This window comes from Mustela erminea, chromosome 12, assembly GCF_009829155.1.
Source record: "Mustela erminea isolate mMusErm1 chromosome 12, mMusErm1.Pri, whole genome shotgun sequence".
In the NCBI taxonomy this organism is placed as follows: Eukaryota; Metazoa; Chordata; class Mammalia; order Carnivora; family Mustelidae; genus Mustela; species Mustela erminea.
In genome coordinates, this window is record NC_045625.1 from 93,398,295 (window position 1) to 93,470,383 (window position 72,089).

General features: G+C 43.6%; 1 long non-coding RNA gene across 1 annotated transcript; it reads left to right on the forward strand.

Annotated features, from left to right (window-relative positions):
* The first annotated feature begins 19,878 nt into the window (after positions 1–19,878).
* Positions 19,879–33,899, forward strand: LOC116570176. The gene is made up of 3 exons (XR_004277306.1): positions 19,879–19,946; positions 30,077–30,348; positions 33,790–33,899. It is a non-coding gene; the product is annotated as an uncharacterized LOC116570176 (long non-coding RNA).
* Positions 33,900–72,089: the final 38,190 nt, after the last annotated feature.

Sequence of the window (72,089 nt, forward strand, 5' to 3'; positions counted from 1 at the left end):
AAAGCCTGGGATCTTTCAGCACTTGGAGAGACTTTCATTAACTTTCCTGATCCTCATCTCCGTTCTTTTTTATTTCCTGCCCAGATAAGCTGAGGTCTTGCTCCATTGCTGCTGTGAACTTATTACTTTAGAATAGAACAAAATAAGGTGCCAGAAATGATTTGCAGAACCCACTCTCCTTGCTTTTTTCCTTGTAATGTATGAGCAATACAATAAAATAGGCTCAGCGCTTCTAGGGCCAGAGAAGATTTGGGGGCTTTGTGAAGGGGGGCAGAAAGTTACAGAAACACATCTGAATCAAGAGGTCACCACCTGGGGTTGGGGGCAGAGACTTCAATTCATTATACTCTCCTTCTCCAAAGTCGGACTCTGTGATCAATCCTCATAACTCAAAGCCTGAGCCAAGCTACACCACCTTAGAGGGATAATGGTGTCCTTCCATCTCCCCACCCCCACCCCTTAACCCCTTGTCTGATGGGCTGCTCTCACTGAGCCTCTTCCCAGTATTCTTCAAAGAGACCAGGTCTAGTATGACCTTCCAAAAAATAGTTTCTTCCCATTCTATTTGGAGAGGTTCAACTACAAAGTTTAGCTTGATGGGAATGGGGCTAGCCAGAGTCAGAGGTTTTAAGTCATTCTGAGATTAGAATTCTTAGAAAGGGCTCAGTCAGTCATCTGTCCCTTCTTTGCGACAGCTGGTTTTCATCTTCATTGAGAAGATGTCTTTTAAATCATAACTGGGAAATCTGGGGTCTTGGTCTGGAGTAACCCCTCCCCCAACCCCGTGAGAACACAGATCAGCAGCCAGGAGACATGACTTGGGAACACTGTGGCAACTTTGATTTGGTAAAAAGAACAGCATTCTTTCTGAAATAATTAAATATGTATATATATATATATATATATATATATGTATATATATATATATATATATTTTATCTTTAAAGCACCATCTTCTTAAGATTGAGATGGAAAATAGATTTCCCATTAGTGCCATTGAGAAATTCTCCCTAGTCTGCCACCTTTACTGGGGATGCCATGGAGGCAGCCGTATTGGACAAGGAGGCTGTAATTGGCACTGACAGTGTGTGTTTGCAGATGAACGCCTCCTTCACATTGTCCTGCTGCATGAAATTAAAGTGGCAACACATGTGTTCCTGGTCTTCACCCGTGGAACAACAGCTACTCGGCAGCTCTATTAGTCTGATATCTTGCATGGTGAACACCACCACTCTGGTCCTGTCCGCAGCTTGTGGAGTTGGCAGACTTCCCTAGATGAATGCCACACTCACGGAATACACTTCTTGTCACTCAAAAGTGTGCAGAGCTTACAGCAATCCACAGCAATCCAGTGTGAGAGGACACACACTTCACTGCTGCCGCACACGCCACATGCACTCAGGCACGCAAGAACCTTCCTCAAGTTCCCCCTTGGTTTCCAGGGACCTCAGAAAGTACTCTTAAAACAGAATAAGAGAAGAGGAGGAGCAAGATGGCAGAGGAGAAGGAGAACTAAATTTTGTCGGGTCCCAGAAATTCAGCTAGATAGTTATCAAACCATCTGAACACCTACAAACTCAGCAGGAGATCGAAGAGAAGAGCAGCAATTCGAGGAACAGAAAATCGACCACTTTCTGGAAGGCAGGACATATGGAGAAGTGAATCTGAGGCGACATATGGGAAGATAGACTGCTAAAGACCCTTTTAGCATCTTGATCTCTCATTCTTCTATTCTTCCCTGGACAAAAGGACAAGGCAGAAAAACTCACCTCAAAAAACAAAAAACAAAAACAAAACAAAACAAAAACAAAAACAAGAGGCAGTACCAACTTCTAGGGACCTAATCAATATGGACATTAGTAAGATGTCAGAACTACAGTTGAGAATGACATTTGTAAAGGTGCTAGCTGGGCTTGAAAAAAGCATAGAAGATACTAGAGAATCCCTTTATGGAGAAATAAAATTCCTTTCTGGAGAAATAAAGGAACTAATATCTAACCAATTTGAAATTAAAAAAAAGAACTATTAATGAGGTGCAATAAAAAATGGAAGCTCTTTGGCGCCTGGGTGGCTCAGTTGGTTGAGCAACTGCCTTCGGCTCAGGTCATGATCCCAGACTTCCAGGATCAAGTCCCGCATCGGGCTCCAGCTCCTTGGGGAATCTGCTTCTCCCTCTGACCTTCTCCTCTCATGCTCTCTCTCGCTCATTCTCCCTCAAATAAATAAATAAAATCTTAAAAAAAAAAAGGAAGCTCTTACTGCTAGGGTAAATGAGGCAGAAGACAGAATTAGTGATATAGAAGACCAAATGATGGAGAATAAAGAAGGTGATCAAAAGAGAGACAAACAACTACTGGATCATGAAGAGAGAATTCGAGAGATAAGTGATACCATAAGATGAAATAATATTAGAATACCTGGGATCCCAGAAGAAGAAGGGGGAGGGCAGAAGGTATATTGGTGCAAATTATGGCAAGAATTTCCCTAATTTGAAGAAGGAAACAAGCATCAAAATCCAGGAGGCACAGAGAACATCCCTCAAAATCAATAAAAATAGGTCAACACCCCATAACATAATAGTAAAACTTATAAGTCTCAGAGACAAAGAGAAAATCCTGAAAGTAGCTTGGGACAAGAGGTCTGTAACATACAATGGTAGAAGTATTGGATTGGCAGCAGACTTATCCACAGAGACCTGGCAGGCTGGAAAGAACTGGCATGATATATTCAGAGCACTAAATGAGAAAATATGCAGCTAAGAATACTATATCCAGCTAGGCTGTCATTGAAAATAGAAAGGGAGATAAAAAGCTTCCATGGCAAACAAAATCTAAAAGAATCTGCAAACACCAAACTAGCCCTACAAGAAATATTGAAAGGGGTCCTCTAAGCAAAGAGAGAGCCTAAACGTAACAGACCAGAAAGGAACAGAGACAATACACAGTAACAGTCACTTTATGGGCAATATAATGGCACTAAACTCATATCTTTCAATAGTGACCCTGAATGTAAATGGGCTAAATGCCCCAATCAAAAGACACAGGGTATCAGAATGGATTAAAAAACAAGACCCATTGATATGCTGTCTGCAAGAAACTCATTTTAGACCCAAAGACATCCCCAGATTTAAAGTGTGGGGATTATTTGCCCATAGAGTTGAGGGTCCATATTTGGGCTCTCTACTCTGTTCCACTGGTCTATGTGTCTGTTTTTATGCCAGTACCATGCTTTGTAGTAAAGCTTGAAATCAGATAACTTGATGCCCCCATTTTATTTTTGTTTTTCAACATTTCCTTAGCGATTCGGGGTCTCTTCTGATTCCATACAAATTTTAGGATTATTTGCTCCAGCTCTTTGAAGAATACCGGTGGAGTTTTGATCGGAATAGCATTAAAAGTATAGAATGCTCTAGGCAGTATAGACATTTTAACAATGTTTATTCTTCCAATCCAAGAGCATGGAATGGTCTTCCATCTTTTTGTGTCTTCTTCAATTTCTTTCATGAGTGTTCTGTATTTCCTCGAGTACAGATCGTTTACCTCTTTGGTTAGGTTTATTCCCAAGTATCTTATGGGTCTTGGTGCTATAGTAAATGGAATCGATTCTCTAATTTCCCTTTCTATATTTTCATTATTAGTGTTTAAGAAAGCCACTGATTTCTGTACAATGACTTTGTATCCTGCCACGTTACTGAATTCCTGTATGAGTTCTAGTAGTTTGGGGGTGGAGTCTTTTGGGTTTTCCATATAAAGAATCATGTCATCTGCAAAGAGAGAGAGTTTGACTTCTTCATTGCCAATTTGGATACCTTTTATTTCTCTTTGTTGTCTGATTGCTGTTACTAGGACATCTAATACTATGTTGAACAAGAGTGGTGAAAGTGGGCATCCTTGTCATGTTCCTGATCTCAACAGGAAGGATGCAAGCTTTTTTACATTGAGGATGATATTTGCTGTGGATCTTTCATAGATAGATTTTATGAAGTTCAGGAATGTTCCCTCCATCCCTATACTTTGAAGCATTTTAATCAGGAATGGATGCTGGATTATGTTAAATGTTTTTTCTGCATCAGTTGAGAGGACCATGTGGTTCTTCTCTTTTCTCATATTAATTTGTTCTATCACATTAATTGATTTGTGAATGTTGAACCATCCTTGTAGCCCAGGAATGGATCCCAGGGTCATGGTGGATAATCTTTTTAATGTGCTATTGGATCCTGTTTGCTAGGATCTTGTTGAGAATCTTAGCATCCATATTCATCAGTGATATTGGTCTGAAATTCCCCTTTTTGCCTGGTTTGGGGACAAAACAGGAAAAAAATATACAGTGGGAAAAAGTCTCTTCAATAAATGGTACTGGGAAAACTGAACAGCTATATGTAGAAGAATGAAACTCGACCGTTCTCTTACACCATACACAAAGACAAACTCAAAATGGATAAAAGACCTCAGCATGAGACACAAATCCACCAGAAACCTAGAGGAGAATATAGGCAGTAATCTCTTCGATATCAGCCACAGCAACTTTTCAAGATATGTCTCCAAAGGCAAAGGAAACAAAAGTGAAAATAAACTTTTGGGACTTCATCAAAATCAAAAGCTTCTCTTTGACAAAGCAGGAAAGAATGTCCAATGGAAAAAAGACAGCCTCTTCAATAAATGGTGCTGGGAAAATTGGACAGCCACATGCAGAAAAATGAAATTGGGCCATTTCCTTACACCACACACGAAAATAGACTCAAAATGGATGAAGGACCTCGATGTGCGAAAAGAATCCATCAAAATTCTTGAGGAGAACACAGGCAGCAACCTCTTTGACCTCAGCCGCAGCAACATCTTCCTAGGAACATCGCCAAAGGCAAGGGAAGCAAGGGCAAAAATGAACTATTGGGATTTCATCAAGATCAAAAGCTTTTGCACAGCAAAGGAAACAGTTAATAAAATCAAAAGACAACTGACAGAATGGGAGAAGATATTTGCAAATGACATATCAGATAAAGGACTAGTGTCCAAAATCTATAAAGAACTTAGCAAACTCAACACCCAAAGAACAAATAATCCAATCAAGAAATGGGCCAGAGGACATGAACAGACATTTCTGCAAAGAAGACATCCAGATGACCAACAGACACATGAAAAAGTGCTCCATATCACTCGGCATCAGGGAAATACAAATCAAAACCACAATGAGGTATCACCTCACACCAGTCAGAATGGCTAAAATAAACAAGTCAGGAAATGACAGATGCTGGCAAGGATGCAGAGAAAGGGGAACCCTCCTACATTGTTGGTGGGAATGCAAGCTGGTGCAACCACTCTGGAAAACAGCATGGAGGTTCCTCAAAATGTTGAAAATAGAACTGCCCTATGACCCAGCAATTGCACTACTGGGTATTTACTCTAAAGATACAAACGTAGTGATCCAAAGGGGCACGTGCACCCGCATGTTTATAGCAGCAATGTCTACAATAGCCAAACTATGGAAAGAACCTAGATGTCCATCAACAGATGAATGGATCAAGAAGATGTGGTATATATACACAATGGAATACTATGCAGCCATCAAAAGAAATGAAATCTTGCCATTTGCGACAACATGGATGGAAGTAGAGTGTATCATGCTTAGAGAAATAAGTCAAGCAGAGAAAGACAACTATCATATGATCTCCCTGATATGAGGAAGTGGTGATGCAACATGGGGGCTTAAGTTGGTAGGAGAAGAATCAATGAAACAAGATGGGATTGGGAGGGAGACAAACCATAAGAGACTCTTAATCTCACAAAACAAACTGATGGTTGCTGGGGGGAGGGGGGTTTGGAGAAGGGGGTGGGGTTATGGACATTGGGGAGGGTATGTGCTTTGGTGAGTGCTGTGAAGTGTGTAAACCTGGCAATTCACAGACCTGTACCCCTGGGATTAAAATATATGTTTATAAAAAAATAAAAAATTAAAAAAAAATACAAGTTACCATTCTCTGAACACTAAGGTCAAGTCTTCTACTTTAAATAATCTCTACTGGGTAAATGAACCACTGAAAAATCTAATATCTTTATTCTTTAGAAAGTTAAAAAACTTACTGCAATTTTTTTCTTTTTCTTTTTTTAAATCTTTTTTTAAATTCACATATAATGCATTGTTTGTTTCAGGGGTACAGGTCTGTGATTACTGCAATATTTTTGACTAGTAGGAAAAAATAACTACATGTAAGTGTTCTGCTGAGACAAACAGAACTCTAAACAACCCAAAAGAAACAAACAATCAAAGACCCAAAACTCGGGGCGCCTGGGTGGCTCAGTGGGTTAAGCCGCTGCCTTCAGCTCGGGTCATGATCTCAGGGTCCTGGGATCGAGTCCCGCATCGGGCTCTCTGCTCAGCAGGGAGCCTGCTTCCTCCTCTCTCTCTCTGCCTGCCTCTCTGCCTACTTGTGATCTCTCTCTGTCAAATAAATAAATAAAATTAAAAAAAAAAACTCACAGATACACAATGCATGTCTTTCCTAAACACCAACTTGGTCAACGCAAAAACCTCTCAACAATATTGCTTAAAAATTGTAAATGTTTACAAAATATTCATTGTTTACTACCATGTGTTGAAGATCATTATATAAGATTGTATAATACTGTGTAAGATCATGATTGTATGTGACCATTATGAAAGGAGAGGTGTGCCTCAAAATTAATTATCTCAGCTTGTTGGGTGGTTTTATTTCTTATCTATGTATGGCATCCAGAGAAGTGTGAGGCCCACTGACTTGAATGGTCAAAACAATAAATATGCTCTATGTCCTTGAAAAAAAAAATCAAAAGCTTCTGCACAGCAAAGGAAACAGTTAAGAAAACAAAGAGGCAACCCACAGAATGGGAGAAGATATTTGCAAATGATAGTACAGACAAAAGGTTGATATCCAGGATCTATAAAGAACTCCTCAAACTGAACACACACAAAACAGACAATTATATAAAAAAAATGGGCAAAAGATTTGAACAGACACTTCTCCAATGAAGACATACAAATGGCTATCAGACACATGAAAAAATGTTCATCATCACTAGCCATTAGGGAGATTCAAATTAAAACCACATTGAGATACCATCTTACACCACTTAGAATGGCCAAAATTAGCAATACAGGAAACATCATGTGTTGGAGGGGATGTGGAGAAATGGGAACCCTCTTCCACTGTTGGTGGGAATGCAAGTTGGTGCAGCCACTTTGGAAAACAGTGTGGAGATTCCTCAAGAAATTAAAAATAGAGCTTCCCTATGACCCTGCAATTACACTACTGGTATTTACCCCAAAGATACAGATGTAGTGAAAAGAAGGGCCATCTGTATGCCAATGTTTATAGCAGCAATGGCCAAGATTGCCAAACTGTGGAAAGAACAAAAATGCCCTTCAACAGACAAATGGATAAGGAAGATGTGGTCCATATACACTATGGAGTATTATGCCTCTATCAGAAAGGACGAATACCCAACTTTTGCAGCAACATGGACGGGACTGGAAGAGATTATGCTGAGTGAAATAAGTCAAGCAGAGAGTGAATTATCATATGGTTTCACGTATTTGTGGAGCATAACAAATAGCATGGAGGACAAGGGGAGATGGAGAGGAGAAGGGAGTTGGGGGAAATTGGAAGGGGAAGTGAACCATGAGAGACTATGGACTCTGAAAAACAATCTAAGGGGTATGATGTGGCGGGCGGTGGGAGGTTGGGGGAACCAGGTGGTGAGTATTAGAGAGGACACGGATTGCATGGAGCACTGGGTATGATGCAAAAATAATGAATACTGTTATGCTGAAAATAAAAATTAAAAAAAAATTACCATACAATCCAGCAAATTCACTTCTGAGTATTTATCTGAAGGAAATAAAAATAGTTATTTGAAAAAAATAAAAAAAATAAAGTGTGTGGCTTGAAAACCATTTATGTGCTAATGGACATAAAAATGAAAGCTGGGGTGGCAATCTGTATGTCAGACAAATTAGATTTTAAGCCAATTATTCTAATAAGAGAAGAGGAAGAACAGTATATCACCCTTAAAGGATCTGTCCAACAAGAAGATCTAAAATTTTAAATATCTATGCCTCTAACATGGGGACAGCCAAACTATACAAACCAAATAATAACAAAATCAAAGAAACACATCAACATTAAGACAATAATAGTAGGGGACATTAACACCCCCTTCATTGAAATGGACTGGTCATCCAAGGAAAAGATCAACAAAGAAATAGAGGCCTTAAATGACACACTGGACCAGATGGACATCACAGATATATTCAGGACATTCCATCCCAATGCAACAGAATACACATTCTTCTCTAGTGCACATGGAACATTCTCCAGAATAGATCACATCAGATCTCAGCCAGTACCAAAACACTGGGATCATTACCTGCAAAATTTCAGACCACAGTGCTTTGAAACTAGAACTCAACCACAAGAGAAAAGTTGGAAAGAACCCAAGTACATTGAGGTTAAAGAGCATCCTACTAAAGAATGAATGGGTCAATGTGGAAATTAAAGAAGCATTTTTAAAAAAATCATGGAAACAAATGAAAATGAAAACACAACTGTTCAAAACCTTTGGGTTGCAGAAAAGGCAGTCCTAAGAAGAGAGTATATAGCAATACAATCCTTTCTCAAGAGATAAGAAAGTTCTCAAATACACACTCGTACTGAACACCTAAAGAAGCTGGAGAAAGAATAACAAATAAAGCCTAAACCCAGTGGGAGAAGAGAAATAATAAAGATCAGAGCAGAAATCAGTGAAATAGAAACCAAAAGAACAGAACAAATCAATGAAACTAGAAGCTGGTTCTTTGAAAGAATTAATAAGATTGATAAACCTATGGCCAGACTTATCAAAAAGAGAAAGAAATGACCCAAATAAACAAAATCATGAATAAAATAGGAGAGATCACAACGAACACCAAAGAATTACAAACAATTAGAAGAACATACTAAGAGCAACTATATACCAGCAAATCTGACAATCTGGAAGAAATGGATGTGCATATTCCTAGAGATATACAAACTACCAAAACTGAATCAGAAAGAAATAAAAACCTGAACAGACCCATAACCAGTAAGCAGATTGAAGCAGTCATCAAAAATTTCCCAACAAACAAGAGCCCAGGGCCAGAAAGCTTCCCAGGGGAATTCTACCACACATTTAAAGAAGAATTAATACCTATTCTTCTGAAACTGTTCCCAAAAAATAGAAGAGGAAGGAAAACATCCAAATTCATTTTATGAGGCCAGCATTACCTTGATCCCAAAACCAGACAAAGACCCCATCATAAAGGAGAATTATAGTCCAATATCCCTGATGAACATGGATGCAAAAATTCTCACCAACATACTAGCCAATAGGATCCAACAGTACAATAAAAGGATGATTTATACAAAATCAAATTTATTCCTGGGCTGCAATGGTGGTTTGACAACCACCAATAAATCCATGGAATCACTACCTTAACAGAAGAAATAACAAGAACCATAGGATCTTCTCAATAGATACAGAAAAATCATTTGACAAAGTACAGCCTCCTTTCTTGATCAAAACTCTTCAAAGTATAGGGATAGAGAATACATGCCTCAATACCATCAAGGCCATCTATGAAAAACCCATAGTGAATATCATCCTCACTGTAGAAAAAGTGAGAGTTTTCCCCCTAAGGTCAGGAACATGGGATGTCCACTATTATTACTGCTATTCAACATAGTACTAGAATGCCTACCCTCAGCAATCAGACAACAAAAAGAAATAAAAGACATCCGAATCAGTGAAGAAGAACTCAAACTCTCACTTTTTGCAGAAGATATAATACTTCATGTGGAAAACCCAAAAGACTCTACTCCAAAACTGCTAGAACTCATACAGAAATTCAGTAAAGTGTCAATGCACAGAAATCAGTTGCATTTCTATACATCAACAACAAAACAGAAGAAAGAGAACTTAAGGAGTCAATCCCATTTATAACTGCAACAAAAACCATAAGATACCTAGGAATAAACCTAAACAAAGAGGCCAAGAATCTGTACTCAGAAAACTACAGAATACTCATGAAAGAAATTGAGGAAGACACAAAGAAATGGAAAAACGTTCCATGCTCATGGATTGAAAGAACAAATATTGTGAAAATATTTATGCACCTAGAACAATCTACACATTTTAATGTAGTCCCTATCAAAATCCTATCAACCTTTTCAAAGAGGTGGAACAAATAATCCTAAAATGTACATGGAACCATAAAAGACCTCGAATAGCCAGAGGAATGTTGAAAAAGAAAGCCAAAGTTGGCAGCATTACAATTCCAGACTTCAAGCTCTATTACAAAGCTGTCAACACCAATACAGTATGGTACTAGCACAAAAACAGACACATAGATCAGTGTAACAGAATAGAGAGTCCAGAAATGGACCCTCAACTCTATGGTCAACTAATCTTCAACAAAGCAGGAAAGAATGTCCAATGGAAAAAGAGACAGTCTCTTCAACAAATGGTCTTGGGTAAAATGGACAGTCACATGCAGAAGAATGAAACTGGGCCATTTCCTTACACTACACAGAAAAATAGACTCAAAATAGATAAAAGACCTCAATGTGAGATAGGAATCCATCAAAGTCCTTGAGGAGAACACAGGCAGCAACCTCTCGATCTCAGCCACAGCAACTTCTTCCTAGAAACATCACCAAAGGCAAGGGAATCAAGGGCAAAAATGAACTATTGGGACTTCATCAAGATCAAAAGCTTTTGCACAGCAATGGAGACAGTCAACAAAACCAAAAGACAACTAACAGAATGGGAGAAGATATTTGCAAATGACATATCAGATAAAGGGCTAGTATCCAAAATCTAGAAAGAACTTATCCAACTCAACACCCAAAGAACAAATAATCCAATAAAGAAATGGGCAGAGGATATTAACAGACATTTCTGCAAAGAAGACATCCAGATGACCAACAGATACATGAAAAAGTGGTCCACACCACTCAGCATCATGGAAATACAAATCAAAACCACAAAGAGATACCACCTCACACCAGTCAGAAAGGCTAAAATCAACCAGTCAGGAAATGACAGATGCTGGTGAGGATGCAGAGAAATGGGAACCCTCCTATGCTGTTGGTGGGAATGCAAGCTGGTGCAACCACTTTGGAAAACAGCATGGAGATTCCTCAAAGAGTTGAAAATAGAGCTATCCTACAACCCAGAAGTTGCACAACTGGGTATTTACCCTAAAGATACAAATGTAATAATTTGAAGGGGCATGTGCTCCTGTACATTTATAGCAGCAGTGTCCACAATAGCCAAACTATGGAAAGAACCTAGATGTCCATCCACAGATGAATGGATAAAGAAGATGTGGTATATATACACAATGGAATACTATGCAGCCATCCAAAAAAACAAAAACAAAACCAAAATCTTGGCATTTGCAACAAAATGGTTGGAACTAGAGGGTATTATGCTGAGTGAAATACGTCAATCAGAGAAAGACAACTATATGATCTCACTGATATGAGGAAGTTGAGAAATAAGACAGAGAATCATAGGGAAGGGAGAGAAGAATGAAACAAGATGAAACCAGAGCGGTAGACAAACCATAAGAGACTCTTAACCTCAGGAAACAAACTGAGGGTTACTGGAGGGGAGGGGAGGGCTGGGGTTACTGACTGATGGACATTGGGAAGGGTATGTGTTATGGTGAGAAAAATAATAATAAATTTAAAAATAAAAAGAGGGAAAAAAACCCGAATGAGATGTCACATAAGCAGTTCCTCTGCATCTGACGTGCTTGTGTGTGCTCTCAAAGGAAAAATAAAGCAAATACATTATTTAGATGGAAAAACTACAGATTCCTGTAAAGAGGACTTAAAGCATGCAGCTTAAACAAAATGTTAGAATAAATCATAAAGTGTTTGGTGTTTCTCTGGAGGGAAATAAAGATTATTTTTGGAGTGTTGGAGGGGCCTCCTTTTTGCATGTTGATTAGATCATAGCATGAATAGAAAAGTGGTTTCTGGTTAAATCACTCAGAGATCAGGAACCGAGATGGTGAGCTCTTTGGATGATGTTTAAGAATGTGTGTAATGAAGACATCGTGCATAAAGTATTCTGCCTCCTGAGATAAAGGTTTCTGTTCCTCCTGATGGAGAGCTGTGTTGATCAAAGTGTGTTCTGTGGAAAGCCTAAATGAAAAGTGATAGAGATTCTAAACCGCAGACTTGCCTGAGCCCAAGGGCCTGGAAGGGCCAGGTGGCTCTGGCGTGCCCACAGTGACAGTCACCGTGGGAGATGCAGGCCTCCTCCATCAGTCTATCTTCCTGACTCCTTCCCTGTCCACCTCTTTGGTGCACTTCTCAATTTTCTGCAGAACTTAAAGGATCCGATGTCAGGCTTTCACTCAGAGGTGCTGTCCCTGTGAGCTCTGGATGAGGCCTTGGATCCTGGGCTTTTATTTTTTGGAAGAAAGAAAAGCTCCGGTTCTGTGGTGTCCTTGTCCTGCTGTGCCAGCCTCAGAGCACAGGGCTCCCCACCTCCAGCTTTCCTCTGCCAAGCCGCGTTGCTGAGCCCCTAGAGCATTTGTTTCTTCAAGTGTGGAACGGGTGCAAACCTGCCTGCACTGGCTCCCTGTGGTGAGGTCACCTGTGTGAAACCACTCTATCCAGGGCCCAGTGTTATTAATCTAGAGCGTTCGGCTCTGGTCAGGGGACCCCAGCTGGGGCCAGGAGCTGTCCTTGGTCCTGGAAGCAGGACAGAAGAGATGCTCCTGCAGAGGGGAGTGTGGCTGGTGGGCGGCTGGGGTTTGCGCTGTCACCTGGGGTTAGCCTTCCAGGCCCACTTCATCACATCCCATCTTTACTCGCCTGCGTCCCCTGCTTGGAACACCATCATCTGTTCACGTGCAGGCAGCAGTCTTCTCTCAGTGGTAGTAAAGGCCCTTCTTAGACACCAAGTTCTTGTGTCACTATTGTCCTTGTTATTGATGTTCTAAACCTATGCCTTTGAATTCTTCGAGTATTTGTAGATCATGATGCATCCTCCTTTAGAAACTGGGCTTATCTTTCTATCAATTGTAAGGACCGGCAGAATTCCGGATAGCGAGGGACGAGGAGATGACCATCGAACTTATTCCTACATGGAAGGCTCTGAGGGCAGACAAATTCTTCTCTGTGCATGGGGCATGCAGGCACACACCTCACGATGACTGGGCAAGTGGCAAACACAGGAAGAACAGTAGACCAGTGCCCATGTGTATTTAAGAAGCACCTGTCCTGGAGTTTGGATATCATAAATGTTTGGAGAGGAGATTGTTTTTTCCTTTTCTTTTTCAAATGGACTAAACCACAGTCCCCATGGATGAGGGACTCATGGTTATTCATGGGAGCAAGGTGAGCAAACATGTTGGCATGGGTCATAGCAGTTGGAAGAGAAAGCTGAAGTCAGGGTGTGCAGCCAAGGGGTGGTAGCTGGCATCAAACACATTCCTTAAAATCTGTGTGTTGATCGATTCCCTCCTGATTTCCCATTAAATCATATCTTGCTTTTAGAAGTGAAGTGTGACCTAAGCAGTACTACCTGGTACCTCATACACTGGAGATAGGTTATCTGCTCACCACCACCCACTGCAAGCAGAGACTTAGCGATGACAGACCTGGAATGGGGTATGCACTGTGCCTGCAGCGGGGGCCGTGGCTATAATGTGCCACATGTCCCGTGGCCTGAAACCACCCTCCTCTCCCTCTGGACACCAAAGTAGAGTCTAGGAGCCCGGAAATTAGATTTCACAAGGTTTTGCCTGTTGCTTCTGTGCTGTAAGCAGCGGCCCCTAGGTCAGAAGCTCTGTTTTTCTTCCTAAATATACATTTTTAAACTTTTTGAAGATGGATGTTTACAATTTGTTCTTTCAGTGTCTGGGTTATTTGTACACTAGTTCCATTTCACGGTGGGATTGTGGAGATTTTATGCATGGGAGCACAGGAAGGACTTAGGATTTCCAATTTTAATCTAAAGCCAGATAAGATGCAGTTTGGCAGCTATCGGACTGCCCAGACTTGGCTTGCTGAGAAATCTTTTTTAATAGCCTAGTTCTTCACCCTGTAAATATATTCAGAATTAGATTCCAACCTCCGCTCACATCTCTGCATCTTTTCTGATTTTGAGTTTTGGATGTTTGACCCTGCTGTCTTTCTCATTGATTGTCAACACATCGATGAGTTATTTCAGCCCTGGGGTCCAAGCAGGGAGGGAAGGAGGCTGCCCAGATGGTCCCTCATGTTGTTTTCAGTAATGGGGGCTGGCTTGGTCTAGAGCACAGGCATGGACATGATCAAGATGTTGCCAGGCAGGAGGGTCAGAATGCCCCACTGCAGTCAGTGATGTATTCTAGAGTCCCAGACGGGACTGGAGAAGGTGACCATTTAGATCACAGCCCAGGGCAGGTCAGAGATGAACACTTATGGGTCAACACTGACCAAGGGGCAGGGAGAGAGAGGGCAGAGGAGGGGGAGAAAGAGAGAAGGGAATGGTAAAGACTCTGGACTAGAACCTGTGAGCCACCGCACAAAATCACCAGGTGATGGAGGCTGGTAGGGTAGGGTCTCCAGGTGGGTCCCTGTGATCAGGATTACAAAGCATCGCAGGGAATGTGTTTCTCTTCTGAGCAGGGTGGGTGCCTGGGGGTCTGGGACTCCTACTAACAGCCCAGGTCTCCCCTCCTGGAGAGGGTGGGTCTGGATTGGGGCTGGTCCTCTAGTTGTATTCCCCTGGAGATGTGGAGACAGAAGACAATGCCCAGCTCTTAACTCAGCAGGGAGACACGTAGCCATCCTATACCTGAATGTCTGACCTACTGGAGTTTGGGCCACCAGTCAGCCCTGGAGTGCTTTGCTCCACTGGCTTACCACAGTCCTGGAGTCCTCAGGGTCAGGATGACATAGAAAATACACAGTGCTCAGTTAAACGTGAATTTCAGATGGACAAGAAATATTGTTTTAGTCTAAGAATTTCCCACACAATATTCAAGATGTATCTGTACTGAAAAGTATATTCAATTGGGTAATCCGGATTTTTATGTGCTAAATCTGGCAACCTGTGCCGGGGACTTCTCAGGTGCCCTCCTTCGCCTGTGGACCCATGGATTTGCTGGATGGTGGCCACGGGTCCCAGATTTTCCAACCACTCCCGTGGGAAACCATGCCCAGCTGTTGGATGACCTGTCCTGGTTTCGGTCTGGCAAATACGAGGCTGAATGGCAAGCAGTCACTTAGATTCAGACTTTCAAAGGGACTCTCATGCACCTGGTCTGTGCTCTCCCATCACTGCTGCTCTGAGATGCATTCAAGGGGACTCCCAGCACATGTAAGGGGCTTGGAAGGCATTTCCAGCAGCCTTTCTCGTGGTGGTGAAAGGCGGGCCTTAAAACAAGGTGGCAGTGAGCCCATGTGAAACAAGTGAGGCTCTTCTGAAAGAGAAGGAAACACCCATTAGCACTTTCTTTTTGCATGAGCAACATGAACACAACTAAGAGCGTGCGAGGGTTCACTGCACAGTGTGGCTTCGGGGCTGGAGAAGCCGTAGAATTGTAATAACACCGCAAGTCACCACCTCAGTGTTTTGTCCAGAGATGTTACTGCTCCTGCTACTTCGTGGAGTTCTTGATGTTCTAGGCCATGTTTTATGACTCAGGTACCTCCTGACATCTGCAGAAGAAGCTCTGTGGAAGTGGTCCATGTCATTATTTTTTTTCCGCTTTTGGGAAAAACAAGAATAGTATATGCTTTCTAAGGGCTTTATTTTCTTTCCTTTTTTTTTTTTTTAAGATTTTATTTGTTTATTCATGAGAGAGAGAAGCAGAGGGAGAAGCAGGTGCCCCACTGAGCAGGGAGCCCGATGCAGACTTGATCTGAAGACCCTGCGATCCTGACCTGAGCCGGAGGCAGACACTTCACCGACTGAGCCAGCCAGGCACCCTCTAAAGGGCTTTCAATGTCTTCTTATCTTTTCAGGATTAAGTTCCATTTCTTATCACAGCCTGAGAAGCCCCTTTCCTTTCTACCTCTTGGGTCCTTCTCTGATGCTTCCCCAAGCAGAGGGTCCCCAAATGCCGTGTCATCTAATGCCTGACTGACTTGCATGCAAGTCACATCTGTCTGGGGAGCCCCCGCCTCCCAGGCACCGACAAGATACTCTGTTTGTTCTCCCAACCTTCCCTCAATAAATACTCACCCATCATTATTGCTATTATTTTTCACGTTTTTAGATTGTTCCTATTTGCCTTCCCCTCTGCATCATTTTAATTATCCAAAATAAAATGAAGACATAGAATCCACAAAAAAGAGACTCATCCCTTACTGAACCATGATAAAGGAGCACATTACACGAGCATTTTCTTGAGGGCAAACATCATCAGAAAATTAACAACTATGTCACTTGTTAAAGCCCCAGAAACCCTACATTCCTGCATCCCTCACAATGCTGTCGTGTTCCATATGCTTTCTGTTTAGTCAGATTGATTGAAGTCTCACCCATTTAGAGGTAAAGGGGACATTTTCTCCATTCTTGTGGAGTGTTTGCTAGGGAGATGGGCTCTCCCCTTAGAATGGCCCAGGCTTGTGCAAAATCGTGGGTCTGCAGATGACCCACAGACTTGCTATCTTTGCTCAGGTCAGAAATGAGCAAGAGAAGAAAGCAACCTAAGGACCAGAGTCATTGTGTTCCTTCACCGAAGTTGCAAAGGCGTCAAAACTGAATGTGAAATACACATTTGAAAAAGACTGAAATTCAGGCCAAATCCACATTTTACTCGAGCAGATAACCTTCCATGGACAGGTTAAGTTTCATTTTGCTTTTGCATTTTCAACAAGGTCACAAACTCTTTCTAGTTTCTACATATCCTTGTTAATTAACCTTTTAAGGCTACCCTGTAACGTGATTTTGTTGTTCAACCACCATATACTTGATCATTCTGGTATACGTGAATCGCTAAAATTTCAGCGTGGTAGGGAATACATAAAAATTAACATTCTACAGGAGCCCTTTCTAAAAGTCATTTTTCTGTGTGAAAGATTCGAATCATTTTATAGTTCTTCTCACACATATTGCCAATGGATATCCTCCCCAAATATGTTCTAATTTAAAATGTCACCAGTAAGGCATGATTATTTCAGTTTTAGTTCTACATGGATGTCTTTGATTTGGGGGGAGGGTGGACTCATTGGTAGTTATACAGTGTTTTTCCATGGGTCAATCTGTTTAGTGACGATAAACATTACTTTGTTTGTTTAATGTTTTAACATTTATCTTTTTCTATGGTATTTATTCTTATCTTTCCTCTGTATTTTTTTTTTTATTGGTGAGCTTCTGCTTTCATTAAAAACCTTCTTTTTCTTTATACAGTGTTTTTCCATGGTTTGATCTCTTTAGTGATGATAAACATTACTTTGTTTAATATTTTAACATTTATGTTTGTCTACATTATTTATTCTTTTTTTTTGAAGATTTTTTTTATTTTAAAGATTTTATTTATTTGACAGACAGAGATCACAAGTAGGTAGAGAGGCAGGCAGAGAGAGAGAGAGGGGGAAGCAGGCTCCGTGCTGAGCAGAGAGCCCGATGTGGGACTCGATCCCAGGACCCTGAGATCATGACCCGAGCGGAAGGCAGCGGCTTAACCCACTGAGCCACCCAGGCGCCCCTACATTATTTATTCTTATCTTTCCTCCATTTTTTTTAATTGGTGAGCTTCTGCTTTCATTACAAACTTTCTTTTTCTTTCATTAGAAACTTGAAAGAGCACTTAACAAAGCCCGTGCCATTTTATTTCAGAGCTGACCCCCAACAGAAGGGGTTACCTGGAGGAAGAACATTCCAGATTATGGGAACAGAAAGTGCAAATGTTCTGAGGCAGCTGCATTCTGATGGAGTCAGAGGAGCAGCAAGGACGTGGGATGGTTTGCACTGAATGATCGGGGGAGCCAGTCCGGAGGTGAAAGTGAAGAGAGCCGGGGCAAGGTCACGCTCACCGCCTCACCAGCTTGGTTAAAGAGTCGGGTTTTATTCTAAACATCTTAGCAAGGCACTGCACTAGGGTCTAAAATCCTTCCACACGCTACTTTATCTTTCTCCTCTTCCTCCTTCTCTTTCTTTTTAAATGACAATGATAGGGGCTTCTAAGCAGACCTCAAATTCCTAACTTGCTGACCCCATCAGTTAGCAGATCAACAATGACCTGGGTAAGACTTAGCAATAGTATTTGAGGAAAAAAGAAAATATGGTACAGTCATCCAAGAGCATATCAGTGTTGGCCAAAAGGGTTCAGGGTCCATGGGGCACCTTCCCTGCCATGCCACAGAATGGGTGTTGGTGCCACAAAGAGGGAGAAGTCAGTCTTTCTGCAACCCCCTGGCAAGGCTTCCAGGAGCTGCACAAAAGACATTGCCTTATGCCCTGGTTCATAGTTTGTATTGATTTTTATTTGCTCTTCGTATCAAGTCATGAGCCTAATTCTGCAGTGTTCATGCCGACTCTTCACAAACATGCTTACTGCTGTATTTGTCAGAGAAAATTCCAGTTGTTTTATATTCTTCTCAGACAACACGCTTCCCACTGCAGGTCTGGCGCTCACTCTGGGAACAGGCTTTTAAACAATCGTAATTATCTGCTTTATAAGACACTCCGGAACTCTAAGACAAAACAGTATTTTAGTAGCATCTGCTGTCACCAACAGAGTTAAGACTTTTGTCCCCAGGAGTTTATGATTGTTTAAAGGACCACCATTGTGTTAAAACTTAGCCAAAAAGATGATTGCTCCAGAGCGATTTTCTCACTATGAAATACGTTTTCCAAGTAGCAATGGGTCACTTTTACAGTCATTTTTTGTTGTTATTTTCTAACCTAAAACAGCTTCAATAAATAAGAAGGGAACAGCCTCAGTGTTTTTGCCTATGCAGGTGACTAATGTCTCGTGTTTACTGAAGCTCCTGGAAAACCCACGGGTGGTAGCCAGGGGCCCTGTGGCCGAGGCACCCTCTCTCTGGAGTTGGCCCAACTGTAACCTTAATTATGGAATTATGGAATTTCTGATTGGCAGACTTGCTGCTCAACATCCACATTGTGCCTCTGGAATCCCAAACATTTCCACTCTAAAAAAAAAAAAAAATAAAAAAAAATGTTTCCTTTAGGTCTTGTTGATTCAATCAGAATATGTGCCTGAGAAGTCAAACAGTGGTAAAGAAAGGGAGAGAAACCCGAGTCACTCCTGTGAGGAAGCAATCCAAACACTGAGGTTCAAAGAGAACCTGTCTCTCCTTGACAGGTGGAGAAGCTCCATCGTCTGAGTTCATCAGACATGGGAGGACTTCTTCATTTTTCATGGAGAAGTGAATAGGTCACAAGACCAGTCTGTATGGCCCCTCATCCACAATGAGTGCCCCCAAGTACAGAAATGCTAGAGCACTGCTCTCAAAGGATTGTAGTTTCCTTCAGAGGGAAACAAATGCCCAGAGAGAGTGAGGAAAGAATCATTCAAGGTGAATGGCAAGGGTTGGGCAGAGAGTGACCCTCTGTGCCGCAGAGTCGCGCCTCTTTGAAGGGGAGGCATGGAGGCAGAGGCAGCTTTATGGGGGTGGGTGATATTTCAAAGCAAATTGGAGTGGGGATTTACTCTGCCGTCCCCTGGCCTGGGTCATAGCCTAAATATCCTCTGTGCAGTGAGATGTCCCGGTGCATTCCCAGCCTTCCTTCCTGCCTGCTTAGAACCCACCAGATTGGATGTGACGCCTTTGTTGGTTCTTTGGTGACATTCCGTACGTGTCACGTTATGACACTGAGCTCAGAACAACGAACTTGTGGCAGCGTGAGCTGTGGGAAGAGAATCCATGTCTGTTGTGCCCATCACACTATCTTCTTGCCCGACACTGTTGCTAGAATATGGTAGGGGCTTAAACGATATTTGTCGGAGACATGAATGAATGAGCGAATGAAGACAGGGAAAGGAGAGTCCCCTAAGGGTTGAGAAGGGCACGAAATGGTCAGGTATTCCTCAGCGTCTGGCGTCCAGCATCTCAGTCCTCCCAGCTGTATGTGTTGACGAGGACCGCTCTTCTGATGCCTGAATGTCCTTCCCGCCACTATGGACACCAGGCGATCGCTTGCCTTGTTATATCTAAGAATTTATTAGCCTTTTCTGGTGACGAGGGCACAGTTAGAGTTAGCGTCCCCACCACACAAACTGTGAGACTTAGTTAACCTTAGTTGTTGCCTTATTTTGGAAGGATGGATGTGGGATTCAGGGAAGGACAACTGCATCTCCATATAGTAGGTTTGGAGCAAAGGAGACAAAGCCAATTTCAGTTTCGGCAAATCACGTCTGCGGCTCAGCAGCTTACCAACTATTTGAGGGAAAGAGTGAAGGATGAAGGACCAGATGCCTTAAAGGCATTTTGGTTCATGACTCAAGGAAAAAAATTATACCCATGTATGGTGATAGAAATTAACTAAACTTGTGGTAATTGTTTCATAATATATCCAAATATCAAATCATTGTGTCGTGTGCCTAAAACTAATATAATGGTATACGTCAGTTACATTGCAATTAAAAAAAGACATTTGTGGGATCTGCTGCACAAGGAGGAAACCAATATGGCAAATAGGATGTGGACAGCGGCGGGATGTGGTACAGGCCGAGCAGCCCTAGACATTTATCAAAAATCCCAAATCACTGCAGGTCAGAACCCTCTCTCATCTCCTCGGGCCTTGAACGGTTAGGGGGGAGCAGAGAGGAGGTGTGGCCTCAGGTCGGAGCAATGACATCACTGCACGTGGTGGGGAAAGTCGGGCTCCGTCAAGGCTGAGCGGTGGGTGGACACTCTGAGTGACTGCAGCTGAGTAGGAAACGTGGATTTCCCCCGTGGAGGCAGAATTCAGTGATTTTGGAAAGTAGCATCCTGTAGCTCTGAAGCAAGAGTCGAGGAACTACAGAGGGGAGCCTTTACAGATTCTCGTGGTTTGGAGTTTTTGTGGACAGGGAGGCGTCTTTGTCATGAGGTTTCTCTGTGTATCTGTTAGAGCATCTTCAGGCATCAGGGATGGGCTGGGGAAAGCGGTCTTATCTCACTGTGTGGCTGGTGAATCTGACTTTGAAGTTTCCTGTGAAATGCCTCCCTCAAGGAGGTAAAGAAGCAGACACCTTTAGGTCTCTTAGAGTCACTTTGGCGTTGGAGACTCAGGCAGAGAACAGAGCCAGAGTCACGAGCTGAAAGTCAGGTTTCTGCAAGTGAGAACCACTAGGAGCTTTGCTCTAAAGGGAGCGGAGGAATGTCAACTCCCCATAGTCCAAGAAATGCCGTCTTACTCCAATGAGTGTATAGCTTGCTTATTGCTCCTCAAAATAAATAAATAAATAGATAAAATAAAAATAAAAATAATAGTATTTTGGATCTGAAGCAGTAGAGAAAATCGAGTCTATGATAATGTCTGCAAACGCCTGGGATGGAGAATAAATGCAAGTCACCCTATCCTGTACTTTATTAGTCCAACAGAGAAGCTTGCTGTAGGGATAGAAAAACAAATTGGGAATTTTAAACAAAAAGGAAACAAAAGAAAAATTCTAAAATAAAATAGTAAGTGCTCATGAGAGTTTCTCAGAACTATAAAGAAACAACCTCTACCTATTTCTACCATAAAATGCAGCTCTAAATCCTGGACAGATAGGAGCAGCTGAAGACTATGAAAGTAAAAATGATCTTTCACTAAAATTAAATCAAAACACAAACCATAAAACTGCGAGGCTTCTGGAGTTAAAAACAGAAGAAAATCTAGGTGACCTTGAGTTTAGTGATGAATTCTTTGGTACGACATCTACAACATGATTCATGGAATAAAAAAACTGATAAGTTGGACTTTATTCATGTAAAAATTAAAAAAAAAAAAACAACCCTGTGCTTTGTGAAAGTCAGTGTTAAGGGAATAGACAAGCCATAGAGTGAGAAGGGATATTTGCACAATGTTTATCTGGTCATGAGCTTGTCTCTGAAACATACAAAGAGCTCCTAAAACTCTCAAAAAGGAAAGAAACAATGAGTTTAAAATGAGCAGAGTGCACGTCACTAACGGTGCTGCCAATGAGCACGGGGGAAAGTGTTCAACATCGTCTGTCCCAAGGAGATGTACGTGAAGATAAGGAGATACCCCTGCATACCTATTAGACAGGCTAGAGGAAAAAGTAATGATAAATAAGCAAGAAAACTACTCACTGGTGAGGATGCAGAATGACAGAAAATTGCACCACCACTGCCGGGACACAACATGATACAGCTTGTAAGACAGAGGACAGACAGCCTGAACATAGGATCCGGCAGTCCTGTTGCAGGCATTTACCTAAATGGGGGGGAGAATTATGCCTACACCAAAGCCTGAGCACTGATGTTCACAGCAGCTGTATTTATGATGGCCAGAAATGAGGAGTAGCCAATAAGCCCTTCAGTACGTGAAGATTGCTAAGCTGTGCTGTATCCATACAATGGGACGCTTCTATCTATGCATGACTATGTGATTTCTAGAATCACTTTTATCTATAAAAAAGGGTTAAACTACCAATACACCCGAAGACGTGTGTGCGTATGTGAAGAGACCAGTGGGAAGGCTGGCATGGTTATGGATACGCCTGTGTGGGGAAACAGACCCAGAGAGATTATGAGAAACAACGCGTGCTCGCCAGATGCTTGCGGTGGGAGCGGACGTTTGAGCTGGTGAGGCATGGGGACATTTAGGAAAGTGGATCTTCTGTATCATATTGTGTTGGTGGAGACATGATCATAGCATTTATCCACAGAACTTTATGTCACAGTGAATGAACCTTCATGTCTGCAAACTTTTTAATAAAATCACTTAAGAGGTCAGGGGACCATAGGACGGAATGAGAATGACATGAGAATCGTTACGAATGAATGAATGAATGAATGAATGAATGAAACCACCTCAGGGAAGTGGGTGTGGGGGAAGGGGGAATGGACTCTGTTACAAACTCAAGGCGAAGGAACTATACTGAAGCCACCATAGTTGAGGGCGCTCTCTCCATGGCACAGTGAGCGAATGATCCCGGAAACACTAGTCACACACGCTGAAGTTGAGCAGCAGACACCTGGGTGACGCGGGGTAGGAGGTGGCTTCTCCATGGACGGAGATGGAGAGCATATGTGAGCCAGAGAAACGGGTCCTACAGTGCAGGTGACAACAGGGTAGAGCTGGAGACATCCGGACGGATTCATGTGTAGCCCAGCACGTGGCTGGATAGCAGATATGGAGTGTGTACAATCAGGCCAGTGTGTATGCGTAGTTCCTCACTCAGTCAGCTGATAGGAGCAGCGACACTGCCATCGTGAGTCCTTCTAGCATCCAGACCTCAATTTCTTTTTTTTTTTAATTTTTATTTATTTGAGAGAGAGAGCACAAGCTGGGAGGAGGGTTCATGGGAGAAGCAGGTCCCCGCTGAGCAGGGAGCCCCATGTGGGCCTGGGTCCCAGGAACCTGGGTTCATGACCTGAGCCAAAGGCAGACGCTTGACTGACTGAGCCACCCAGGTGTCCCCAGACCTTGGTTTCTAATGTAATTCTCCACTGACAGAAAGAGGACTCCTTAGAGAAATAGTGAGGCTAGGGCAAGACATAGAAAAGACAGCCCTGGAGCATCTCATAGTGACAGAAAGTAAGGAAGTTCTCCAAACAAAACAAAACATCTAACAATAACAGGGAGTGTGACAAAGGGTCACAAGACCGACTGGAAGAGCTTCCAATGGCCAGCGCTAGAGCAGTTGGGGCAAGGTAGTCAATCATGCCATATTGGACTCATAACTCCAAATAACGAATAAACACCCATGAATCCACACGAACACAAAGAAATGGTTGAATGAATGAATGGATGGTCTCTTGGCAGAAGACTATGAGCAGCATACGTAGATACTCCCACTCCACTTGTGTGGGGAGCATGTGATTTCCTGCCAAAGAGTACAATATTGAGGGGAGTTTAAAGCAGTTCTTTCACAGTTGAGAAATTAGGTGAAGTGTGTGTCAGCAAGACTGACAAGGTGAAGGTGAACCATGGTGAGCTGTGTTGGTAGTGCGGAGTACCGAGACGGGGGGAAGGACACTTTCCCCCAGTGGCCTTCCTCCCCAAGCCCTGTCAGTGACAGACTGATCACCAGGAAGCCATCAAACAAGCTCCAGCTGAAGGACATCCTACAAAACCCTAACCAGCCCTCCCCAGAACAGTCAAGGTCATCTGAGAAACTGTCCCCTTCAACGGGTGACATGACAACTAGATATAACACCATATCTTTGATGGGAATCTGAAACAGAAAAAAAAATAAACAAAGATCAAGTAAATCTGAATATAACATAAAAATACCAATATTGTCTCACTAGGTGTGACAAACCCCCATGCTGATGTAAGATATCGCCGACAGGAAACCAGGTGTGGGAGACGTGGAAGCTCTGACAGTTTTTCTGTGCATTTGAACCTAGATCCCATTTATATGAGGATCTGAACTAGTCTAACTCGCATAGACCGAGAGGAGAATGGCGGTCGCCAGGGACTGGAAAGAAAGGGAACTAGGACTTGCTGTTCAATGGAAACGTAGTTAAAGTTAGTAAAACGAGACAACAGGCCCAAACTGGAGTTGCTTACGCTAAGCCCCACGTCACCAAACAGAGACTTAACTGTGACATCTTCAGCTCTTCCAGAAGTCAGGAATTAACCAGTCAGTGAGGAATTGCCCAGTCGGCACTAGCTGGAGAGTCTGCCGGATGCACCACTACTGTCACCGGAAGGCAAGGACCAGCCCACATCTTTGCCTGCGACAACTCCCTTGTTCTGGGCTCCCTTCAGGCTATGAAAGTCTTTTATTTTGTACAGCTCCTCGGTGCTCCTTCTTATCTGCTGGACTGGATGTTGCCCAGCTCACGAGTCATTTAATAAAGCCAACACAGTCTTTAAAATGTATTCAGTTGAATCTTATTTTGTAGCAGTTATGCGAGTTGAGTGTTTTAGGGCTCTGCTGTCTATCATTGTTCCCCTGGTTAAAAAAAAAAAAAAAATTGTATTATGTGCCCTTAACAAATTTGCCAAGAGGGAAGATCTCATGTCCAGGGCTCTAACCACAATATGAAAAGATAAAAAAATAAAACCTTTATGAGTTTATCAGAAACAAAAGTAAGTGTTAGCAGGTGGATTTTGGGGAGAAGGCCAGAATTGACAGTAAACTTACTCTCCTTCCTGTTGTAGTGTAGCCTGGCATGGACTCAGAGACAGGCTCCAATCTGACCCTGTGCCCAGCGGTCTAAGGAGTAGAAGAGAGAAAACATACTGAAAGTGAGGAAAATCAGACAAACCAGGTGTGTAATTTATATACAAAGGTAAAGGCAAAAGGAAGAGAATACTTACAACAACTTTTTAAAAAGAACATATTTGAAGGACTTACAGTGTCTGAATTTAAGAATAACCACGAAGTTACAGTAAAGAGAGTGTGGCAGAGATGGCAACAGACACAAACTCAGTGGGAGAGAATTTGAAGTCAACCGGACAAGCTGATTTTTGACAAAGATGACAAATTAACGTGGAAAAGAATGACATTTTCCACAGATGATGTGGGGAAAACTGGATGTCCGCATGAAAGCAATAGCCTCTATAGAAAATTATCCAACAATGGGATGTGGACATAAAGATAAAATATAAGCCTGAAAAGGTTCTAGAAGAAAAAAAATTGGACAGAATCATTGTGATCTGAGGTTCACTGTAGAGTTCTCAGACATGACCAGAGAAGCATGACCTGGAACATGACAAAATAGTAAATCTGTGAGCTTCATCAAACTTAAAACCTTTGTCAGAATGAAAAGACAAGCTGGCAGGAAATATTTGCAATTTGCATATGGGACAAAGGACTTATATTTAGAATATACACAAAGAGCTCCAGCTTAACAATAAGAAAGCAGCTTAATTTAAAACACGGGTGAAAGACTTTAACAAACACTTGACTAGAGAGAACATACAGATGCCAGATAATCACATAAAAGATGCTCAACAGCATTAGCTGTTCAGAAAATGGAAATTAAAACCATCATGAGATACTGCTCTACACCTATTAGGGTAGTGAAAATTATAAACAGGAATAATCATAAGGCCAGTACCCATGTGGGCAAGGTGCCAAGCAAATGGGTCTCTCCTGTGCTGGTGGGAGACTGATGCGTGTATGAACTTGGGCAAATATCGAAGGCCTGTAGTGCATGAAAGAAGCAAATTTTGAAAGTTTATGTATTACTAGAAACCATTTATGAAGCATGCTCAGACAAACTGATTCTAGGTTGTCTCTGGCTCCCCAAAGACATGGATTAGGGAAGGAGGAGAAGGAGAAAATATTCTGGAGTCAAGAAAGTTGTTGAGGGCGCCTGGGTGGCTCAATGGGTTAAAGCCTCTGCCTTCGGCTCAGGTCATGGTCTCAGGGTCCTGGGATCGAGCCCCACATCAGGCTCTCTGCTCAGTGGGGGCCTGCTTCTCCCCACCCCCCCGCCTGCCTCTCTGCCTGCTTGTGATCTCCATCTGTCAAATAAATAAATAAAATCTTAAAACAAAAGAAAGTTGTTGAATGTAGAGCAACAATAAAAAGTCATTCTTACTGCACATTAATTTTAAAAATACAATGAAACCAAACTTCTATGCTAGTTTCTAGCTTCTTTGCAACAGTGCTCATGTGGAAGATTTGTTTGTCCTGTATACTTGCTAGAACATACATCTCACTCACTCTCTGTACATCTCCAACAATCAGATCATGCTGGGTTGTGTGTTAATGACCCATTGGCACAACACCTGATCCTACCCTTCAGCTTAGCCCAAGTCCTTGTGCACTGGTGCTGGGTATATAAAATCATGAAGAGAGAACTGTCCTACCCCCATGTTCATGTGCTCATTGCAACACCATTCAAGGTAGTCAAGATGTGGAAACAACCCAGATGCCCACTGACAGGTGAGTGGATACAGAAAATGTGTGTATGTGGTTCATACATGTGGTCAAGTATCGTCAGACTTCGAAGAAGACCCTGCCGGCTAGGCCAACGTTGATGGGTCTTGAAGACTTTCTGCTAAGTGCAATAAGCCCGTTACAAAAGGATAAACTCCGTGAGTCCACTTCTTTGAGGGGCCTGAAGCAGACTCGCAGAAGCAGAGGAGAATGATGGTCATCAGTTGCTGGGGAGGAAGGAGTGGGGAGCTGTTTTTAAATATGCTCGAAGTTTCTGTGACACAAGATGCATTGCTTCTTGAGGGCTGTTGGACAACATGTGCCTGTGATCAACAATATGGTCTGATGAACGTTAAAACATGTCTAGGAGAGATCTCATAGTAAACGTTGTTATAAAAACAACAACAACAACAACATGAAACCACACAAGGAAGCCTTTAAAAGTGGTGGGTAAGTTCAGTATCTTGGTTGTGATGGTATCGCAATGTACGTGTTGCTCCAAATTCTTTAAGACGTGCACATTAAATGTGTGCTGTATTTTGTGTACCAAGCATACTTCAGCAAAGCAAAAAAAAAACAAAACAACAATCCGTTGGTGACAGAAACCCTGTTTCCAGGGAGCTCTTATGACCCCAGATGATTTTACGTTAAAACCAACAAAAGCAGTTCAGCATTACCTCCGCTGTGAATTACAGCTTCCTGGAGCGGCAGCTCTCAACTTTGAATGTACTTTTGAGTCATCCTGGTGGACCTTCAGAAAGTCAGTGCCTCATTCCAGGCCCCAGAACCTGATATAACTAGTTTGAGGTCCAAACCTGGGTACTGGGATTGTAAGTGCAGCCATGTTTCGGAATCTGTGTCCTTGTGGATGCCACTGTGAGCCAGGTGTGCAAGGAAGAGTAGTCCACTCTTTATCTGGCAACCAGGCTTCCTGGGCCACATTTAGAGATTTTTTTTTTTAATTTTTTTTCACTTCATTTAGAAATGTTTAACTTCTGGTTAATTTTTTGGACCTAAAGATAAATTTCTATGAGAAATATTCTATCACTTTATAAGCCACATTTTGTTTCATTTTATTTTTTAACATTTTATTTATTTATTTGAAAAAAAGCATGAGCGGGGGAGGGGCAGAGGGAGAAGCAAACTCTCTGCGGTGAGCAGAGCCTGATGTCAGGCTCAATTCCTGGACCCTGAGACCATGACTGAGCCCAAGCCAGATGCTCAACGGACTGAGACCCGCAGGTGCCTCGCACCACTATTTCCATGCACCTTCATCCTTCAGCAAGGGTGGGTAGGATGTCAGAGGAGGGATCAGCCCTCTGAGACCATACATTGTGCACACTAACAATTTCCCATGTTGGAGTCCAGGTCCATTTTCGAAGCTCTAAGACTCAGCTCAAAACAAGGGAAAGTAGCTAACTTTCTCCTTTGGAAAACACAACAAGGCAAAAAATAAATAAAAAGCAAGAAGGATTTTTTATTAACCCTTTTAATTTTCCTTCTGCTACTCTTGGATGGAAATCTACCTTACCACAGGTTGGCCGGTACGTATTCCTCAAAGTTCCCTTTATTGTACGGAAATTCTGATGTTCCGTTGTGAGCTCCACACTGCACCGGTGGCAGAGTCCCAGCCCCCAGCTCTCTGCTGTCACACTCTTGGCTGGGTCATCTCACACAGAAAAGCACAATTATGGCTACTAATGGGTGGCTAGGTAGGTGGCCTAGATCATTTAGGATATCCCGTGGTAACCTTATGGGCCCTTAAAGGGGGCAAGAAAAGGCAGAGGAGGAAGTGAGGGCTTTGGAAACCTGGGGTTTGGGGGCATCACCCACGTTGCTCTGCCCTTTGTTGGAGCAGTTTCAGGGAATTAAGTGAGTTCCTGTTTGGGAGCGCACCCGCGATGCCTGGCAGGGGTTATCCCGGTGCATGCTTGAGAAGCAGAGGGAGAAAGGCGAGAGTTGGCTCTTCTCCGTCCAGATGGGTGTCAGGTCTTCCCACAGCGCAGCCCTCAGGGAGCCCCAGTGCGGGGGCCCTGTTCTGGAGCCCGACATGCCTGGCTTGTTGCCCACCTTGCCCCCAGCCCCACCGAGACCTGTGACTCTTCAGCCGGCTCTGCTCCCACATGACTCATGCGGAGCCCATAGCTGGGGAAGGATCACTCTGCTTTTAGCACAGCTGGTACATCTCATTTTGTTGTATTTCATTTTCTATTTTATAAGAGCCTCTATGCAACAAATTGAATTAGAGGGTTTGGAAGCTCAGAAAGAAGGACGTTTTAGAGCTGACATTTTTATCGGAACTGAGAAATTAATGTTGGGGAATAAAGAAACCTTGGGATAATAATTTTGTTAAGTGTTGCATTTTAGCATAGTGTCACCAGATTACATGTGTTGTTCATTATGTTTATTGCTTAGCATGCTCCCACCCTCCTAATTCTGGGTGTTAAATAAGTGTTTAAATCTTTAAACAGCTGCACTGTAAAATTTTAGATACTCGCCTGAAGACAACATAATGATGCGTGCGGTTCTCTATCATTGAAGTGTCTGGGCCCGTTCAGAAGGTTGTGTCTGTTGGGGGGCCCTCTAATTAGGCTGGAAGCCTCTATGGAAACTTCTCGGTGTTGCTGAGCCTGGATTCCTCATCACCCCAGGAGCTGCTAATGGTCTTTCCTGAAAATGGTACAGACACTTGAGATCGGGTAGCTAAAACAAAAAACCTTGGGCCTCGTCTCCCGTCCCACCAACAATGTGGAAGGAAAAAGAAGCTGCTTTTGCTAAAATGACATTAAGTATAAAAGCAGAGCCTCTGTCATGATGGCTCTTTCTTTGAGTCTTCAGGGATTTACTAGGACATTTTAGAGAAGGAAGGCAACTTGACTCTGATGACATTTCATCATTACATCGCCCACTTTTTGTCACCACACCTTCTTTACAATCACAAATTAAATTTCCTTTTTACTTTCCTGTACTCCTTGCTTCTCGGTCTCCCCCAGTGACACCTCCTTCCCTGCCCGTCTCCCCCAGTGACACCTCCTTCCCTGCCCGTCTCCCCCAGTGACACCTCCTTCTTTGCACGTCGATGTGTTCATGGAGGCAGCGTGGCCGTACTGGGTCAGGACTGAGGCTGAAGAAGCCAGGAGCGACCATGTCTTTGGGTGAAAATCTTACTGCTGTGGGGCATGTGCAGTCGTGCGTAGGATGTCTTGCTGCTGCCCTGTGTGTGAGGTGGAGGGAACACCCCCCCTTCACCTGAAGCTGGGAGGACCACTGAGGAGATGATCTCTTTAACTCCAATCCTTTTATGTCTGAAGTTGTGGAGGAGACCAGGTGAGCCAGATGCATCTGTCAGTGTCGTGGAGTGAGAGATGACACACTCCCTCAGGGTGGAAAAGGAGCTTAATGAAGAGGGTGACAGAATAAAGTGGTAGGAACACTATCATCGGAACCTGGGAAGGGCTGGGGCTTTGGGAAAACAGGCTGCCTGGCTGGGTGTGTGGGTACAGGTAGAAAAACACCCATGGCCCAAACCTCCGACTAGAAAGGAAAAGCCAATGACCAGGCCCAGCAGGCTGCTGATGCAAGCCTGTTCCCACAGACCTGGGGTCTTCACAGCTTTAGCTCAAGGATTGCCTCTAAGAAACATCCTTAGAGCTGAGGCCAGGGCTCTTCTGCCCAGCCTGGCTTCCTTCCCCCCTCATTGCAGGAGTGAGTTCCATGCCATGGTCTGATCTCTCTTCTTGATTCTTCAGGTAAAATAATGAAGACTCACTAGAGCTTTCAGCTGTAAATCTTTACATTTTTTGTTTTGTTTTGTTTTTTCCCAGAGAGAGAGAGAAAGAGAGAGAGCAAGCACAGCGGGGAAGGACAGAGGGAGAGGGAGAGAATCTCAAGCAGACCCTCTCCAGAGGGAGGAGCCTGATATGGGCTTTGATCTCAGTACCCTCAGACCGTGACCTGAGCTGAAACCAAGAGTGAACGCTCAACTGCCTGAGCCCCCAGGTTCCCCAGTCTCTAAGCGTTTAAGGAGAGTGATCTGCACATCCGAATGCAGAGCCTTCCAGCCCCGGCTCCCCTCCTCTCTACCCTGCTGGAGGGCGGCTCCGTTCTCTCAGTCCCCATCCATTCGGGGGTGCTCTTCAGAATCACACACTCATTCTCTACTCCCACGCTCGCACTAAAGGACCACATTCGCGGATCTCTCTCTGCACATAGAGCTGTGCCTACAAGGCAAAAGGAGCTCAGTGTCTTCACGTGTGTTCCGAGCTGATGGCTGAATGATGTCTGACGCAAACACATGAGTCCACTCTCAGGACCAGCTTCAGTCCCCTGTACCTGTCACCTTCTCAGGAGCCCTACTTGAATAAAATCTGGACGTGCAGCCCCAGGCTGCCTGGGTCCCCACCTTAAAATCTTAGAGTTGCCCCAGGGGAGGGATGGAGTCAAAGGGGTGGGGACACAGGCAGGTGTGCTTATTCACTTTTCCTTTCTGATACAGTGGTGTTATAAAACAGTGTGCTAGTACTTATCACACCAGTACTTATCACACCAGTACTTATCACACCAGTACTTATTACACCAGTACTTATCACACCAGTATTTATCACACTAGTACTTATCACACCAGTACTGATCACACCAGTGTTTATCACACCAGTACTTATCACACCAGTATTTATCACACCAGTATTTATCACACCAGTACTGATCACACCAGTACTTATCACACAAGCAACTGTCTCTGGAGCTCATGCCTTGGGAAAGAGTCTGCATAGTTTGAACATTACGCCTTCTGGTTTAACACTTTAAAACTACCTCAGCGTTTTAAAATTGAACTATACTCTCTTTAAAACAAACAAACAAACCTTTGCCAATTTGAATAAAAAATATCTTATCAGGAAATTTCTTTTTTCTTTACATTTTCTATACCAGACAATGGTCACCTAAAAAGATTAGCATTTGATTAGAAAGATATGTGTCATGTTTAGTGCTTCTCACACTTTTTAGGAGAGTGAAGGAGCTATCTACCTTCTCTAAGAAGTAAAGCAAAAAATTGAAATGGAAAAACAGAGCTTGAGAGGCCAAAGGGAACTTTGTGACCCTCCTCACTCACTTGGGAGCTGAGGCACCAGAGATCATGAGGATGCAGACCACTGAGCTGGAATTTAGAACCCCCGGTGAGTGCCTTTCCTGTCCATGTGCCCAGGAGCTGGGGCGGGGGGACAGTTGTGGGGGCAGCGAGGTTGGACAGGACAGAGCAGAAATGCCTCCGTCGGTTTTCTATAAAATGTTTCTGTGCATGATTTCACCTTAAGAAGGTTTTCCTCCTAACAAGTTACACTTGATCATTCAAAGCCATAATGTTTTGAAATCAAGGCAAAACTCAATTATTGGCATAATGTTCATAGAAAAGTATGCATGGCTTGTTGATCTAGAAAGGAGACTTTACACCATCCCATGAAAAACTCAGGAGATAACTCGGGTTTCAGTGCAGTTCTTGAAGCTTAAACGGTGGAGAAGTTTGATCCTGTGCATCCTGATTGGGTTCTCCTGGTTGGCGAACCATCTGCCAACACCAAGACTGCCTGAGGAGAGAGCCCGCTTCCTCACTGGCTTCAGACCAAGCCATTTCCCTCAACCACAGACACGCTTCAGCTTTGCCCAGGTGCTTGGAATATGCCTTCTGTCTCGCACTGTGAGTCGTGAACGGGGTCAGGAGAATAAGTGGGAGAACACAACGGAGGACCAAGTCGGCTTCCTCAATCGCTCGGAAACAGAACTTCTTCAGATTTCCCTAAAAGGAGATTTTTAGACTTTTCTTCCGGCTGATTCTTCCTTCCTCCCTCCTCCCTCCTCCCTTCCTTCCAATGGAAGCATGAATTCTCTTTCCTTCCCTGATGCTTTGGTTCCTGCCTAAATAGAGAAAGTTTTCCTGGTGCCTGTGCAGAAGTGTTGTGTTATCACTTAACAAATCCTTCAAAAGCTCTGAAAAGGGGAGATGCCGTGGGAAGGCCATGCCATCGACTCTAAGGGGTCGGAACGCATGTGGAGAGGAAAACGGAAGCTACGGAACATTGGATGATCCAGGTTTACACATTACGGAGGCATCGAGCACACATTAAACCTCCCACAGTCTTAGAAACTTTCCTAATGTTGGTTAATATCTTCCCGGGTGGCGGGGGACCCACCTTCCCATATTGAGAGACTTGTCCTTTTCAGGTATCTGACAGAACACAATGTAGGCAAAGTAAACTCACTTGGTTATGTGCCCCAGAAAGTCTGCCGTGTGCTGGGGCAGATGGCCCAGCCTGAGCAGCAGCCATCACACAGAAAGGACAAAGGTTGGCACCGGAAGCAGCCCGCACTCTGAGTTAATGCTGCTTTCCCGGAGCCATAATGGTCCTGCGATGGCATTTTCCCAGTGGGCTGTGGGGGCCTCTGTGGGGACTTCCCTCCCAGGCTGGTTCCCTTTGCAGTCGGTAAGGTACTGCTTTTCCTTTGAACGTGTCATTCCTATGGGAAAAGTCAAGTAGAAACTGCTCTTGACAAAGGCCACTTGACTGGAAAATCAGAATCCAGGAAACACACAGAGGTGACACAGGAGCAAACAGGCTTGATGAATGTCTCTGTGGTTCTAAAAACAAAATAAAACAAAAACAAACAAAAAAAAAGGAGTTATGTTTCCTAAGTTTAAAATAGTCCAAATACACACTATATCCCAAACTGATAAATTCCTAACTACTGATTTCATTAATTCCGTTCTCTCCACAGCAGGAACCATGCTGTCTCGCTACTACACGGTGACAGCCACGGACAGGAGTTGAACTGATGTGATCTAAATCAACCTGAAGATTTCATCTTATAAAAATATTTACACTTTCTGAAAATCATAAAACCACAAATAAAGCATCCGAAGTTTTCTTGAATTTAATGAGAGTGTCATATTTCAAAGTGTCATATTTCAAAGCTGGACATTTTCCTGATTTTGCAGGGCACAGAGGAATAGCAAAGTCTTTCTTCAGCTTTCCATCTTCATGCAGGAACGTTGAAGGAATTCTAGGATACTGATCAGTCAGTGTTCCGATTGTTCACACACAGGGAAGGCTCCTGCCGGCTGCTATTTTATTTAAGGATTTAAATTGATTTGCAAGTTACAAAAGAGACCTTGTATCTCCAGACAAATTATTTGCATTAATTTTAAGGATGAGGTCACTTTCCCTAATGGGGATACAAATGATGTTGTCCTACGAAAATGGAAGGAATTCAGGAAGAAGAAATTATGTGCACAAAGTCGTAGGGCAGGAGACTGAACCCAGACACCACTGGCTACCTGTCCCGGGGCTGGGAGCCTGCCAGAACACACCTGTTCAGGATTTCAGCATGTGGTGCCAATGAACCATATGTGTGTGTGTGTGTGTGTGTGTGTGTGTGTGTGTGTGTGTGTGTGAATGTGTGCACCAGCTCATGTGCTTGGCCTTCCCTTTCCTTTTGTTGTTGATCACTTTTTTTATGAGGCTCCAAGCTGATGGGAGAATTTTAACTGCTCTGACCAGGCAGAGAAAAGGCCAACGGCTGTGGCTCACTACCGCAGTCACTCACCTGCCAACCAGGTCATCTGGCACTGGCAGGCCTTGCGCGAACCCAGCTGCTGGGCCGCACTGTGGTCTGTGTAGCAAAAGTTCTAGCTTATTATGTGTGGTCCACAACAGGGCCGTGTAGATTTTGCCTTGTGTTTTATGACCGAGAGAATGAGAGGAGGTTTGGGGGAAATTTAAAACCAACAACAGGGTGCACGGGTATTTCTGCAAGACTTGGGTGCCTCCCACTGGTCTGTACACGAGCCAGTAATCCTTCAAGATCCAAGAATGAATCCTGAGTGCTCACGAAGTTCAGGCATGTTGGTGAGACAAGTCCCCCTGAAATAGGACAGAAATAGCACAATGCAGGTGTGACTTCTTTTTGAGAGATCAAGGAGCCACTGGATTTGTGACACAGATGAGGAAGGGGACTCATCGGTCAGTAGGGAGCCGATATTCACCTGCCTTGAGTTTGGTTCAGAAAAGAGGCCTGAGTCGAATCTCCGTGGGTGGAAAGATGGTCAACCTTTGCAGGATTCAAGAAGCCTACCCTCCTGTGCCACACCCGACCTGGCCCAGCGTCTAGAAGCAGAGGACACGTGGCTGTCTGTTTGTGGCTTCGAGCTAGCCTGGCAGAAAGGCAGGATTTGAGTCAAACAGGAAAGGATGAGTCAAATCCAGATAAAAAGAGAACCAGTCCTTCCTGCTATAGGGTATGGCGCAGGAGAGGGTGAGGAGGACATTTTTTTTTTAATTTTTATTTTTAAAATATTTTATTTATTTATTTGACAGCGATCACAAGTAGGCAGAGGGGCAGGCAGGGTGGGGGGGGGAAGCAGGCTCCCTGCTGAGCAGAGACCCTGATGTGGGGCTCGATCCCAGGACCCTGGGATCATGACCCGAGCCAAAGGCAGACACCCAACCTACTGAGCCACGTGGGGAACCAAAATGGGAATTTCTTAAGATATGTATGTTTTTAGGAGACTTTTCTATTCAACTTTTTCATCTTTTATTCTTCTCAATTAACTAAACTAAAAGCCAGACTGAACCCACGTTGTTTTATCTTTCTAACTCATCGGTTAGTTAAGATGAGATGAAATCTTGCCATTTGCGACAACATGGATGGAACTAGAGCGTATCATGCTTAGCGAAATAAGTCAAGCAGAGAAAGACAACTATCATATGATCTCCCTGATATGAGGAAGTGGTGATGCAACATGGGGGCTTAAGTGGGTAGGAGAAGAATAAATGAAACAAGATGGGATTGGGAGGGAGACAAACCATAAGTGACTCTTAATCTCACAAAACAAACTGAGGGTTGCTGGGGGGAGGGGGTTTGGGAGAAGGGGGTGGAATTATGGACATTGGGGAGGGTATGTGCTTTGGTGAGTGCTGTGAAGTGTGTAAACCTGGTGATTCACAGACCTGTACCCCTGGGGATAAAAATATATGTTTATAAAAAAAAAAAAAAGATGAGATGTAACTTGTCCACAGCAGGTCTAGGCCACAGACTGGCCGGGCCCCTATTAAGGACACAGTTGCTTCAACATATGCCAAATGGCCTTAGATAATCTAGGGAAAGATGTCTAAAAATGACAAAACAAATCAAGTCACTGGTGTGTGGGATGTAGTCCTTGAGTTTATTTTTATAGCTAATTAATGTGGGTTTAAAAAAATTCTCTGTTTGAAATTCTGGCTTTTCACTGATACAGGAATAATTAAAGAACATTCTTCCCTTTTATCTTGAGCTGTCCCATTTTTTTGAACCTTGAAACCTTCTTTTCCCAAGCTGGACTCTTACTACAGATACCTCAGTAGCTGCATGGCCCTCTGGGGTGTGGGAAGAACTGCCTAGACCCCATTTCAATATGTCACACTCCAAGTTCTGGTTTTCCCAGGCATAAGGAAGTGAGAGTTTTATGATGCCCTTTTTTTTCCGCCAGCTACAATTTATCCTTTATTATCAAATATCCTGGTTTCCTGGGATGAAAAACCCTTGGTCCCACAGGAGCCAGACCAGATTATATTGTTGGAAGGACATTCAGCAGAGCTGAGTTCCATGTGTTAGGGCCCATAGGATCCAAGTGAATGAACTAAGGAAGATGGTCCACAGAACTCCTCCTCCTGGTGGGACACCAGGGGTTGAGGGGCACAACCAACAGTGACAGTGTTCCATTCCAATGTGGGAGCTCCTGGATGGAAACTGGAGCCTCTCTCCCCTACACACCTCTTCCCCTCTTACCTACAGAAGTTTCATCTAAACTCTTTAGTCCAAAATTCTGTCTGAATTTCTTACAGACAGAAGCCCTGGGGATCACCCTTCTGCAATAGCAGCTCTTTTTTGAACCTGGGGACGACATCTTTCTCGGATGTCCCCATCCTTCTGTCATTACCCTGCTTCTGTTCTCTTGGGTTCTGTTGCCCTGTAGCTTTCTTGAGAGCCTATGGGCTCCTTGGGATTAATTTCTGCTGATTATTCCAGTCATATTTGTCTTCAGGAAACTGTAACAGAAAATACACCAGAGAAAGTAGAGTCTATCACACTTGAGGGGAAAATGATCATCATAAGTGGGACAAGATTTGTTTTCGTCTTAGAATGAATTTGAGCCGGGGTGGGGGCGGGGCTTGTTTCCAATTGTTTCCTAATAACAGAACAGAATTTCCATAATGATTCACTCTTTTTCTTTTAGCTATGTAAATGACTTTATCAAGATTATCATACCAAGTACGACATTACGCAGAAGGTATTACGGCTTCCACAACCCCTTGTCTGAAGCCTGGGCTTTCCTGAGTGAGACTGATGAGCTGCATTGTGAGGAGAAATCGTCACAGGGTTATTATTACCAATGGCTAGCAGTTTGTTTTAAATTCTACCTTCACTTGTTCCTTCTTCAAAGCTCTTTCCTCCTCTCTAAAGGATTTTGGGTAACATTTGTTGGCAACCAATTCCTTCAACTGTTGTTTGTCTGGCAAGCCATATCTCCCTCACTCCTGAAGGACGATCTCACAGGCACAGGGTTCCAGTGTGGTGTTCTTCTCTCCTTTCACCACTAAATATTCCTCTCCACTCTCTTCTTGTCTGCCTGCCTTCTGCGGAGATGGAGGATGTAACCCTTACCTGGATTCTCTCTAGGTAAGGTGTTGTCTTCCTTTGGCTTTGTTCTGGATCTTCTCTTTATCTTTGATTTTCTGTAATTGAGAATTATGTGCCTCAGTGTCCTTTTTGTTGGTTTTTTCATTTATCATGCTTACCGTTTTCAGAGTTTCCCCCATCTGTGGTGGGTGTCTGACATTAATTTGGGGGAAATTCTCAGTCCTTATTGATTCAGATACTTCTGCTCCTTTTTGTCTTTTTCCTGCTGGTATTTGCATTGAGTTACAACTTTTAGAGTTGTCCCAACTGGATATTCTGTTGTGCTTTTTTTTTTTTTTCAGTTGTTTTTCTTACTTTCCAGATTTTGTGGGTTCTGTTGAGTTATCCTCAAATTCTGTGATTCTTTTACCAGCCATGAGTGGCTTGCTCACGAGCCCACTCTACGGGAGGAGAATTTTCCCTTCTACCTTCTTAGAATTTTCCACCTGTGTCTGAAAATTCAGCTGACATAAAAGGTTAATGGGAGAAAAAGCACACAAGTTTTTTTAAGTTTCACAGAACCCAGAGCCCTCATGAGGAAGAAGGACCCAAAGAATTGGTAGATTCTGCATATTTTTGTAGCACGTTGAGTGAAAGGAGGGAATTGTGGGGAAATCACTAAGCCCTGTGGGGATGCCAAAGGGAGAAAAGTTATTGGAACAAGGTCATTTGTGTAGAATTCTCCCAGTCTCAGCTTCTTGTGGTTGGTGATAACAAGGTTACTTTCCTTATGGTTCAGAAAGGTCATTTATCACGTGAGAATTTCCTCTTCTGCTGTGATAACAAGGTTACTTTTCTTATGGTTCAGAAAGGTCATTTATCACATGAGAATTTCCTCTTCTGCTTTTAAGAGAAAAATCACAGTGTTTTCCTTGCATTTGTTATTGTGTAAGCACCTTTAACTCAAAGTAATCTGTACACCAAAGCGCTGGAAGATTCTGCTACTCATCAGGTCAAGGGCATTCTTCATTTCTGTTACAATGTTCTTTTTCTTTGTTGTCTCTTTGAGGTCTACAAACTTGCCTTTATAGACACTGCGTATAAATGTAATCTTGTAATACAGGGCCTTTTGCAGCTGGCATCTCTTACATAACACTGGGTTTCAGTGGCTCTTTTAATCATAGAGTAGTACTCAGCTGGATGGGCACTCCACATCTCGATTATCTATTCTGTAGTTAATGGGCAGGTATGTTCTCGCTAGTGTAAGTATGACGGACATTGTTGCTGTCACAAACACTCACATGCATGTCTCTCTGGGCATGAATGCTTTCATTCATTTCCTTGAAACACCTCGGGACAGGAAGCTGAATCTATGGTCAGTGTATGTTTAACTTCAAGAAATTGTTTCACAGGGGCACCCAGGGGGCTCAGACGGTTAAGTGTCTGCCTTGAGCTCAGGTCGTGATCTCAGGGCCTTGGGATTGAGACCCACATCAGGCTCCTTGCTCAGCAGGAAGCCTGCTTCCCCCTCTCCCTCTGCTGTTCCCCCTGCTTGTGCTCTCTCTTGCTATCTCTCTCTCCCTGTCGAATAAATAAATAAAATCTTTGAAAAAAATTGTTTAACAAATTGATCACATCATTTGGAAATTTTGCCAGCAATGAATAGATGTTCCAGTTTCTCTATAACCTCCTGAACACTTGAAATTCTCAGCCTTTTTGCTTACAACTGTTCTAATACATGTGCGGTGGTATCTCATTGTGGTTTTAATTTGAGTTTCCCTAATGAAAAATGATGTTTAGCATCATTTCATATACTTGTTAGCCACTACTGTGTCTTCTTTGATGAAATACCGATCCAGATCTTTTACCCATTATTTAATGGGATTATTGGATTTATTATTATTGAGTTTTAAGAGTTCTTTATACACCTGAGCTACAATTCCTCTTTCAGATGTATCATACGCAAACACATTCTATCTCCAGCCTGTCTTTCCATGTCCTTATAGTCTTGATAAGGCACAAAAGTGTTTGATTTGATGACGTCCAGTTTATCAAGACAATCTTACATATGGCCACAATTTGATGTTTTATATCAGAAATCTTTACTAATTCAAGGTCACAAGGACATTCTCCTATTTATTTTTCTGGATGTATTACAGTTTGAGCTCTTACCTGTGGGCCTAATGCATGTTGACTTAGTGTTTTCATACAGTTTGAGGTAAGGGTCTGAGTTTATGCTTTTTACATATGAAGATCCCATTGTTCCAGCACCATCTGTTGGAAATTTTCCTTTCCTTATTGAATCACCTTTGCAATTTTGTCAAATACCAAGCCCCACAAATGTAAGGTTTTATTTCTAGGCCTTTGGTTCTGGTGCATTGTGTGCCTTGATCATTGCAGATTTAGCATAAGTTTTGAAATCAAACAAAGTAAGCCCCTCAATTTTATTCTTTTCCAAAATTGATTTGGTTACCCTAGGTTCTCTGCACATGCAGGTCAATGTTAGTATAAGTTCTTATAGTAGACCTGATGGGACTACACAGAGATCGCATGGACTTTAAGGATTAATTTAGAGGTTACAGCCACAGGGACAATATTGAATCTTCCAATTTATGAACCCCAAATGTCTATTATTTAGATCTTTTATAGCAATGTATTTAGTTTTAAATGTATACATCTTTCATTTCTTTTATTATATTTATTCCTAATTATTCTAGTTGAAGCTATTATAAATTAATGTATGGTAATTTTACACTTCAATTGTTTGTTGCTTGTATGTAATACAATTGATTTTTGTATATTGATTTTATATCTTGTGACCAGGCTAATTTTATTAGTTCTAGAAGTGTTTTGTAAACTCCTTGGGATTTTCTATTTACAGAGCCATGTAAACCAAAAACAAAGACACTTTCGTATTTTTCCCTTCCACTTTATGTGCTTTTAATTTATTTATTATTCCCCTGTAGTGTATTATCTAAAATCCCCAGTACATGTTTAACAGAAGTGGCAAAACCAGTCATTCTCACCTTATGCTCAGTTTTAAAGAAAAAGAATTCACTATTTCACAACTAAGTAAGATTTTACTACAGGCTTTTGTATATTCTGTAAATCAAGTTGAAGTAGTTCCCTTCTATCTCTAGTGTATTGCAAACTTTTTTTTTTTTTTTTTTAGTAACTCGTTCTGGGAGACACCTGGGTGTCTCAGTGCATTAAGTCTTTGCCTTCAGCTCAGGTCATGATCCCAGGGTCCTGGGATCCAGCCCTGCATTGGGTTCCCTGCTCTGCATGAGGCCTGCTTCTCCCTCTCCTTCTGCCTGTGCTGCCTCAATCGCTGTGTCTCTCTCTGTCAAATACATAAATAAAATCTTTAAAAAATTGTTTCTGGGATATTGTTAAGTGCTTTTAAAATTTTTATTGAAATTACATGTTTTTTTCCTCTTTCTTCTATTATGGGATATTACGTTAGTGGGTTTTCAGATGTAACCCTAAACTCAAGAGGGCAAGTTCCACTTGATCATGATGTATAACCGGTGAACAAAGGATTTTGCATTTGTGAGGAATTTTGGTCTGTAGATTGGTTTTTATTGTTGCTTTCTTGCAATCTTTGTGTATGTGATATCAGGGTAATACTGGCTTCATAGAATGAGTTAGAAGTATTTATTCCCTTCTCTATCTTTCAGAGAGTTTGTAAAGGATTAAAATTATTTCTTCTCTAAATACTTGCAGAATTTCCTGGTAAAATCCCAATGGTTTGGACTTATCTCTGTGGGAAGATTTTTCTTTTTTTTAAGATTTTATTGCTTTGAGAGAGAGAGATTGAGTAGAGAGAGAGTGAGTGAAGCAGGGAGCCCGATGCGGGACTCGATCCCAGGACCCCGTGATCGTGACCTGAGCTGAAGGCAGATGCTTAACCCACTGAGCAACTGAGGCTCCCCATGGGAAGATTTTTAGTTATCAACACATATTCCTTAACTGTGAACTATTTACATTTTTTATTTTGTCTTGAGTATGTTTTAGTAATCTTTGTTTTTCAAAAAAATTTGATCATTTAATCTAAGCTGTCAAATTTATTGGTAAAATAGTGACCAAAATATATTCTATAATACTTAAATTTTCAGTAGACTAGGTAGTAATGACCCTATTGCATTCCTGATTCTTGTATATTTTTGTCTTCTCTATTTTATGTATTTATAACTTATAGAAAGATTTGTCAAAGTGGTTGATATTTTCAAGGAAGCAACTTTTAGTTTTATTGCTTTTTTCTATTATTTTTCTATTATTTCTTTATTTGACTTCTGCTTGATCTTAATCATTACATCTCTTCAACTTTACTTTGAGTCAGTTTTTTTCTTCTACTTCTTTAAAATGGAAGCCTAACTTATGCACTTGAGACATTTCTCTTCTCATATCGGCATTCATCAGGCATCTCCTTACTTTGGCTACGCTGTATTTTTGTTTTCCTGCAGCTTCAACATACTTTCCAATTTTCCTCTTTATGCCTCTTTTGACCCATGGGTTCCTTAGAAGTGTGTTTTTAAATTTCCAAGTATATGGGGATTTATAAATACCCCATGGTTGATTTCTAATTTGGTTTCATTGTGCTCAATGAACATTCTTCTATGATTCTAATACTTTTAAATAACAGGCTTTTAAACTTTTCTCATTAAAGGGCTTTCTTGGATGATGAACAGGAGGTCCTAAATAAACATATTCAGCAGTCGTTGGATAACATGTCCTGTGCTGTTTTCACTCATCATAAAGATAGTGAAAACACTATGATGTTCTCAGTCATTAGAGTGAGTTGGTCAATAATATTGTGCAACTCTTCATTCTTCCTAGTTTTCTGTCTGTTCTTTGAATCATTGAGAGTAGGTGGTGAACACTTTTTTTTATTTTATATATTTGCAGGCTCTGTTGCTAGGTACAAATAAATTTATCATTGTTAAGCCTTCCTCATTTTCACTCTCTTTTTATCTAATGATATTTCTCATCTTGAAGTCCTTTTTCTCTGGTATTAACAGAGTCAGCTCTTAGGATTACTATTTGTAGGGCACATCTACTGCCATCTTTTACTTTCAAACTATTTGTATCTTTGAGTCTACTCATGTGTCTTATAGACAGCATATATATAATATCACTTTGTATCTGGTCCTATAATCTTTGTCTTTATGTTGTGGTGGTTAGACCATCCACATTTAATGTAATTATTGGTGTGGCTGGCTTTACAGATGTCGTGTTTTGCTACATTTTCTTTATTGTCCTGTCTTCTTGTTTCTTTGTTCTCTTTGTCTATTTTCTATTATTGTAAGTAAGTACTTTCAGTCTACCACTTGAATTTTATTCTTAAGTTTTTTAAGAAACTTAAGATATTTTTAGTTATTTTCTTATTAGTTGCTTTAGAGATTATAAAAGGTATAATTGATTTATTAACATGCATCTGAGAATCATGTGCTCTGATTTTAGGTTCGATTTGCCAATTACCTCAATGCTGGGTGGGTGTCCAGGAGAGCCATGGAAATCTCTTTGCCAACACAGTAATTGTCCCAAGTCCTGGGACATAGGACCTATCATCAGCTTTACCACTGACTTTCTATGTATACCTCAGACACTGGAACCTCCATTTATTTATTTTTTTTAACCTTCCAGGTCCTACTTTATAATAACTATTGCATTTATAGGGTTTATGTAAGAACCAATGAACTATAGTGTAATTTTTACAAAGAGAAGTCATGGGTACTCAAACAAAGCTGTCCTCCACATTTCCAGACAGATTTATGGCTGCATACACTAGTCTAATATGAAAGCACACCCAGTTCTTAGCAGTAAAACGAGTCAATCAGACAATTATTTGCTCTGTTTAGAATCTACATTGTAACTCTAAAACCTCTACAAGATTTGACAGACATGACCTTGGAACAAATAAAACACTCCAAAGATTAATACGATTTGGTGGCAGGACTAATAATAAATCCTGTGTTTATTATAATTCACATTTAGATTTTGAATAGATTATTCAATTGCTTTCTATTGTGCTCAGACCATGCTCTAATGTGGCAATTTTACGTCCGTCCTAATGAAACGGGTTCTGCTTAGATCCGTGGGGGCTCATTGGCATTAAAACAACAAAGCAGATACATCTTTCTCCCCTAGTTTACTCTGAAAAAGACAACGGCCCATGCACAGCCAACGGAGGGAAGAGAAAGGATGGATTTAATCCATATCACTCTGTAACCTCACTGCAGTTTTATTTTTCAAAAAAAATCACTGTATCTAATATCCCAAAAGCTTACACAGAAAATGTTAATCACCTCATGTACATAATAATAAGCTACTTTATTAAAATCCAATTTTTATCTACTTAGGAAACATGTTTATTACACGTTTTTATAATTAATTATGCTTTAGTATTATAGAAACAAGAGTATGGATTTTCAATGAACTCTTAGTAGTCATATTGATCAAAGTTAAATCAATGGTCTGCCCACTAATGGAAGCATTGGATTTCCCTGTTTGTTTCCCTACCATCATGAAAACAAAGCCGGTGACCCCAGGGCCAGTATCACGGAAGAAGGTGAAAGTGTGCATAAGGAAATGAAAGAAGATCCTTTCCTCTTATGAATAGTGAGCGTTCATATAGCAGTCATATAGCACGAAGTTCACTGAGTTCATTATCATTGCATTTTGTGTAATATAGTTATTTTACGAATAATGGATTCTTTTGCTGTGCAGGTTTCGATATTTGATTGTGTATGCCAGGTGAAAAGTGGTTCTTTTGCTGGACAGTTGATCTCCTGATTATCTTCTTTGATTTAGTTTTAATAGAGTTTACCAATGGTAGCCTTGCGTGTGGGCGTCTGAAGGTAATCAGTATTATGCATGAGAAGTGGGAGGCCTGCCCGTCGTCTGGCCTCACAAGGCAGCTCCGGAGCGGTGGCCCTTCTCTGCCCATGGGAAGGGCTGCCTCCAGAGGCTTGGCATTCGATGCCCACAGTCAGATGCAGAATCCCAGCCCCGCTGAGTAGTAGCTGCATAGCTTGGGAAAGTAGGAAACCTTCCCCATCCTTAACGTCCTCACAATGCCTGGCTTTCAGAGTGGCCGAGAGGACTAAATGGCCTAATTACACATAATGTGCTGCACACCACGTGTGGAGCGACCGCCTTACCGAACACTGGAACTAGTACACACATTACCAGGATGCAAAGCCACGTCTAACCTTGACCAGCTGCATGACCTCTGTGGGCCTGAGCTGCCTCATACGTGAAATACAGAGCTTGCATTGAATGACCTCATTTTATAGCTGCCTTCTGAGAAGGAGGAAACATAGCCTCTGATACCTAGAAACTGAGCTGACCTCCAGGCTAGCGCTCATGGTTCACACAAACTGATGCAATGCCCACAATGGAGCCATGCTGTTTTTGGTTGTTGCACACACACACACACGCACACACACACACACACACACAGTCTCACAAGGCATCCACTGGAGACAAGATTACATGCGCCCCCCATTATTTTTAAGCGGTCACCTCTACATCATCTCACACATCAGCCCTCTCTTCCGTGATTTTCTGGATACCTGGGCTCTTCACCATCACAGTGTTGCTTGCTTTGCAGGACAGAGGATGGAGGAGTCAAGATGACCTCAAGGCTTCACCCCCAAAAGGGCACAGACTGACTTCTGCTACAAGGTTCAGAGATCATGTTTGGCTTTGCCATTGTCCCTAGCTCCTGAGGGCTCTCTTGCGATACTTCTGCATTTGTAAATAGATAATTACTGTTAAACTTAAAAAAAAAAAACCTCTAAAAATCAAAACTAAAGAGAAAAGAACACATTTTAAGGTAAAATCAGGACCTGGAAGGCGGGAGGACGTGAAGGACATCTCATTTGCTCAGAGCTAGGAGAATGGGGTAAAAACTTCCTAGCCCTGCTCTGTCTGTGCCACGTGGCTTCCAATGTCTTCCTCCTTCCTCTTCTCCCCCGGTCTTCGTCTTCACCCCCCATCTACCGTGCTTTCCCTGGCTTTCTTCCCATAGCTTCAGCCAGCGGGGATCCTCCCTCGGCGGGGGTCTCCGTCCTTATCCAGGACAGGTGTGTATTTGCAGGGCTCCGGAGGCACTGAGAGCCTGGCGTCCTATAGACGTGGCAGGACCCCAGGCAAGTATGAAGGGGCTAGGTGGCGATCAAGAGTGTTAGATCACCACAAGGATTCCCAAAGGGCCATGGGCTGGTCGAGGGAGACAGTGCAGTTGTCCAACAGACAGCAGTGGACTTGAAAGCGTCTCAACAGCCAAACCGTCGTCTGCCGGCTTTAGCACCTCAGTGTGACGCCCTTTGCCCTGCTTCCCTGTCCCCTGAAGCACCTGGATTTTGTGTGAGTTCGATCAGAGCGTCTTCAACTACTTTTCTTTGTCCTTAGAGCTACCTTCCAGCTACGCGATCGGTGCCCCTGTTCCAGCCCTGGCTTGGCAGTTTGTCGGGAGGGCTTCCTCACATGTGCGTGACCAAGATCTCGGTGCCGTCCTGTTAGGGAATGCCTCATTCGGTTCGACCCTTTACTCTCTCACTAGACTTTGTTTCTCGTGATCCGGGGGGAGGGAACATAGAAGAGCAATGAACATAGAAAGGACAAGCAGATGGGCCAGATGCTGAGGTCACGTATCGGGAGCACCTTCCTCTGGCTTCCCGCACTCCCCCACCCCTTCCCTGCCCTCTGCTCGGCAGGTGTCCCCGTCTCAAGGATCCTGGTCAGACTCAGCAGGCTGAGCTGGACGGTCCACTCAGTGCTCTGCCCACCCACACTCTTCCTCCCCACACCACTCTTGCCTGGTCCTCTGCCCCTTGGACTGACTGCTCCGTGCCCACTCTGGGAATGCAACTGAGAAATCCATCATTCCCATGACCCCAGCATCCTTGCCCTTGTTGGGTCGGAAGCCCTGAATTCCAGTTTTCATCTTCCCGGCCTTAAGAGACACCCAAATGTCTCAGCCTCGAGTTCTGTGTAACTTCTTGGCCTCTCACTGCAGACGATGCTATCCCATATGAGAAGGAGTGCAGAACGCTGACCTCAGGGTAGTGTACTCTTCACGCACAGTTTTAGACCCTCCATATCTGGATGCCTTGGTTACTCTCTGATACTTCAAATAAATACCTTCTAAATTTTATTTAGTTTTCATGTTTTTCTTGAGGAGGGTTGATTTCATACAGGCTGCTCCACTGCCCTTGGAAACCAACGCCCACCTCCACCAAGATCTATGTCATTTTTCATAGGGGATGCATCTGGGTTTGGTCATACAAGCTCTGTCTTATGCGTCTGCAAGCAGCAGAAACTCTCCATTATTAGATCATAAAAAATATATTATATTGAAAGAAGATCGCTTTACTGAACCCAACTTACAAAATGAAAATCTGCCATTTTTATTTTTGCCATTTTTTTATGTTTGTCTCACTTTACTCAAGACACAAGTTTCTGGGAAGATCTTATTTCCTCTGCTTGTCTAGAGGAACATGGGGACCCATGAGTGGGTCGCGAGAAACAACTCACCAATGAAGTGGGTAATGGGAAGGACTGTTCCCAAGAAAAGGCCTGCGGGTCCTTGGCAACCACAACACACCCACTAAGGTTTTAGGGGAACAAAGTCCTCCCACAGTGGAGTGCACCCACGTTTAGGATGCCTGGCAGTTGGTATGAAAATGCACTGAGGGACTCAGTGAACGTCGCTGAGATCCACACTGCGCCAGGCCGGCTAGTGGAACTCTTCAGGCATCTTCTTCCTTTCCTTCTTCTACAGCCCTTCGTGGACTCTGGCGTGGAGGTGAGGACTGTCCTTCCTCATCTCTGGATTCCCAGCAGGGACTCACAAAGTACGCACCCGGTGAAGAGTTACGAAGACATCGGTGGTCGTTAGGAACGCTAAATCTCTGAACAAGAAGCTCTCTCTGTGGTAAAAATAAGAAGACAGGTTTTGGGGCAAAGGGAGCAGAGTTCTGGAAACCATATGGGCTCCTGAATGGAAAGCGGACCTGACAGCAGGCACACGCCGTCTGCCTGACACTGCAGAAACTTTGTGTCTTCTGTGTGGGGCATGGGAAGATGGCCTGTGGCCCTGGCAGGAAAAGCAGACCCTCAGTCGTGCATAGGTCCTGATTCAGGCAGGAACAAGCACCAAAGAGCCATCGCCTTTCTTAGGGTTACTCTGCCTGAAATGTCCCAGCATATCACGTGCATTTTAGGTGAGGGGAGAGTCAGTATTTGAGAGCTGCCCTGACCCTTTTCTACTTAAAAATCCTCGACTAGAGAGTCAAGTGCTTCACTTTTTGGGGTTAAAAATCACATCGGCTTACTTTCAATTCTACTGTGGACTTCGTTCCCCATGTGAACTGATGTGCTTTAAATTTAATGCAAAATCACTTCCTTCCGCTTTTCGTATTGATGCTTCTATTTGTTTTAGAGAGAGAATATTCAATATATACAAAACTCTTCAGTAAACGCCCAAGATTCCAATATTTAAGAAGTGGTAGTAAGAAGTAATTTATCATGTTTTCTCAGCAATCACATTGATCTCACATATCATTTAAGGCTTAATGATGATTAACTCTATTTAGTAAATTCAGGCAGACTTTGAGAAATGGACATTACTTTTCTGTTGTGTGCACAAAAAGGCACTCTGATAAATAATTAAGATGCTTGGAATTTTACATTTCCCCTGGTTGGGTCCCCAAAGCATTTGTTTTCTAGCAAATGTGGTAAAATATATGTATTTCCATGATGTGATATTTGGTAATAGAGGTAAGTTGGGCAGGTTTCAAATTTCTCTTAAGCTTAGAGCTGAGGAACCCTGATTTGGGCAGGAATGGGAAGGGCTGGATTGTATCTGGTTCAAGCCAGTGATGTGTGAATCCTACCACCACGAATCTAACATAGTATTTGCAGTTACTTAATCAGACTCCTGCTCACTGGAGGACCAGGCAGGGCGTTGTTAGTGACACCGGCCTGCATCATGCTAAGGGCTTGCCTGGATTATCCTGCACAACCTTCTCAGCCTACAGCAAGCTGCTGCTCCAGCCCATTCTTCAGACAGGGAAGCTGAGCCTAAGCAATACTATTTCCCTTGTTTCAGAAATGTGCAATCTCAGGCTGAGAGTCGCAAACGGCTTAGGCCATGCCTCAGACAGGGAATTTAACCCCTTCGGAGCCAAGCCCTTCGGAGCTAGGGCTCAGGGAATTCTTAATGAAGAAAATAAAACAGGAAGACGTTGTCTCTCAGTCCAAACCAATTAGCATATCGACTTACTAGTGAGCCAGAGATCTTTGCCAGAAAAACATATTTTAACCTTACTGTTATCCATTTCATTTTCAATCAACCTTTACAAAATTCTTACTACCCTTAAGGTAAAATCCAGCAAGATACGGTGCCTGTGCTCAGGGCCCTGGTAAACCAGCAGAGTCCCATGATGGGCACAGGGCACAGAAGTCAGCTAGAGAGCGAAAGCACCTTGAGGGGGCTGCCCGGGAAGTGGGCCACGCTGTGATGGGGGATCTAACGTTAGGTCTTTCCGGGCTGGGGAACAGGTGTCTGGAGGAGGCAGCACACACCTGCGCACACAGATGTGAGCCTGCTCCTGTCCCCGTGATCCAAGGGGCAGAGATTCAGAGCAGGCTGTGTATACAGGGAATGATGAATGGGTCTGTTTGGCTGGGGGCCTGCAGAGGACTAAAACAAATTAGACCTGAAGAAAGGCACTGAAGCCAAATTCATGATGGCTTTGGAAGCAAAGATAAGGAAATGAAAGTCCTTGAAGGATCTTACCCAGGAAGAAGTGTCAGCTGAAAACTTGTTTATAGTAAATGGGCACCGACTTGCTCTGTCCACCCAATTTCCAAGACTTTCCAATTAGGAATGCCCACCAGCTCTGTAATGTTTTCCTAGCATCTTGTACACGATTTTATCTCTGCACTTCTAGTGTATAAATACTAGTTGTCCTGCTCAGAAAAAGTGAAAAATCAAGTGGGTCATGATTCTTAGCGCCAAGATGTCATCAGTGGGAATCAGTGACGCTCAAGGTATGTGCAAGCCACCGGAGGAGAAGGTCGGGGCAGGAGGGGCATGCGGAGGTTAAAGGAAGAAAAGAAAAGTCAGGGAAGAAGCTGCGTTGCGTTTGTAGGGTCGGGGACCAGAACGCAGGACGTCAGGAGCGAGGCAGGACTGGGATCCGCGTTCCACGGTGGTGTCTGAGCCCAGGCAGGGACTTGGGCTCACCCCGCACACAGCCCAGAGCCCGGAAGCGGAGCATCGAGGCACCGGCCCTCCGCGCTCTGATATGCCCAGCGATGGTCGCGGGGGCAGGAAACATGGCCGAGGAAGGGAAACTAACCATGTCTTCACCCCCTTGAGTCTGACGGATCAACGACACTCGGAGACGGCGCACCCGGAGCAGGAGCGCCTGCCGGGTAGCTTTCTTCGACCGTCAGTGCAATGCAGGCCTGACTCGGGGCTTTGATTGTCGCGGATGCGTTTCAGAGACGGCCATCTGCCATAAACACGTTCCCTTCTGTACCAATAGATCCACAGACTGGCTGCGGCCACGCAGGGGTCTCCCTCGCAAAAAGCCCCTGGCTGCCCTAAGTAACTGACCGCTTGAGTGTCCCCGCTGTTTCCGAGCTCCCGATGCGACCACAGTAAGAGCCACGAGAGCCGGGCCAGCCGCAGCTTGGGCTCTGCGCAGAGAAAGGTGGGGGGGGGGGTGCTCCCCGCGGGCGGTAGGGGCTCTGGGACAGCGCCAGGGCGTTCCCAGCCAAGGGCATTCCTGTCTTAGACCAGACGGACACAGGACGGAATCTTTGTAAATGATGCAGACTTGGAAGAAATACAGTGTTAGGAACCGCTGTTTTCAGTCCATCATGGACACATCTTCTGTCTCTGTGGATCTCTGAACAGTACATGGCATAGTGAAGTTCTCGGTGCCTTTTAGGATAGGATTCATGGGGGCTCCGTTGGTGAACCGTAGGACTTCAGCTCAGATCGTGATCCAGCGGGTCCAGAGATCAAGTCCCACACCCGGCTCCCTGCTCAGTGGTGAGTCTGCTCGTCCCTTTGCCCCTCTCCCACTCATGCGCGTGTGCTCTCTCTCTCTCTGTGTGTCTCAAATAAATAAAATAAAATAATTTTTTTTTTTAATTCACCTACCGCACAGTGTGCTTCTTGGGGTGCGCTGCTCACTGTTCTGTAGTACAGTCGTGGACTCAGGCAACCACCCTTAAGGTCTAGTTTTGCACTATTTTTCTGACCTCAGGAATAAACTCTCTACCCAGTGGTGGTCACTCATGACTCTTCCTTCTCTCTAGGCCTTTATAAACACGATTCGATTTCTGTCTCTGCGTTTGCCATCCTAGATAAATGGAATCAGGAAGTACATGGTTGTGGGTGACTGGCTTCTTTCACTTAAGTTTTTCAAGACTGATGCATGTCACGCCGGTGTCTGGATTTCATCCCTGCCCTGCTGATGCTGTTCTGGTGTGTGGACAAACTACGACTTGTTGGTTCATGAGCGTACGGATGGGCGCTGTCCCACAGTTTGGCCGTCGTGGATGATGTTGCTCGACCGTGTGCACTCGTTCCCACCTGGGCTGGGCTTTCGGTTCTCTCTGACACATACTGTAGGAGAATGGCTCGGTCTACGGCATCTGTCTGTTTCCTCCTTGGGGAACCCCCAGCTGTTCCCCAAACAGAGGCCGTCACTGCAGGAATGGAGGAATCCAACCAACTCTCGATTTATGAGGCATTGGAATTACCGTCATTTACATCACCTTTATTTAATTTAATTTATTTATTTATTTGAGAGAGAGAGAGTGAGAGAGAGCATGAGTGAGGAGAAGGTCAGAGGGAGAAGCAGACTCCCCATGGAGCTGGGAGCCTGATGCGGGACTCGATCCTGGGACTCCAGGATCATGACCTGAGCTGAAGGCAGTCGTCCAACCAACTGAGCCACCCAGGCACCCATATCACCTTTATTTTAAAGGAAACAAGGGACCTGTGAATGTGAGTCAGATCAAGTTTTGGAAAGCCAAGGTAAGGAAATCATGAGATCTGGGCAAAACAAGACAAATTCAGCAGAAGAAATACGTGCACTGTTGGCCCAGGCCTGGGGGGGAATATTCCTTTTTTCATCTTTGTGTTCCTATTAACTCTACGACCAGAGAATTGTGGGTTTTCGTTGCTGTTGTTCTTGTTGTTTCTTATTGTTTGGTTGGTTTTTGGCTGAGTACCTTGGGTATGATTCAAAGCATCGTAGTTGGCTCTGACATCTAGTACAGCACCAGCCAGACTTTTATCAGAGAATCCTGAACATCTATGGCCCACGACAGGAATGTCTTTCGAGCACACTCTTCAGCTAGAGAGAGGGTGACACGACAGTACGTGGCCTCCTTTGGGGAGAGCTTGCACTTGAGGGACTCCTAGGCGAACCCAGACAAGGCTGACTTCCAAGGCTGCTCCCCTGAGACGCACCTGCCAGCTGTGGCCATCCAGCGGGTGTGCAGTGCCGGTGGTCCCAGGTCCCCACTGGTCTATGCCTCCCTCTCTTGCGGCTCCTTCCCAGATGCCCACTCCTTCCCTCAGAAGAGTCCTCAGCCCCTCGAAGGAGCTTCTGTTTTCTTTTATCAGACTTGTTCGGAACGTTAAATAGCTCTCCCTTTGGAGGACCTGTGCTAAAGCACTTAAAAGGCTTTTTTTCTCAGGGGAAGGACACATGTTGTGGGCAGGAAGGGGGAGTTTGTGCATCTCCTGGAGACCTCCTGGCCTCTGCGGTCTGTAAGGTCACAGCCAGGTTTGGGGCAGATTGCAAGAAGCCTGCTTCGTCTGTGGACCTGTTGGGAACAAAAATGCCTGCTGACCTGGGAAGTAGCAGGGAGTAAAAACGGGGCCATCTGCAGATGGGAGTGAGGGTCCCCGCTGGCTCCGATGAGCTCAGTCACCGTGCGGGATGGAGGCAGGAGGGGGAGAGGGCAGGGGGCTCAGCCCAGCCCCATCGAGGTGAAGCATTTGAGAAGCTCTGCAGACAGCCAGAGGGAAATCCTCCATGGTTCTTTTTTTATTTTATTTTTTAAATTTTTTAAATTTTTATTTTTTATTTCTTTTCAGTGTAACAGTATTCATTGTTTTTGCACCACACCCAGTGCTCCATGCAATCCATGCCCTCTCTAATACCCACCACCTGGTTCCCCAACCTCCTACCTCCCGCCCCTTCAAAACCCTCAGATTGTTTTTCAGAGTCCATAGTCTCTCATGGTTCACCTCCCCTTCCAATTTCCCTCAACTCCCTTCTCCTCTCTAACACCCCTTGTCCTCCATGCTATTGTTATGCTCCACAAGTAAGTGAAACCCTATGATAATTGACTCTCTCTGCTTGACTTATTTCACTCAGCAGAATCTCTTCCAGTCCCATCCATGTTGCTACGAAAGTTGGGTATTCGTCCTTTCTGATGGAGACATAATACTCCATAGTGTATATGGACCACATCTTCCTTATCCATTCGTCCGTTAAAGGGCATCTTGGTTCTTTCCACAGTTTGGCAACCATGGCCATTGTTGTACCCCATGTACCATTGGGGTACAGATGGCCCTTCTTTTCACTACATCTGTATCTTTGGGGTAAATACCCAGTAGTGCAATTGCAGGGTCATAGGGAAGCTCTATTTTTTATTTCTTAAGGAATCTCCACACTGTTTTCCAAAGTGGCTGCATTACCTTGCATTCCCACCAACAATGTAAGAGGGTTCCCCTTTCTCCACATCCCCTCCAACACATGTATGGTCCTTAACAGCAGCCCCTGTCTCTGAGCTCCACGGGATCGCCCTGATTAAATCACTGACCTTAAAGTTTGACCCTGCCTCCCTGAATACCCAGGCAGGAATGAACATTTCTGAAGTATTCAACACCTGGGACAGTTTGCTTCTCTTAATTCATTCTTGGATTCAGAAGTTTAGAAGGCCGAGTCCTGTGTTCTTCACCATTTCTGTAAATGTTTAAAAAAGAGAAATCAAACGTACTTAGTCCAAATATTCAAATAATAGAATCGAGCATCTTTAAGCAGAGTAACTGGGCATTTTCCCCAGTGACCTATTTCCCAAACCTCTCCGCCTTCCCTCCCTGCCACCTGCCTCCCATCACACCCCTTAACTCCCACAGTCTGTGACTGGGACACCACACCCTGAGCTCTAGTCTTACTTCCAGGCACTCGGTCACAGCCCTGGCCATCCTGAACCTTCCACCCTTCCCGCGTCTGTACCCGGATGGCAGATCACACAGAAACAGATACAGGAGGATGTGGGGACGGATGGCCTGAGGCGTGGGTGCGTACCCAATGCTGCCGGACCCCACACTGTGCTTCTCTGTCTGTTCACTTCTCTCTTCTCCTCGGCTGCTTTTCGAACTTCCCTGTATGCATCGAACTCCCAGCATCTCCTCGCAAACCTCACTCTCCACTTCTCATCTCCTGCACCTCTGACTTCACTAGAAACATGAAAAAATCAGAAGAGAATTTCCACAGGCTCCCTGCCTCACGTTTACCTGCCTCCCAGCATCTGCCCCTGTACCTTGGGGTCCCCACCGTACAATGAGATGAAAGGGTCTGTTCTTACAGTATTTAAGGACAAAGGGCCATTAGCAATTACCATTCTCTCCTCTTGCAACTTTTTCACTTTTCTTTGAATTATTTCCAAAAGCGTCCAAGTGCAGGATTATATCTCCTGCTTCCTAGGATATGAATGAAGCCCGACTTGAGGCCCCCTTCCTCAGTTAAAGTCCTGGCCCGCTTTGCTCCCCACTGCACCAGAGTTTCCCGAAAGAGTGGTCTGTACCAGCTGTCCCCAGATCTGCTCCCTCCACGTTGTCTTAAACCCTCTCCAGTCAGTCTTCCGGTGCCGCACGAGAACGGCTGTTGCCAGATCTGTGCTCAGCGCATGTCCCCAAAGCCAGCAGCCGGGTCTTGGTTTTCATGTGACATTTGCGACATGTCGCTCCCCCACCTCCACGCACATCCTTGACTTATCTTCCAAAACAACATCCATAGGGCCTTGGAGTGGGCGATGGAGGACAGAAAAGGAGACACAGCAGTGCCTCGGGACTCAATGCGGCGCTGTGGTCTCTGCCGTTCTGTTGGTTTGAAGCGAGGCACTAAGCCCAGCTCACGGTCAAGGTCTTGGTGTCACAAACTGTACGTTTCCTAACTGTGAGGTAGAGGTCACTGGGAAGTAGCCTCCGGAGAAGTCCCTATCCAGGGCCCCTGGTGGCTCAGGGGGTTGAGTGTCTGACTCCTGACTTCAGCTCAGGTTGTGATCTCAGGGTGGTAAGATTGAGCCCCACATCGGGCTCTGTGCTGAGTGTGGAGCCTGCTCAGAGCCAATCTCTCCCTCCCTCTCTGTCCCTGCCCCTCACCACTCACAGGTGCATTCTACGTCCCGCTGGCTGTCTTAAAAAAAAATCTTAAAAAAAATCCTATCAAAAAATTAATAACCTCAGAGGGTCAATATACTTCCTGTTATGGGCTGAACCGTATTCCCCGCAAATATTTATATGTTGAAGTCCTAACCCCAAGTATGGCAGAATGGGGTTGTGCTTGGAGATGAAGCCTTTAAATATTTGATTAAGAAGAGGCCATTGTGGGGGCTGTTGTCCATCCACCGGTTTCCTCATAAGAAGGAAGAGCTTGGACACGCAGGGACAGTGGGACATGCACGGACAGAGGACATGTGCGTTGGGACACAGAGTAAGGAGGGGTCACAGACATGCCAAGGAGAGAGGCCTGGAGTAGGCCGGCCCCTTACAGGCCTTGGAGGAAACCAAACCTGCCAACACTTTGACCGTGGACTTTCAGCCTTCAAATCTGTGAGAAAAAAAGTTCCGTTGTTCAAATCGCCCAATCTGGTAATTTGTTTTGAGAGCCCTAGCAAACTAATGTATTTCCCTACATAAGATCTTCTTGTCTTAATTTCCAGAGGTTTTCCTTCTGTTGTTTCTTCTGTGTAATACGTTCACACACACCAAACATGAGCCACAACCTTTCCCTGTTAGGGTTTTCTACAAACCATTTTCCGACTCTTTTCTGCACCTTGAATGGTTTTGCTGCCTAATAAATGACACCTGTTTCTCTACCTATTTATTTTCATAAATACTCATCTGGAATGCTCTTGGGTCAGTTTGGCTGGGCCGCAGGGTGCCCGGACTTGGGGGTGACTCTCATTCTGGGTGGTCCGGGATGTGCTTCTGGGTGAGATTAGCGTGGGACCGCTAGAGCACACTAGCCTCTCCAGTGTGGGTGTGCATTCTCCAAACCGAAGCCTGCATAGACAGACAAAACGCGGGGGAGGAGAGAACTTCCTTCCTCTGCCTGCCTTTAGCGGGGTGCCACCTCGTCCTGTCTTTGAGTCTGGGCTCGGACTGGAACTCACGTCATCGGCTTCAGGCTGGGACCCGACCACACTGTCCGCTCTCCAGGGTCTCCAGCCCACTGACTGCAGATCTTGGGACTTCTTAGCCTCCCTAACAGCACGAGACAAATTCTTATAATAAATCTCTTTCTACGTATTGGATTGGTTCTGTTTCTCTGGAGAATCCAGTCTCGTATACAGTCATTCATTATTTGAGTGAAAAATGGGGCTGTCACATCGGAGTGTGAGGAGTAAATATCAGATAGTTAGAAATCCCATTTCCTTGCTGATTTAATCATGCGACACGCCACATCCTTCTCCCTTATTAAAATAACAAAGTGTTATGTAGTTGCATGCTGTAAACTTTAGTGTGTCACAACATAATCCCATTGTCTCACTGGAATCGCTGATGGCCTCGATGTTCTGGAAAGTTTTAAATTATGGCCAAATCATGGAGAACCTTGCAATAAGCTACTCTAACGGAAAACCAAATTAGGACCATCCATCAGCTGGTCTTGAAAGACAAACTCCTTCAGAATCACACTGCTTGAGCTCTAAGAAAATAGAAATTAATCAGATTAAACATTGTCAAAGCTACGCTCAATGGCATGGCCCCAACCTGTCTTCCCTCCAGACACGGCAGACGAAACGTCCGTGAGTCTGTCAGGACGCCCCCCGCCCCCGCCCTCCTCTCCCACGCCCCGGGAAGTCTCCCTCCCTCTCTTAATGCGTTCCCTCTTCGGACCTGGGGAGGACACAGACAAGAAGTCAAACATGCGTCCCTTTCTAGTCTTGTCTCGTCGTGTCCCCTGCCGCTTCTGTCCCATCACGTCCCATGTCCTTATTTCTCTCTTCCTCGACAGAAAACGCGACAGAGGAACACATGGTTGTTGTTTCTCATCATTCTTGAACCTGACCCAGTCACTTCCCCTGAAGCTGGTCTAGTCAAGGTCACGCTGACCTCTACATTACTGAGTCTAAACATGGCTCCCCAAGCCTTCCTAGAATGACCAGCCCCATCTGGGCTGAAGAGCATGGTCTCTTCTCGGGCACCCTTCCCTGACTTGGAATCCAAGTGTCCGTGGATCCAGGACACTTCTCTTAGCTTCTCTCTCCCATACTGGTCACTCATCCTATTCTTTTGTGCTGCTTTCTCCCCGTGTCCTTGACCTCTAGGACTCAGAGGGCCAAGGGCTCAGGTTTGCTATTGCTTCTTCTTTCTATTTTATTGACATTCGTTCTCTCAGAAATCTCATCCAGCTTTGGGCCCTGAAGACAATCTAAAGACTGATAAATCCCGAGTGTCTCTCTGCAGCCCGCACAGCTGGCCTCAGCTGCGGACTTGCGCACACATTGGCCTGAGGCCATGGGGCCTGTGCGTCGGGGCAGAATTTGATACCTGCGACTCTTCTGGAAGTCATACGGGACACCAGCTCCAAGGATTTGAGACAAATAGAGATGAAGGACTTGGAGGGACATGAAGGAGGAAGGGGCTGTGTGCCGAGCTTACGTGCGCTTGAACAGAAAGTTGAGCCCCTCTGCGAAGCTATGGGACATAGGGTCAGAGAAGAGAGTACGTGCCGCCATCCACAACGGGTAGATACCGGAGTGGGGAGACTCCAAGCGTGCTAAAAGCCCATTTGTCCTCTTGAGAAGTCAATAAATACAGTCTAAAATCATAGTGTGTACTTAAAATGAGACCCAATTCTACACCAAAAAACAAAAACAGGCAACAAAAGGAAATAAAAAATACCATACCAGAGTACATTAAAATGAAAAACTTCTGGGGCCCCTGGGTGGCTCAGTGGGTTAAGCATCTGCCTTCAGCTCAGGTCATGATCTCAGGGTCCTGGGATCGAACCCTGCATCGGCTCTCTGCTTAGTGGGGAGCCCGCTTCCTCCTCTCTCTCTGCCTGTCTCTCTGCCTACTTGTGATCTCTCTGTCAAGTAAATAAAAAAATCTTTAAAAAAAATGAAAAACTTCTGTGCATCAAAGGACAGAATCCACAGAGCGAAAATGCAATTTATTGTGTGGGAGAGAACATTTGCAAATCACATGAGAGATTAATATGCAGATTCTATAAGGAATTTGTTTAATAGTAACAAGCCCCAGAAATGTTAAAGAAATGGACAAAGAACTTGAGTAGACGTTTCTTTGAAGAAGGTATGTGGATGGTCAGGAGCCTCTCAGAAAGGTGTTAAACCTCACCTGTTATTAGGGAAATGTCAGTCTGAACCACCAGGAGACAGACTTCATGCCCTTCAGGACGGCTGCATCGAGCACAGCACAGGAAAGGAAACACGTGTCAGCAAGGGTCAGGAGGCCCTGGAGCCCTCGTCCACGTTGGCTGGAGTGTCAAAGGGGCAGCTGCTGTGTAAACAGTGTGGTGGCTCCTTAGATAAAATCGAATTACCTCACGCTCTGGCAGCTCCTCTCCCGGGTGCATACCCCAAAGAACTGACCACAGGGTCCTGAGAGATCTGGACACCTGGGTCACAGCAGCATCACTCACAGTAGCCAGGAGCTGGAAGTGCCCAAGCGTCCATCGAAGATGAGTGAGTGAACAGGACGTGCTCTATCCATACAACGGGAGACCTCGTGGCCTCGAATAGGATGGAGATCCGCTCATACGCATCAGCACGGGTGATCCTCAAGGGTGTTTTGCTACATGAAAAGAGTCAGAAAGAGGCAAATACTGGCAGATTCCGCTTCCGTGAAGTCCTGAGAATAGACAGTTCACAGAGATGGAAGGCGCGGAGGAGGGGGTTGGGGGTTGTTGCTTAATGGGGCCAGAGGCTCAGTTGTGCAAGGAGAAGTGAATGTACTTAACACCACAGAATTGCACGGGAGCGTGCTTGTTTGGTGTATTTTCTGTTATGTGTGTTTTGCTATAATTAAAGCTTTTAAATTTATTTGGAAGTGTAAACAAGAGAAGGACTCCATTCTATTACTATTCGTCAAAAATTTTTATCATAATTTGTGGAGATACTTTGGGCACTAATGGATATTGTGTTGAAGAAATGTTTAATTGAAATTTAAGAGTTCATTTATAATTAGGTACGTGACGAGTGTTCTGTTCATGTAAGATGACTTCTACAACTCTTAATAAGACCAGTGAACTCGTAAATAAATTACCCATTCTCTGTACCGTGATGCACCCCACAAACAGACATCCAAAATGCAATAGAGCAAATGCAAATGACTTCTGAGGGATGGGATTCATCCCTCAGAATAATTCCTTTTTAAGTTTCTTCCCTATAGTTTTCTACATTGCTTGAACTTTAAAAATAGAACTATGAATATTTTTCAGTCTATTATGAATTTTGATTTTGGCTATGACAAATTTTCTATTTGGCATGGGTATTGAAACGGGATGCTTAATTTTCTTTATCCAAAGATTGGAGTTTGGAACCAGATGATCTATAATGTTCCATATTATAAAAGCAGAATTCAAATTACTTTTGATTTAAATAGGAAGCCTTTCCTTGTTCTCATTCCAAAGGACATGAAACCAGATGTTATAGAGAAATAGAAGAAGTCAAATTACACAAACTCTTTTATAGCTGAAAGTAAAGTATTCTAACCAAAGGTACTTTTCTTTTAAAGATTTATTTATTTATTTGAGAAAGAGAGAGTGGGAGGGGCAGAGGGAGAGGGAGAGAATCTGAAGCAGACGCCCCCTGAGCAAGGATCCCAACACGAGGCTTCATCTCAGGACCCTGAGATGACTACCTGAGCTGAAACCAAGAGCTGGTTGCTTACTGAACCGATGCACCACCCACACAGCCACAAGTGGCACTTTTTAAATCAAATCTTGTAATGTCCAAGTGAGTCAATATGGATCATAAAATTAAAGTCCACAGATTCGTTCTTGATAGAACAGAGAAATGTATAATGGTATGAACAGAGAGCAGAATTCAACAAATGTGAGAACAATTGATCTCACTCACGCACTGACACCTTCGTCTTGAAAAGCAGAAGCTTCACGAGCCTATGAGCACTGGGATGGACTCCCCGTCTGTGGAACAGGGCCCCTGGCATGACACAAGCTGGGGTGGGGGGATAAAGCAGGAAGACAAAATAGGACATCTTCTATATATAGACACCATCTGCAATAGATTTTTTTGTAAATGTCCCTGCTGACTTCTGAGATAATTGTGGCTAAGTCAACAGAAAGATAAGGTCTTTTGGAAATTTCTTCAGGCTCTGTAGTACACAGTGTTCCCTGAAATACAGTTCAAGGCCATGAGTATCAATGCCTGATCACATTGGACCTTGGAAGAAGCCACAGCCTAATACGAAAAAAAAAATTATTTTGACAACCCCTAATTGTCTTGTGCTCAATACATTCAAGACATAAGGGAGTTAGAGCACGAAACACGATCGATATGTTATAAAAAATAGAGAATACAAAGAATGTTACTTTGGCTGTGTGCCCAGCGAGCAGTTCTCAGGAGAAAGCAAGTGGCACATCCATATTTCTACATTTGGAGTTTGAAGGTCACTGGGAGACCACTGCAAGCATGAAGAGAAGAAATTGGAGGCCCAGAAAGTTTAAGGGTCACCCAAGCACAACAATGAGTTCCTGGTTCTGGGTCCAGGAGGAGGCACACACAAGAGCCACTTCTAAGGAGTCCCTGGGTGGGGGGAAGCCAGGACATGCACTGGGGTGCAGCAAGCACTTTCCACACGTCTGTTGGTGGTGACTCGTGGATCAGCGAGACAGCAGCCACTGCCTTTGCATGGACATCGGAGATGGAGACAGCCAACTGTCGCTCGTTAGGCTGTCTTGTGCTCAAGTCCACTCTCCCGCACGGTGGGAGAGGACAGAGGCAAGTTCATGGATGACCATTCCCAGGGCAGCTGCAGCCCCCTTATCGCTTCGCCAGAAGATAGCCGTGAGGAGCATCTTGGAGTTAAAGCTCCCGTGCTGAGCCGGCACGCTGCTCCTTTCCCCCTGGCTCTCACCCACAGAGGAGCCATCCTAAAAAGCCATCATTTCCTTTCTGTCACTCCCATAGGCAATAGCCTGTGAAACTCAGTCCATCTCTACCCTGGGAAACACCTGGGTGCATTTAGAGTGAATATCCTTATCTTTTCTCAACAACGGAAATACCGCTAATGTTAAAGGAAATTTGAGCATATTTAAATGGAGGGTGAACTAGTTTCTAAAAAAAATCAGAGTCAGGACATAGGAAAGCAAGCCCCAAAGTACATGTGACATGACCGTGGGCGGCCAGTTCAGCACTGAGTTTCCTGGAGAATTGAAGGGAAGAGAAAAGAATCAGAAGTTTTCAGTTGTCCTCAAGATGAAAACACCTGCTGATCAAAGGAAACGCAGCTTTTCTTAGTACTAGGGTCTAAGGTTTGTCATGACACGGAGGTCCCCAGCACCACTTCTGTGAGAAACTGTGTTGTGGCATTCACAGCTTGTGTCCCTGTCCCTCAGTTAGTGCCATAGCACGCCTCCTCTCCGGACATCGAAAATCTTTCATAACCTGACCCTCGCATCATTCAAGACTGCCTCTCCCGTTTCCAGGCAGGTGCACACCCTCGCCCTCCTCTGTCCCCACACTCCCTACACTCTTCCCTCGACCTTTTCCAATGCTTCACATCATTAAACGCCAGGTAAAATGGGCGAGATTATTATATAAAACACCATCTTTCCAGAGGATTCTTAGCGTTTTATTGCTCAGCCAACCTCAACACACCAGGTAGGGGATTCTTGACCCAGCTGACTTGCTGTCTGACCCCTTCTGTGGACTCTGGGCTTCTTGACTCTGACTCCCGTTGGAAGCACTTATACCATGAAAAAATTCCTCAGGAATGAAGGGGATATCAACACATTCTCAGGTGAAAGAAAATTAAGAAAGTTTGTCACCAGAAGACCTACCCTAAAAGAATGTTGAATGATGCTCTCTAAATAGAAAAGAATGCTGACATTTGGAACTTTGAAACCTCAAGAAAAAGGGGAATGGTCAACCAAAGTATGGGTACACACAAAAGGGTTTCCTTCTCCTCTTGGATTTTCTAAATCGTGTTTAATTGTTGGCATAAAATAGTATAATATTGAGTCTAAGTATATGTAGAAGAAATATTTGGCAATTGTATTACAAAAAGAAAAAAAAGAACGTTTATGCATTACCTCTGGACAGATAACATGGCACCACCAGTAGGCTGTGAGGAGTTATTACATGCCACGTACCGCCTATGCACCTATGTACCTATGTACTGCCATGTACACACCATAGCCCGGCGAGTGCTGTGCAAAGGGATAAACTCAAAAACACTATGAGTAGTTCATAGCAGCAATGGCCACAGTCGCCATACTGTGGAAAGAACCAAGATGCCCTTCAACATACAAATGGATAAGGAAGATGTGGTCCATATACACTACAGAGTATTATGCCTCCATCAGAAAGGATGAATACCCAACTTTTGTAGCAACATGGACAGGACTGGAGGAGATTCTGCTGAGTGAAATAAGTCAAGCAGAGAGAGTCAAGTATCATATGGTTTCACTAATTTGTACATAAAAAATAACACGGAGGACATGGGGAGATGGAGAGGAGAAGGGAGTTGGGGGAAATTGGAAGGGGAGGTGAACCATGAGAGACTGTGGACTCTGAGAAAAAAACTGAGGGTTTTGAAGGGGTGGGGGTATTAGGGAGGGCACGTATGGCATGGAGCACTGGGTGTGGTGAATAAACAATGGCTTCTGTGATACTGAAAAGAAATTAATTAAAAAAATTAAAAAACACAGAAAATCAAAATGGAGTCTAGAAACTATTCAATAAACCATGGGAGAGCAGGAAAAAGAAAGCAAAAGCAAAGACAAACACAAAAATATAAAAAAGCAGATTTTAGCCCTCACATGTCAAGACAATGTTATGTATAGAAGGTTATAAATGCATCAATGAAAAGACAAAGATTGGCAGGTGGGTTAGAAAGCATGACTCAACTGTATGCTGCCTACAGTAGCCTGGATGGCTCAGTGGGTTAAAGCCTCTGCCTTCGGCTCAGGTAGTGATCCCAGGGTCCTGGGATTGAGCCCCGCATCCAGCTCTCTGCTCAGCGGGGAGCCTGCTTCCCCCTCTCTCTCTGCCTGCCTCTCTGCCTACTTGTGATTTCTGTCAAAAAAATAAATAAAATCTTTAAAAAATATATAATAATGCAGGCACATTACAAAGAAAAGGCTATACCATGCAGACACTAACCAAAGGAAAAGAGTAGCTGTATTAGCATCAGATAGAGCAGACTTAACAGGAAGAAATGCCTGGAGACAGGGACGTTGAATAATGATAAAAGGGTCAATCCACCCAGAAAACAGAGAAATCTTAAATGTATATCCAACCTTAAAACTCATAGGCAAATCATAGTTATCTTTGAGGATTTCAACAAAGTACTATCTGCAGTTTGATAGAACTTTTAGATGAGAAAGCAGCAAGGTTGCAGGACCAACAAGATCTCCAACCAGCGGGACCTAACACTTACTCAGCACTCTACCTAGAAGCAGAATGCACATGCTTTTTTCCCCACAGCTCACAGGACATATACCAGGATAACTCACGTCTTATGATACGAAGTAAATCTCAACAATTCAAAAACAATCGGCATTATTCAGGGTTCTCTCCAGCTGTGGTGAAATCTGACCTCCATGACAAAAATCACAGGGCATTCTCTGAACATTTGGAAACTATACAGCATGCTTCTGAATAATATGTGGGTCCGAGAGGAAATCATGAGGGAACAAGACAGAAAATATGATTGACTGAGAAGAAAAACGTACCACACTGAAATCTGAGAGACTGATGAGAGCAAAGCCAGCATCCCAAGACTAAAGGCCTATGCTAGAAACAGGGGAGTCTAAGGAAATAATAAAAAGCGAGAATTCATGTAATTTCAAACAGGAAAATTACAAGGAAAAATCAATGGAACAAGGAGTTGGTTCTTGGAAAAGATCAACAAAGTTGAAAAACATCTGCAAAATGAACAATAAAAAAGAGAAAGTACCAAGTACCAATATCAGGTATTGGATGGGGGTTATCACTACAGACGTTGCAGACATTAAAACGTGTAATAAAGAAATAATGTGGACAACCCTACTCAATTAAATTTGACAGATAAAATGAATGGATTTCTCAAAAAAAGCACAAACTAACACAATCCACCCGATATACCAAAGGATAATTTGAAGAGCTTGAAACTACTAAGTAAATCCAATTTGTAATGTAAAACTCCCGAAAAAGAAATCTTCATATCTAGATGGTTTCATGAGTAAATTCCATCAAATACTGAGAAATGAAGTGAATACAATCCCTCCTGGTAAACAGAAGAAGATGTGACACCCTAAGTCATTTTATGAAAGCAGGTTACTCTGACTTTGAAACCAGAAAAAGACAGAACAAAAGAAAACTGGGGACAGGTATCCTCATGAACATACATACAAAAAGCCTTAAAAGACATACAGGTCTCTGTACTCTACTTTACAACAGCAAGTGAACCTAATAAAGAGATTCATATGATAGACAAATGAAACGAAAATCTTTCAGCAGTCTAAGGCACGAGGGTCATGAAAAAATAGCTAATTTTTGTTTTTAACATTCAAGACACAGTCACAGATTATTATGTGTATGCTTATACTGGGTCAGTGTGAGAAGAAAATGTATCAAAATAAATCTTTTTCCTGCTGTTAAGTAACCTATTTTGTGTAATTGGATAACTGAGTAACCTAAATTCAGAAAAAAAACCAAAACAAAAACAAAAAAACAAGGCAAACTGGCTGTTAGTGTAGACCTGCTGATGTATTTGATTAAGTGAGGCACTGTGGTCAGCCCTCCAGAAAGAAGTGTCCTAAACTTAGTGTAACAGGACCATGAATAGCAATTAACCAAAAACAACAACAATGTATATATTTCCACTTGTAAAATGAGAATATTTTCAAGCTCACAGAGTGGCTGTAGGATTATGTGAGGCAATGCACATGACATAGAATAATGCCTACCCTCCAATGCTGTCCACATACTAATGCCCAGAACCTAGGGATGGTTCCTTCCATGGCAAAGGGGTTTGCAGGTGTAGTTAAGTTAGGGATCTTGAGCTGGAGAGACTATCCTGGATGACCGAGGTGGGAGCCAGGCGGGTCAGTCACGGAAAGATCTAGGATGAGGGAATCCGAGGTTGGAATGAAGCTCTTTCAAGATGGAAGAAGGGACCACAAACCCAACAATACAGGCAGCCTCTAGAAGCTGGAAATGTCCAGAAAACAGATTCTCCCCGAGAGCTAACAGAGGGAAAAACAGTCCTACCAACACCTCCTCAACGGGAAGGTAACTCATTGTTGTTGCTTTATTTTTTATTTTTTTTTAAATTTTTGTTTAATATTTTATTTATTTATTTGACAGAGAGAGAGATCACAAGTAGGCAGAGAGGCAGGCAGAGTGAGAGGAGGAAGCAGGCTTCCCGAGGAGCAGAGAGCCGGATGCGGGGCTTGATCCCAGGACCCTGAGATCATGACCTGAGCTGAAGGCAGAGGCTTTAACCCACTGAGCCACCCAGGTGCCCCTCATTGTTGTTGTTTTAAATAGTTATTTTGTGGTAGTTTGTTGCAACTGCAATAGGAAGGCAACACAATATACAGACACAACATTTTGGACCAAGATGGGGTAACAAGGAGCAGATTTACCTTCTCAGGGGAAACTAGAAGGAGACAAAAAATAGGAAAGAATGGTATTCAACATGTTGGCTGTTAGGTGACAAAGGGTGTTGATCCCAGAGCAACAGGAAATGGAAAGGGAGAGCCCTCCAGTGAGCTGGGCTTGCCAGATGCTTTGGGAGAAGTTGCAGATGCAATGCGGGGTGGGGTGGTGGGGCAGAGTCAGGGACCCACTGTGGCTGGGTGCCCGAAGCGCTTCCCCGGAGGCGACATTTGCATGGGGGTGTCCCTGTGAGTGTCTGAGCACAGCGGTTGTGCACCGCGAATTCTCTGAGTCACCCGCAGGAGCCGACACACCGTCTGTCACTTCCAGGGGCAGGCACCGCGGGAGATGCACCATGGTGTGTTCCATTGCTGACAGCAGTCACAAAAGGCTCCATGGCGATTTCGATCACAGAGCCCATGGAAGTGATTTCTTGAGAAAAAAGGGACACGCAGTTTCCTCTCTCAGTGAGAAGGATATGTTAACCTTCACTTTTTTTTTTTGCGGGGGAGGGGGGAAGGTCAACTTTCTTTTAACTTTCAGGAAAAACACCATTCAGTGAAACTGTGAAGTAATAAAGAAACACACCTTTAAATGTCCAGCCCTCAGCAGCCAGGTCCTTTATCTTTGGGAAGGTGAGGAATCGTGGTTAGCTGCTTTGTTCTCACTCTGAAAGAGCACCAGGTTCATAAATATTAAGCTCAAGTGGCAGGTGGCAGGGGCCCAGAATTTCTGGAGGCGTCTGTCATTGCCAGAGGAACGCACTGCTCTGGGTGCGAATTACTCCAGATGATTTATACACATTTTGAAACTCCCTCCAGAAGAGTCTGAACCAGGGGTGACAAATGTCTCTGTTCCTTCATTGAACAAAGCAATATGTGTCATTTAGTTGACTTCTCCCATTGTTTCCTCTGGCATGGGCATCCTTTCCCTGGATATAATATTCTCGAAAAATAAACTATGGGACTCTGCAGAAAAATGCAGGTGATGAAAATTCCCCTGCACAGTTATATAGTTATGCAATCATAAAGGGGTCACTGAATATTCTGGAAGATATTAGATAGAAATAAGGATATAGGGATATAGGATATTAGATAGAAATAGGAATATAGTGTATATTCAGGGAATATATATATATATATATATATATATATATATATATATAAATATATAAAATATCTGGTATCAGTCAGATTCAGGGAATATATGTGTTATATCTTATATTGGTTAGATTCATGGAAAACAATTGCATTGTCTGCTCTACTTCTTAAATTCTTCAGGAGTACAAATTGGACCTAGCATGATTTTTATACTTTTCTGTTGTCAGTGTAAACTCAAAATATTAAAAATATAGCACCACAAATATGTAGGAAGGGCACGTGCAGAAGACTTTGTCTACTCATTAGTGAGGAACAGACGGTGTCGTACAGAAGCCTTGATGGTGTTTGAGGGAATGGATATTTTTAACCATCTTTCAAAAGTATGTCATAATACGACTTCTAGATGTAAAGCAAGCTAATATCCTATAGGACAATAAAGCAATAAATCAGATTATCCCTTTTAACTTAGAAATCACTTGCATTTCTAGAAGACTCAGTTTTGTAAATTAACATATAACTTCACAGAGTCTGGGCTCTAATCATACTAAGTAGCAAAGTCAGCCACATTCTTAGAAAAGCAAATGATCCTTGTACATTAACAATGTTGATAAAATAATGCTCTAATGTAACAGGGAAAGGACATGTCCTCTCCTTCAGCTTACTTCAAGTTCAGATAAATTGTCTTCACACTGTGCTTCCTACCATCCCTGGCAGTGTCACCATTCAGTGAACTTGTGTCACAGTTAACTTCATTATGTCATAAACAAACTTTAAAAAAAAGTGGCAAAAATCCATAACTAGTGGACACAGAATGTCTTTATGACGTTCCAGCACTATTGGACTCATTTAAACATATATTGAAAGGATTCTTCCTTTCCGCTGGTCTTAGATGATTGGTCTGGTTGAGTTCACTTGTAACATGACTGTCCTCCACTCCTATTTTTTTTTTTTTAATTCAGCTTATGTTTACAAAGAACCAGTATAATGAGCTGTCCTTACTTGAGTGCCCCCAGAAGCAAGAGCCACAAACCAATGGAAGAGCGGGTTGGCCAACTCCAACAGGGGAAAGCTTTCCCAACAAGCACAAACACACGGCTCAGTGGGACAGTCTCTAACCCGAGTCACGGAGTTGCTTTGTAGATCACACCGTGGTTGGTCCCAGGGTCCCCCACGAGCATTAGGGGCTAGTGTGTGCAAAAAACCCTGGATCTCGGATATTTCAAACAGCATGATCTCTACACATAGATAACCAGAAAACCTAGAGCAGAGCCCAGTTCAGAGACACCAAACAGAAAATTACTAATTATTAAGGTTTAAATTATTTAATTAAAAATATTTTATTTATTTATTTGACAGAAAGAGACGAGACATTGAGAGAGGGAGCACACGCAGAGGGAGCAGGAGAGGGAGAAGCAGGGTTCCCGCTGAGCAGGGAGCCCGATGATGCAGGACTCGATCCCGGGATGCTGATCATGACCCAAAGCAAAGGCAGATGCTTAACAACTGAGCCACTCAGGCGCCCCTAAATAATTATTATTTTTTTTAAATCATGGGTAAACGACTCAAGTTTTTTTAAAAAGATAGCATTAAGCATTGAAGTTTCTATAATCTGAGAACCAGAAGAATGGTGTTACTAAAATAGTGTGGGTTTCTTTCTTTCTTTTTTCTTTTTGAAAACTTCATTCAAGTTCTAACTTATCCATAACAAATCACATTATTTCTCTCAGCCTCAATCTCTTGGTTTTTGAGTAAGTTTATACTGAGTATGTTTCTTTGGAAAAAGCACGGTTAACTTTAATTTGCTATCTGGAAATTTGTACCTATATTTAACTTCTTCCTTTAAGTCCAAACTATGTGAAGATCTCTGCACTCAGAGTATATAGTCACAACTTAAAAAGAAAAAAAAAATCTATCAATATTAAGAAAATCTATTTGGCTTATGTCATGAATAGAAAAATAATGGTTCTTTCAAAGAGCATATGTCTTGGAAAGCATAATCAGGAGTCAGCTCTCAAACGGCTTCTGGTTACAAACCAGAGTTAGCACTTTTACCTTCCTTCTTTTTTTTTCCTTCAAGTTTTTATTTAGATTCTGGCTGGTCATCTTACTGTGTAATATTAGTTCCAGGAGCAGAATTTAAGTGACTCGTCACTTCCGTACCACAGCCAGGGCTCATCAGGGCACTTTGTCTCATCTGTTTCTGAAATTTCTAACATTTGGCTGCAGGATAAAGGGCGCTGGGGAGAATTCTGAAGCACAAATTGGGGGTTCAAGAGACTGTTTTCCTATAGGATGGGAGGTCCCTGCCAAGCCCCACACATGGGTGCTGGGACTTGGTAAAGGATATGCAGCCCCCATGAGGGCAGACCGGACGGCAGCTTAACTGGCTTTCGGGGCTGACATGGTCGCCAAATCATTAATCCATTTTCGTCGTTCTTGTGAAATTCGTTCCACAGGTCGTCTGATCTGGGTTGTTCCCTTGAACTCTAAGTCATTGTCCTCACCGAGAAAACGCACCTCCTCTGCTGCTCTCCAAGCAAGGACGGAGCTAAGCTCTGGCTGTGCCTTCCCTGGTTGGTGTTGTTCTCCTGATTAGTTTGGAGGGAGAGGGGGAGAGTATCTCAGGCCAACTGGTGCTCAGCGTGGAGACCCTGCGGGGCTGATCTCGGGATCCTGAGATCCTGACCTGAGCTGAGATCCAGAGTCATGTGCTGAAGCCATGACGCCACCAAGAAGCTCCCCTGCCCTGTTTTTAAACAGATTCCCAGGCACAGATTTTTCTTTTCTTCCTTCTGCTTTATTTTGCATGTTTTGCTCTTTCTTTTCTAGTTTCTGGAAATAGTTGGTGAGAAATATTGATTACAATTATTGATTTAAGGTCAAAGGTTAATACGATACATTATACATACATATACTATACATACTGTTCCTCCAAGCACTGCTTTGGTGATGCCGCACAGGTTTCAATAAGTTGTATTTTCCTCTTCATGTAATTAACAATATGTTCTGTTTCCTTCTGAGGTTTGATTATTCCCATGGATTATTTAGAAGTGCCTTGTTTTAGTCCAAAGAGATGCTACTATCATCTTTCCTGCTACTGGTTTCTAGTCCAGTTCCATTACGGTCTGAGAACATACTTCATGTGTCTGAACTTATGTTCAATGTGTTACGGTACAACCTGATTTGTGACCCAGAGCATATGGTCTGTATCAGTGAATGTCCAGGCACACTCTAAAAGATTGTGTGTCCTGCTGTTCTGTGGAGCGTCCAATAAAATGTCAGGTACATCCAGCTGATCGATGGTGCTGGTCACTTCCTTTACATCCTAGCTGACCTCTGTCTACCAGCTCTCTCCAGCTACAGGGGCACCTGGGGGGTTCAGGCGGTTAAGCGTGTGCCTTCGGCTCACGTCACTATCCTGGGTCCTCGGATCGAGCCCACATCAGTCTCCCTGGTAAGCAAAGTGGACTGTTCCTTCCCACATCTGAACTTTTTTCTGTCCTTTTCTATGTACTATTTCATCTTGGCAGTGATTGGTCAGGATTTTTTCATTCCACGGGAATCTATTATTTTGTATCATATACAGGACAGCAGAGATAGCACATTGTCTCAAGGGAGTGTTGGCTTTAATTCTGGAAGGCAGGGAGACCATCCCCAGATCACTATGACCCAATGTTGACCTGGGGTCTGCTTTTTAATGGTACACTTACTTCAGATTTGCCTTTACTCCAAGTGTGTGAAGACCAGCCCTAGACTGGAGCCTTTCTGGGGTCTCAGCTGAATGCCGGTGTCTTCCCCAAAGCCTCTGCACTCAGGATTGACCCTAACCTTGGAACTGCTGTGGCCTTTTCTGACAAATACTGCTGGCTCCAGCTTCCCTGCAGTGAGTACCTACCAGTTGCAACATTTTCTCCTGCTGGTGCTGCCCAGTGCTGGCCCTGGACTTGAGCAGAATCTCCACACAGAGGTCGGAAGCTTCCTCTGCTTGCCCAGGCCCCCGGCACCGCACTTCCAAGCCCACCTTCCCTGGCCACCGCTCGTTCTGAGGAATTTCTCATTCTGGCAATGAGATCGCTGTTCCTACTGGAGCCCCACACCCCCATGCCAGCCAAGAAAATGTCTTCGGGAACAAACTTGGATGGATGTAGGGCTCATGTTACAGGCCTCCTCCTTCTAAGAATTATGATCTTGTATTTTTTTTTATTGTACATAGTGGGTTAGCATATTTTTCTGTATTCTATGGTTGACTGAATGGTTACTCTACCCAATACTTAATTTTTAGAGTCTTTTAAATCATTTCACAAATGGCCCATGGATTGAGACATTGTGAGAATCAGAGCCTTTTCATTACCTTTCGGGAATGAAGTAGGAATCTTTTGAGGAGGGACTAATAAAAGATGAAATGTCCCTCCACAACTCATGCTGGTTACACGGCACCACGGACCGTGGTGACGGCTTGGCCACTCCGTGCTGGGGCCTGGCATTGGGTCTTGTCCTTTCCGTGTCGTGTTCTGTCCCCAAAGAATGCATATTTTTAAGGAGACTTAATTGTTTTTCTTACAGTAATTCAGAAGATGCCCTGACTTCCATGCTATCACCTACAACATGAACAACAGGAAAGGGTTAAAACCCTGCCCCCTGCCCCAGCTTGTCAACGGCAAGCAGATTGGAGAAGACTTGCTCCCACTTGTGTTTGGAGCATTTGACCTGCTCTTCTGATGTTTTCTATGGACAAAAGGACAGTTTCATAAGAAAGAGAATCCCAAGATCTCTGGTCATTTTCTTCCAATCTGTCCCCAACTCCAATAAGTCGTCTCTGAACATATGAATTTTAGGCCTGGAGATTGAAATGTTGGCTCGTAGAGTCAAGATTGAACCAGAAAATATACCTCAGAGGAGCTGGAAATAACTCCATGACTATATGTGTGATTACTTATCCGCACATTCAGAACAACACAAAACATTGTGGGAGGCTTTTGTGGATGAGACATTTCAGGTCCATCAGAAACTTTCAGTGAAATAGCCTAATGCAGGACAAATTAAAAATGAATCATCTTCGAGCATAAAAGTATTTTTATTCTCTACCAACTATACCAAAATAGGGATGACGTAAAGGAACATTTATTTAGGGAAATGCCCATGACATCATCTTCAAAGAAAAACAAAAATATAACACGGGACACTATTTCATTTGTT